The 61373-nt window shown below is 46.9% G+C and overlaps 4 protein-coding genes across 4 annotated transcripts; all 4 read right to left on the reverse strand.

Moving 5' to 3' along the window:
• Positions 1-7367: 7367 nt before the first annotated feature.
• LOC123348758 (olfactory receptor 52K1-like) lies at positions 7368-8506 on the reverse strand. Its single transcript, XM_044986395.1, has one exon. The coding sequence runs from the start codon at positions 8365-8367 to the stop codon at positions 7405-7407; it is 963 nt and encodes a 320-aa protein (XP_044842330.1). The 5' UTR covers positions 8368-8506; the 3' UTR covers positions 7368-7404.
• Positions 8507-20645: 12139 nt separating this feature from the next.
• On the reverse strand, positions 20646-21608 carry LOC123354530 (olfactory receptor 52K1-like). The gene has a single exon (XM_044996671.1). It carries the CDS (start codon positions 21606-21608, stop codon positions 20646-20648), a length of 963 nt encoding a protein of 320 aa, XP_044852606.1.
• A 16275-nt stretch (positions 21609-37883) lies between these two features.
• LOC123361856 (olfactory receptor 51E1-like) lies at positions 37884-38938 on the reverse strand. Its single transcript, XM_045002029.1, has one exon. It carries the CDS (start codon positions 38913-38915, stop codon positions 37974-37976), a length of 942 nt encoding a protein of 313 aa, XP_044857964.1. The 5' UTR covers positions 38916-38938; the 3' UTR covers positions 37884-37973.
• An 11301-nt stretch (positions 38939-50239) lies between these two features.
• Positions 50240-53850, reverse strand: LOC123362051 (olfactory receptor 51E2-like). The gene is made up of 2 exons (XM_045002330.1): positions 53771-53850; positions 50240-51431 (listed from the first exon to the last, which is right to left on the reverse strand). Exons 1-2 carry the CDS (start codon positions 53848-53850, stop codon positions 50444-50446), a joined length of 1068 nt encoding a protein of 355 aa, XP_044858265.1. The 3' UTR covers positions 50240-50443.
• Between the last annotated feature and the right edge of the window lie 7523 nt (positions 53851-61373).

Consider the following 61373-nt stretch of genomic DNA (forward strand, 5'->3'; position numbering starts at 1 on the left):
CATGGGGTGCCGCGGCTCATAGCAGGAACAGCCATGCACCCTCCAGCCACCTGGGAACCACCTCCTCTCGGGGCCGGCCCCTTCTCCTCGCCCACCTGTGGCAGCTCCGCTTCGCCCTCTGCCACCTGCTGGAGATGCTGGGCTCCTCCGGCTCTGGGTGGGGACCATTGCTGGACACCACCCCACCAGCAGGGTGGCTGGGGTCAGCTCCTGGCACAGGACTCCGCATCGCTGTCCACTTCCCAGGTGTACATGGCGGTGCCGGGTGCCTTGCGGCTGGGAGGGGCCTGCCTAGGGTGGGGCTGTGACTCGAGCTGTTCGGGGTGCGGCTGAACCTTTAAATTCTGCCCCCCATTAGTAACCTATGCAGTTTGGGGGGACGTGCCCCCTATAGTCCTACAAACTCCGCCCATGACCCACTGGCACTATGGGGAAAGGGCCTCAGCCGGGGTGGGGAGCCAGGGCGGAGCTCTGTCGTGGAGGCCGAGGGATCATTTCTCTTTATGCTACTCCACAGGGTGCCAGAAATCAGAAGTTTTCCAGGGAAAATGAGCCGTAGGATCTCTGCAGTGATATCTCTGGGTGGTGATTCAAACTGTCTGGAATTGTTGATAAATTGTATCATTTGACCACACTTTGGTTCATTATTTTGTTATGAAATATACTCATGAGCCCAATGTCAGGCAGGTTGATTAATATGGCACAGGAACAGGGTTCAATAGGATACCAGTCTCCAAAGAGCCATCCCGTACAGCGATACTGCACTCACCTTACACTGACAGTGCGCTCCACCGTTACAAATTTCAGCTGCTATTATTTATATGATTTTACAAGTTACACATTTCTTCACGTCACTAAAATCCAACCCATCAGATTATTCCAGTTCCCTACCTTGTTGTTCTGTTCCTTCCTGAGCTTTGTTTTAGATATTAGTATTCCAGGTACTGATTTGGGAAGGTCCTTCCCTGGCTTGTACTAAGTCATTAACGAATGTATCTTGATTTTGACAGGTTTTCTATCTGCTTGTGCCAAATCAGTTGTTAAACAAATGCAAGGTGTTATGGGATACTTAACATAAGTGAATGAACAGGATTATGGTATAGGCCAGTTATAAGACCGGCCATAGTGGGTCAGACCAAAGGCCCATCTGTCCCTGCCAGCAGGTATATGGGATCTTGGGGAGCAATTACCACACGGGTGGGGTGCAAAATAAACTTTATTAAGCAAATGCAAAAAACAGGGAAAATTCAATAGTGAGGGCTATGGGGTTGTTAAGGTAGACAATTGGGAAGGGGTTTCTTTTTGGTGAACAGTAAGGGGGTTTCAATAGTGGGGTACAACACAGTAGGATACAATACAGTGGGTAATCAGTTAACACTGAGGTATAAATGTAACAGGTAGCTAGCGATTTCTATGTAAAAAGGTGTGTCACAGCAGCATATAATCAACTAACAGTTATGGATAAAATGTGTTAAATAACAATTTTAGGTAAAAATGTGTCACAGTGGTGTAAATGTAGAATGTGAGGGGTATCAGAGAGGAAAAAAGTAACCAAAGGGGTTTTGTGCTAGACTTCAGCAATAGAACTGAGGTTTCGCAGTAGGAGCACAGAGACACAGACACACAGAGAACAAGCAGGCTGTAAGTTTAAGCAGCAAGGACTTCAGCAATACAATCGAGGTTTGGCAGTAGGAGCACAGAGACACAGAGAAGCTGGGGGGGTGTTTGCAGTGGGAAGACAGACAATTACAATTATACAGAACACAGCAAAAATCTTATCTATGAGCTAACTTAACCAAGACTACACAAATTAAAACACAATGCAACAATTCTCTAAGCCTAACTTACAAAGTATAATGCTAAACTTAACTTAATGGGTGCACCTTATACTAAGGATAGTTCCAGAGGGCTGAGTGGTGTGTGTCCAGGACACAGCTCCAAAGAGGGGGGGGGTGACTGTAGCAGTGGGGTGTGACTGCAAGCAGGCTTATTTCTAGCAGCAAAGGCACTGCAGAACTAGAAACAGATTACAGATACAGACCAAGGAGTTAGCTTGGGTCTGTCTGTTGGGGAAACAGAACCAGCAGCCAGGACAAGGGGGGTGGTGGTAAGAGAGGTTTTAAGACACAGACCAAGGTTTAGCTTGAGTCTGTGTGCTGGGGAGACAGAGCCAGCAGCTAAAATAATAAAATAAAAGTATAGAAAGTTTCACAGAGGGATTCTTACCATCCCACAAGGCAGCAGCAGAGGCAGAAGCAGCAAGAACATCAGAAGGCTCGGTACAGTCTTGATAATCAGGAGATCTCTCAGGCAGCAATTCGTTCTTCGTGGGGGGTGGGTGGGTTTCAAAAACGGGGGTACGCTCAAAAATAAAACGAGAACAGAGAAAGGACTCCCAGAACCCCTGGCTGATCAGACCAGGCAGCAATGCAAGAACCTTTCTGAAGTCTGTTAAAAAAATGTCTGTTTCTAAAAGCAAACCCTGGCAGCTTCCCGCCAGTAACTCTGATTGGCTCCCCCTCTTACAGGGAGGAGGGAGGCAGAGAAAAAACTGCAGGCAGCCACAGAGGCATGTTTGGACTAGCCCTGAGCCCAGAGGTATGACTCATGCCCAGGATCTTAAAAACACAATAGGTCTTGCAGCTCTGGACAGTGGCCACCCTACACCAAGCCCAGGTTTTAACAAGGTGATAACAGGACTAACCCTTTGAACGGGGCAGTGGTCCCACTTAGCATAAGTGGCCGTCCCTTTGAGAAGGGCAATGGCTCTGGTTAATCAACTTAAAGGGCCCTCCCTTTGAGAAGGGCAGAGGCCCTGGTAAACAACTTAACAACCAGGGAGGGGCGGCCACAGGAGGAAAACAAGAACAAAATGGAGTAAGGGGACAGCTATAAGAACAAAATGGAGCTGTAACAGACACCATCCAGCCCAGTATTCTGTCTGCCGACAGTGGCCAGTGTCAGATACTCCAGAGGGACTGAACAGAACAGGGAAACATCAAGTGATCCAGCTGCTGTCACCTACTCCCAGCTTCTGGCAAACAGAGGCCCGGGACACCATCCCTGCCCATCCTGGCTAATAGCCATTGGTTGATCTATGCTCCATGAATTTACCTAGTTCTTTTTCAAACATATGTCATTCATTCGCAGGGCCGGTGCAAGGATGTTTTGTGCCCAAGGCGAAACTTCCACCTTGAGCCCCCACCGCACCGCCACCCTGACCCCCCTCCCATGGCAGCTCCCCCCCTCCTTCCTGAGGCACCCCCCCACAGCAGCTCCCCACCTCCCCCTCCACCCAGAGGCACTCCGCTGCCTCAGCTCACCTCTGCTCCGCGCATGAGCACGAGCACGAACACCCTGAGCACGCCGTCGCTGCTTCACTCCTCTCGCCTCCCAGGCTTGCGGCGCCAATCAGCTTAGGCGCCGCAAGCCTGGGAGGCGGGAGAAATGAAGCAGCCACGGTGCACTCGAGGAGGAGGCGGGGCAGAGGTGACCTGGGACGGGGAGTTCCCCTGCGTGTCCCCCCACCTTACTTGCTGCAGGCGGCCCTCCCCGTGCTCCCCTGCTCCAGCTCCCTCTGCCTAAATGCCAGCGGAGACAGGGGCGGCTGAAGATCTGGCTGCTGTGGTTGCTGCTGAAGAAAATGGCGCCCCCAAATCTCAGCGCCCTATATATATATATGGTGCAGATAATACATATTATGAATGTGATATGTACCTATATGATATCCAGCATATATTAGGCAACAGGAACAAAGGTGATAGAAAAGTAAAGCAAGACTTTTTCCCCGAGTATTTTATTCACACACACAACCACACACACCCCACACCACTCTGTTTCATTTATTTATTGTTAGTATCAGAAAGTGAATATTGAATACTGTGTGCCTGAGATCACTCTGGTGAGGCTTTGGGGAGTTTTGAGGTGCACTTTGAGGCAGAAACACCCTTTATCATCTGTCTCTCTCGATCTGGTGCGTTGTGCTGCTGTGTGGTTGTGATCTGGAGAAAGGGGTAAACAGTGAGGTGGCAAAGTTTGCAGATGATACTAAACTACTCAAGATAGTTAAGACCAAAGCAGATTGTGAAGAACTTCAAAAAGATCTCACAAAACTAAGTGATTGGGCAACAAAATGGCAAATGAAATTTAATGTGGATAAATGTAAAGTAATGCACATTGGAAAAAATAACCCCAACTATACATACAACATGATGGGGGCTAATTTAGCTACAACGAGTCAGGAAAAAGATCTTGGCGTCATCGTGGATAGTTCTCTAAAGATGTCCACGCAGTGTGCACAGGCGGTCAAAAAAGCAAACAGGATGTTAGGAATCATTAAAAAGGGGATAGAGAATAAGACTGAGAATATATTATTGCCCTTACATAAATCCATGGTACGCCCACATCTCAAATACTGTGTACAGATGTGGTCTCCTCACCTCAAAAAAGATATTCTAGCACTAGAAAAGGTTCAGAAAAGGGCAACTAAAATGATTAGGGGTTTAGAGAGGGTCCCATACGAGGAAAGATTAAAGAGGCTAGGACTCCTCAGCTTGGAAAAGAGAAGACTAAGGGGGGACATGATAGAGGTATATAAAATCATGAGTGATGTTGAGAAAGTGGATAAGGAAAAGTTATTTACTTATTCCCATAATACAAGAACTAGGGGTCACCAAATGAAATTAATAGGCAGCAGGTTTAAAACAAATAAAAGGAAGTTCTTCTTCACGCAGCGCACAGTCAACTTGTGGAACTCCTTACCTGAGGAGGTTGTGAAGGCTAGGACTATAACAATGTTTAAAAGGGGACTGGATAAATTCATGGTGGCTAAGTCCATAAATGGCTACTAGCCAGGATGGGTAAGAATGGTGTCCCTAGCCTCTGTTCATCAGAGGATGGAGATGGATGGCAGGAGAGAGATCACTTGATCATTGCCTGTTAGGTTCACTCCCTCTGGGGCATCTGGCATTGGCCACTGTCGGTAGACAGATACTGGGCTAGATGTACCTTTGGTCTGACCCGGTATGGCCGTTCTTATGTTCTTATGTTCTTATCAGCGCTTCAGTCGCTTGGTGGTGGTGTCTGTAGATGGAGGTGAAAGAGAGGAAGAGCCTGGCAAACGTCTCTCCATTTTATCATGTTCTTTCTTCCCTCTTGGCTTGCCCCCCTTCAGAGTCAGGTGAGCATTACCTCATCGCAGTCCCAAACTGACCAAAGGAAGGAGGGTGACTCACTTGAGAGTCCAACAGATCCTTTATTGATGCCTAAGCCAATGTCCTTTGTTCCTGTGAGGCTGGACTGGGTTTGTCCCATACGTGCCCTGATGAGGTGTGAACTGCCCCTCTGCTCCTGGAGAGTTTTACCTGGGTTTGTTTTAAGCCATGAGGACACATTTTCAGCCTCATAACTATATACATGAAAGTACAACCTATAACATCACCATAACAACTATGCTCAGTGCATCATGAGTCTTCCTAAGACATCCGACATGACAAACTTTGCATTGGATACCACATAATTATTATAAGGATGAACATCGGGGTACAGGATGTTCCCCCGAGGTACAGAGTGTCACACCTCCCTGCTTAGTTCACAACAAGAGGGTTAGTCACTGACTAGTTCGAAGGCAGTGTGCCCAGGGTCCTCTTTCCTGGACAGGGTGTCTGCTACCAGGTTCTCCCTTCCCTTTATGTGTATAATTTCCATACCAAACTCCTGCAGGATCAGGCTCCAGCGCAGAAGTTTGGAGTTTGTGTTATATTTCTTTTGGCATCCAGCCATGAAGGCCATGATGCGTTGTGCCTCAGTTTCCCCATTCACACACAGCAAACTAGATTTTTTTATGGTTTCTCTGCTGTGATAAGCTTTAAATCTGTTTACAGGTATTAACTGAGAACTGGCATTACCTTAATTTTTAACATCAGTATCAAAATTCTTATCCCACGACTTAACATTAATGCCAACAGTTTTATCACAGATGGGTGTTTACAAATATCTTTATGATACCACACCCTCCGTTCAGACCGTCTGGCTTGAGGTTGCTTCGTTCATGGTGTTCTTTGGCTCTCTCCCATGTAATCAGTCACTGGCTTTTCTTTCCCTCCAGGGTTCCCCTCTGCCTGGGTTCTTATTTGAATCATGTGTCTGGGATTTTGGTACCTCAGGGTCTGGCAAGATAGGAGTTTAGGCAGGAGATCCTGCACATTGGCTGGTCCTTTGGGGAGTGGTCTCCCAACCCCACGACTGTACATATGCAAAAAATCCAGCTCCCTTTTTGGGGTTTCAATTGCTTGGGGGGTTTCTGTGTGAGGACAGAAGAACTAACATGAGTTATTGGTTGATTGCTTCCTCCTAGCACAGGGCATTTATTCCTCAGGGGAGTCAGTGGAATTACATTGATAGCACTTTTTGGGCTCTTCTGCTTTTACAGAAGATTTGGGATGAGGGTTAGAAGAATGATTCTGAGGAGGTGAGTACCCAGCCTCCCAGCCACCCTCCCTCTTGCTAGGGATAAAATGTGATCGCCCCTTCCTACCAGCTTCAAACCCCTCTTTCTTTCTGTGGCCTCCCCTCAGCATACTCCTCAGCCTGTTCAAAGACATCAGCTAAAAAAGCCATCTCATCCACAGTCTTTACATCTCTGTCCCATAGACACTGCTTTATTTCAGCCTTACATATGCTCGAGAAATGTTTTTGAGCAACAAGATCAAGCAGTCCTTCAAAACATACCAACTCTTTACCCTGCTCCCATTTTCCCAACAAATCTTTCATTTTGTTTACATGTTCTCCATTACTCATCCCTCTTAAGATTCCTAAATTTAATTCTATATGTTTTGGGGATAATCTGAAAACTTCATAAAACTGTATCTAAAGCATCTTGAATAGGCATTCCATTGAATACATTTCGAGCTTTACCAGTTAATTTCGTAATGAGGGTAGGAACTCTCTTATCATGAGGGATTTCATATATTACACAAAGTCTTGCAAAGGTAGTCAGATATTCAGCAAGATCGCCCTGCTCACTGTATGCAGGATAAAAGTGTTCCAGTTTGTGGATTTTTGGAGTGATGGGAATCGATGGCATGTCCGTGGCTGTGTGCAGGTGTATCAGTAATAAAGCTCAGATGTTCCAGCACAGCAAAAAAGGTGCAAGGATCCTTCACACTCATCTTTGTTACCACCGCTAAGCACATGGGGCCAAGTGAGGACAATGTCATGGCCAAGATCACCTTTCGGACGGCAGTGCTAAGCTCGTGTAGGGGATGGTGTATTGCTCCCTGTGAGTCAGAGATGGAGTTCCCATCCCAGCGTACACAAAGCCACAGGAATGCTGTCTACATTACTCAGAAAACTTATCCTGCATCCTCTGCTTCCTGATCACTCAGCAGCCCCCACCTGCTCAGCCTAGAAGCTTTTCCCTCGGACCAAGAGAAGCACCCGGGCACGAATCTGTTTGGTTTTCACACTGTACACGATGGGGTTCATCATGGGAGGAAAGAGGAGGTAGAAATTGGCCATCAGGATGTGTACATGTGGGGCGACTTGGTGGCCGAACCTGTGAATTATTGAGGAGAGGACCACTGGTGTGTAGACCACTAAGATGGCGCAAAGGTGGGAGCCACAGGTGCTGAAAGCCTTGAGCTGCTCTTTCTTGGATGCCAGGCTTAAGACAGCCCTTAGGATCTTGACATATGATAGGGAGATGAACATCAGATCCAGCCCCACGATGAAGAGAGCTACAATGATCCCATACAAGTTATTGAACCTGGTGTTGGCACAGGCCAGATTGACTACGGCCATGTGCTCACAGTAGCAATGGGAGATGACGTGGGACCCGCAGTAGGGCAGCTTTCTGAGGAGGAAGGGCAGAGGGATCACTAGCAGAACAGCCCGGGCCAAAGCCACCAGCCCGATCTTTGCTATCACTGAATTGGTCAGGATGGTGGTGTACCTGAGGGGATTGCAGATGGCCACGTACCTGTCGAAGGCCATGGCCAGCAACACAGCAGACTGCATGATAGAGAACGAGTGAAGGAAAAACATCTGCACCAGGCAGGCATTAAAGCTGATCTCCCTGGAATTAAACCAGAAGATGCTCAGTATTTTCGGCATGGTGGTTGTGGATAAAACCAGGTCGATCACGGCCAGCATGGTGAGGAAATAGAACATGGGCTTGTGTAGGGAGGGCTCTGTCTTGATAACATACAAGAGGGTGCAGTTTCCTAGAAGGGCCACGCTGAACACTGAGCAGAAGGGGATGGAGATCCAGAGGTGCAGAGCTTCCAGCCCTGGGATGCCTCTCAGGAAGAACACTGAAGGATCAATGCCTGTGCTGTTGGAACCTGGCAGGTTGTTTTGTTGTGGCATCTTTTGTGAGGCTCACATCAATTTCTTTCCTTTCAATAAAACGTAACACATGGAATGAAGAGAACCTGTAAATTAAATACATACAATGGGGCCAATCTCAGCTCTGGAAGAAGTGTATTGACTTTTTGTTGAGTTCATCAGTCATGTTGCAATAACACTAATCATACAAACCCTTAAATTTTTCTGTGCAAAATCATTTAGAGTTTTTAGAATGTCATTACAAGTCCCGAGTAATGAACCCCACTTGGTTACAAGTATCCTACCTGGTGTGCATTCTGCCGTGAAGTACCTAGTATATCTGGCTGCAGAGCACTTGCTTTCAGCTTAGGAATACCTGGCATGTTAAGCTGCATGTAGCAAGATGTACCTGGTACATTCAGCAGCACATTCTGGGCATTCAGCCTGGATGCATGTAGTACATTGGGGAACATGCCCACCAGCTTCAGAACCGGAGCCTCAGCATCTACACAGCTATTCTTAGCGTGGTACCCCGAGAAGCACGAGCCTGCGTCTGTCGACCCGAGCTGTGAGACTACCTGCCGCTCGCTGCGTAGACATCCCCAAAGAGCCTATGAGTCTTATCCTGCTCCCATTGAAGTCAGGGGGAGAACTCCCCACTGACTTCTGGGATAACTGAGCTGTTCTTTTTAGGTGACAAATCTGAGGGACTGTCCCAGGTGTCAGAAGAAGAAATTTTGGAACAAACTAATAAATTAAACAGTAATAAGTCACAGGACCAGATGAGATTCACCCAAGAGTTCTGAAGGAGCTCAAATATCAAATTGCAGAACTACTAACTGTGGTATGTGACCTATCACTTAAATCACCCCCATACCAGATGACTGGCAGATAGCAAATGTGATGTCGATTTTTAGAAAAGGCTCCAGAGGTGATCCTGGGAATTACAGCTCAGTGAGCCTAACTTCGGAATCAGGCAAATAGGTTGAAACGATAGTAAAGAACAGAATTACCAGACATATAGATGAACAAGATTTGATGGGGAAGAGTCAGCCTGGCTTTTGTAAAGGGAAATCATCCCTCACCAATCTAGGAGAATTCTTTGAGGAGGTCAACAAACATGTGGACAAGAGTGATCCAGTAACTATAATGTATTTGGACTTTCAGAAATCCTTTGACATGGTCCTTCACCAAAGGTTCTTAAGAAAAGTCACAAACACACTTTGGAGAGAAGAACGTTTATGATATAAAAAGTCCAAATCAACAGAGATGCAGAGACTATTTTCACAAAGGGAAAAAATATTACAAGCTGCTACAGCCCATATTGATCGAAGGTTGTTGAAAAAATTATTAATTATTTCATTAACTGAGAAAAAATTGTGATCAAATAATTATGGAGTCATAGATTTTCAGGCAAGAAGGGACCATTCTGATCACATGCTCTGACCTCCTGAATTAAAAAGGGCACAGAATTTCATCAGGTGAGTTCTGCATCTAGCCCATAACGTCTCGTGGAGTGAGACCGTATCGCTGAGAAAGGCGTCAAGTCTTGATTTAAAGACTTCAGGTGATGGTGACCAACCACACCCCTAGCTAAGTTGTTCCAAAGGTTAGTTCATCTTCCTCTTTAAATGTGCACCTTGTTTCTAGCCTAAATTTGTCCAATCTCAGGTCCCAGCCATTGGATCTCATTCTGCCTTTGTCTGCTAGATTAAAGAACCTTCTACAGTCAGAAATCTCTTCCCATCTATGGACTTGGAGACTGTGATCAAGTCACTTCTTAACTTTTTCTCGGATAAACTAAATAGACTGAGCTTCTTCAGTCTCTGGCTATAAGCCACGTTCTCCAGCTCTGAAATCATTCTTGTTGCTCTTTTCTGAACCCTTTTCAATCTGTCAACAACCTTTTTGAAGTGAGGACACCAGACCTGGAAACTCTGTCCAGAGATGGTCTCTCCAAGCTGTACACCTCTCTATTTCCACTCCATATTCCCCTGCTTATACATTCAAGAAGGGCATTTGTTCTCTCCATCACAACACTGCACTGGGATCTCATGTACAGCCTGCTTTACATCATGACTCCCAGCTCTTTTTTGAGTCAGTCCTTGCTAAAACATTGCCCCTGTTAAAGTTAGACTTAGGACTCACAGTTTGTTAAACCACTTTGTTTTATTAGCACAGCGCTTTGCTAATAACACCCAGATAATGTGAGCACCATGCAAGACACAAACTATTTTATTCATACAGATAAAAGGGCGAGCACTTAACAAGATAACAAAGGAAGCAGAATCTGATAAGTTTACCTGGGCTAGGCATGCATATTTTATTTTTTTACTAACTATTATTGATCTTCTGTTAATATTTCGCCATTAGCACCCTTGTTTATGCCTAATGTTTTTTTTTCTGGCACCTGTATTTTAACATTTTTTATTTCTGCTTAAAGGTACATACAACATTTCTTTTCATTTTACTTTTACAATCCCTCCTTTTGGTCAAGCTTATGCCACGACCAACGTTTTACTGGGTTTTCCATATTAACCGTTTTTTATTTTTTTGTTTATTAGCAATATTTATAATTATTATATTAGCACTTTGTTTTGGGGCAGTTACCTGGGTGGCATGCCTTACCCGATTTTGGATACAACAGGAGACTAACTGAAAACATACAAAAATTATTAGGATTTTAAACAGGATAGTCAGGGCTTTCTGAAACAACCAGTTTTTTTATGCTAGAGAAATTGAACAGGTTACTTAGCCACTTTTATAAAGAACTTGGCTTTTTATGGGGAAGATATGAGATTTATTTTAAGTGGCTAGAACGATTTATTACCTTCTTGGTATTGTTAGGTATAAACACACAACACTGTTTTTTAATGAGAGCACGGGGTTTTTTTTTTTTGGCCGCCAGCACTATGTTTAATGCCTGACGGTTTTGGAGGGCCACCTGTTGGATTGCCACTGTTTTTTTGGACAAAGCTTTTAAACTTTTTTTAGTTTTATTTGCCATTATTTTAACTACTGCTTGTAACCATAGGAGCCTTTTTGCCTGGTGTATTACTTTCCCAAGTGGGATAAAGCAAATGCCAATAGCCTTTTTTCAGGTGTTATTTCTGTTTCATATTGCGTTAAACGGACAAGGTTTTTTAGTGAGGTCTGGGGAACTGAGTGGGATAGCCAGGGCAGGAACACCAGTTTGAGAGTGGGCTGGGATGTGGCTGCAGACCCAGCATTTAGAAAAAATAAGGTTCTGAGCTATTTACACTTGCTGCTGGATAAAAGAATTGTTATTGTGGACTTTCCAGACCTTAAGACACCAGCAGCCAAGGAACAGGTGCCACCAGAGGCTCATGTTGGAGGCAGGGCCCTCTTGGTTTTGACAGCCTTAACTGAGGAAACTGTAGTTACGGTTTTACGTTCAGCAGGCAGCAGGCGCTAGGCTTGCTACTGCTTTTTTTTGGACCTTGCTTTAGGTTGTTGTTTGCTTCTGGTAACCCTTAGGAGAATGTAGATTGTAAGATATTGTAGGCTGTTTTTTTACTTTTTTTTTTGCAGTTAAAATTGACTCTGCGTGGTCCTGAAGTGATAATTGATTTGCTGGGGGTGGTGCGTTTTTACACTGCGAAGCATGTATTTACTTTGCGATGCCAGACAGTTTAACAGCCGTCTTGCTAGTAAGCAGTGCCTGATGATTTTTTGATGTTTTTTTAATTTTTTTACTACTTTTTTTTTTACTCTGGCTATAACAATGGCCTTCACACCTTATCTTTTTCTGATGCATACATTTTTTGTTTACACAAACAGATTAAGAATACAAACAGTAGTATTTTATATTGAGCAAAAAGGCATTGCAAATTAAACCTTGCTAAGTTTTACAATTAATAACCAAGACAATTTATATTGAGACCCAGGCCTTTAATGTTTTTTTAATTTACTTAACATAGACACAATAGAGAATTCTGATTTTTACTACCTAAATTTTAAAACAAAGAGTTCGAGAGGGCCCAATTTGTAATGCATATGGGAAAACAGAATTTTATAGTCCCAGAGGGTTATTTTTTTTTGCTATTTAAAAAGGATGGCTAGCAGGATGAAATTAAATTATACAGGCATTTTTTTTGGAAAAGGGCCCATTTTTTTTAGAATGGCTGCAAAGAAACCAAGAATTCTTTCTTTTTCACATGGTTCTTTTAAACATTTTTTACAAAGTTTAACTGTTTAATTTTTTCCAGCCTTTGTAGAGTTAACTTTTTACTTTTTTTTTTAAATTACTTGTTTATCTTTTAAAATGACACCTTTATCACCTCAGATTTCACCATTTTCAGTATTATTCCAGGGGTTCCTGCCTGCACTTACTGCTTTTTTTACTCCTGACACTATGCCCTTAGGGCTTCCAACCTGTTTTTCAGTTTCTTTATCTGTTGCTTGGCCGCTTTTCTGGGCTCGATACTGCTTTTTTTCCAATGAACCGTTTGTGAGTGATATTGTGGTCACTTCACAATTTTGAAAGAAATCTTTAAGGAAAGGGACCAGGAAGGGTGGGGGCTAGTTGAGGAGGCCCCTGCCCCTTGCTGAATTGGTAGTGGAACACTAAAGAATCAGTTTCTGAGGCAGACAAGAAAGTGGAACAGAACAAGGGGATTTTTGTCCTTTTTAAAATGAGATGGGAGTATCTATTGGGTTTCCGGGAAACCGGGCGGGCGGAAGCCCACCCAATGCTAAAGGATCCCCCCCACCCCCAGCCTAAGGGGAGGAGCTACAGGACCTCAGAAACCCACTAATTTCGGGGGACAACTAATAAAAGGACAGGGACAGGCATGTGGTCAAAGGGTCAGAAGAAGGGAGCCTGATGGGGTCACCGAGCAGAGAACCCCGGACAGCGCCCACTGCTCCTCGAAGGCGTCAAGGGAGCCAGTGGACGCCGACCAGAGGAACTCCACCCGGATACGTGTGAAGGGGGCTGGATTGATCCGGAGTGGGTTTTTTTCAGAACTGGGTATAGGGGAGCGCTCGGTCTGGTGGTGGGAGAGGAGGCTTTTAATAAAGCTTTTAACTTATTATTTGAATATTAGAGAAAGGCGAGTTTTGATTTTGTCCACCTACGATTTGCCTCTTCCCACCACTGCATGAAACAATTAACCTCTCCTTTAGCCAATTTAGTTTTAGGTTGGCCGAGTTTGTCCTTTAAGACGTCCACTCGGTCTTTGTTTCAAGATTTTAACAGTGGCCATTGAGGTTTGGGATCCCCCTGAATTAGCCTAGACCATTTTTCCAGAAATTTACAGGAGTCCCTTACACTTCCTAAAATACAAAAAATGAGCCAGCGTTTGTTTAGGGAACTGCCCTGACTTAGACGTCTGGTTACCCATACAGGAGGACTTCACACACCAATCGCACAAGAAGGAAATCCGGGTTCATCAGAGCGATGCCCGGTGCAACACACAAAAGGAGCCCACAGGCTACTGCCTCAATTGCCCTTGCTTTCACACCAAGGGTTTTACCCAAAGTGCGGTGCGGCTGCAATTGTGCAGATTCCACTCACTCATACCGCAGGGACAGGAACCCCTTGGTCGGGCAATCCCCAGACGGAGACGGCAACCAGATTCAAACACTCCACAGGAGAACGGATAGACACAGAGACAGGACAGTCCTTAGTCCGGACAAAACACAGAAATAATTACCTGACCAGATTCCTGATGTCAGAACCCAGGATCCCTACTAGAACAGAGTGGGAACCAACAGGTTCAATGGAGCAGATTTTACTGTGGTCATGCGCATTTCCGTTCTGGTGGAGGACCGCTCGGGCCAAATGCCCAGGTGCCGGCTGCCACAGTCGTCCTACAGAAATGGTCAGGAATCACACAGCCCCAGTGAAGACGGTTGCCATCTCGGTGGAACCTCCAAATTGTTAAAGTTAGACTCAGGACTCACAGTTTGTCAGACCACTCTGTTTTATTAGCACAGCGCTTTGCTAATAACACCCAGATAATGTGAGCACCATGCAAGACACAAACTATTTTATTTATACAGATAAAAGGGCGAGCACTTAACAAGATAACAAAGGAAGCAGAATCTGATATGTTTACCTGGTCTAGGCATGCATATTTTATTTTTTTACTATTATTGATCTTCTGTTAATGTTTCGCCATTAGCACCCTTGTTTATGCCTAATGTTTTTTTTCCTGGCACCTGTATTTTAACATTTTTTATTTCTGCTTAAAGGTACATACAACATTTCTTTAATTCATTCTTATTTTTACAATAGAATTCATTTTACTTTTACACCCCCCATCCTGTAAGTGTGATCTATGGTTCTGGTTCCTTGATATGGGACCTCACATTTAGTTGTAATCATCTGCACGTTGTTCAAGTGAGCTCAGGTTAGCAAGTGATCAAGATCGTTTTATAGGACTGCCCTGTCCTAATCATTACTTGTCTCTCTGCAAAAACATACGTCCCCCAGACAGAAATCGCCCATGATAACACAGACACACAATAGTCTCTCACAAGGCAATTGTACAAAGGGAGAGAACTATGGCTCTGTATGTGTAACCCAAACATCGCTGATTTTTTGAATACTCAGTAGTTTCTTCGCATAGTTTTTTTGTTTTTTGATGGAATTAAATAGTTCTCTTCTAAATGACCATAATCACTCTTGTCTCACGTATAGAGGTGTTAACCATGAATCATTCCAGTATTACCCCAGTGTGACTGACAGTAAATTGGGCTCAAAGCTTTCCATTTCCTTTAAAAATCTCCTATTTAGAAAGATCCTGATTAGCTTTAATATAAACTGCCCCAGCTCACCTGAACCCTGGCTGCGTCTTCTTCCCTCACAGCACATGCTGAAGTCACACACAAACAGCAGGACTCTGCGCTCAGCGGGGATCAACTGGGTGACAGAATTTATGTCTTCTAATGACACCCTGCTGACTTAATTCCCCATGTGGGAGTTGATACACTTGGGTCACTATAAAGGTAGATTTGGTGGGGGCTGTGACTCGAGCTGTTAAGAGGGGCCTGGTGTAAGGGCAAAAATAATATGAGCCTGAGCTGTGTCCTATTTCCAGAAATAAAGAGTAAAATGCAGTCGTCAAATAATTTGTATTTTATATTAGAGGGAAAAATCAACAAGAAAAAATCCAAAGAAAAAAGTCTCTAAGAGGAAGCAGGAGAGAAAAGATTCAGAAAATATTTAAACAAGCCACCTTACTGAACCCTTCTAGTATCTCTGTGCATCAGAGTGTTTGAAATCTAAGTTCACTTGCTTCCAGGCTCTCTGCCTAGGATTCATATAAATGCTACTGTCTAGTCTCTCCTCTCCAGGGCTATACCCCACGTGAGCACTTTTACTTGCTTGTTTTATGAAATGAAGATTTAAGCTAGTTCAATAAATTCTTAAGAAAACCTCTGGCTTTAACCAGTGACTGAATGCCAATCTAACGCGTGTGGCTAAGATGACACCTCTCTCACTGTAAAACGTCTACAATTTCCCTGTCTGCTTACACAGATCCCGGAATGTAGTTTTACTGCTTCTACTTTGCTTCTAAACGTGTTTACTAGTTCTTTTATATTATGTGCAAAAGACAGCTATAAATGTGAATTCAGGTGATTTCTGCCTTACATAGAATATTTGAAAGAAATCGCTAAATCAGTGGTCCCCAAACTTTTGAGGGTCACGCCCTCCCCCTTATCCCTGTCCCCGGCCGTGAGGGGCTGTGCACGCCCTGTGCTGCCCTCCCCTGATGGACGCGAGGCAGTCCGGGGAGGCCAGGCTGGTGCTCACAGCCCCTGGCCTGATTTCCCGTTTGGTCAGTCTGAGGGGACGACGGGCTGCCGGCCCCGTGGGCGAGGCGGGAGGGGGCACTATCAACCTGCATCCACTGATAGTGGGGGGCACAATGTAAAGGTTTGGCCACCCCCTAAATAGGTTGAATCACGCCCCCCCGCCGGCAGGTCCCGCCATTACCTTGTAGCTCCTGCCTCTCTCCATGGTGTGCAGCTTGCAGTTCACCTGGACTCTGAGGTCACTTGACTGGCTCGGCTCTGTCCAGCTGCCGCACAGGGAAGGGGCCCGGCGGCACCATGTGACCAAGCCCAAGGCTGGTTCTGAGTCAAGAGGAAACTCACATGAAGGAGTGGGGCAGTCCCGGCCCCACCTCGAGCTCCTGACGGCTGGGTGTTTTCCAATGCCAGGTGCCCCAGAGGGAATGCACAGAGCAGGGAATCATCAAGTGATCCAGCCCCTCTCATCCATTCCCAGCTTCTAGCAAATGGAGGTTAGGTGCACCATCTGCCCGTCCTGGCTAATAGCCATTGATGGACCTGTCCTCCATTAACTCATCTAGTTCTTTTTTGAACTTGTCAGGGTTCCTCCCCAGTCTGAACTCTGGGGTACAGATGTGGGGACCCGCAGGAAAGACCCCCTCAACTTATAGAATCATAGAATCTAAGGGTTGGAAGGGACCTCAGGAGGTCATCTAGTCCAACACCCTGCTCAAAGCAGGACCAAACCCAACTAAATCATCCCAGCCAGGGCTTTGGTCAAGCCTGACCTTAAAAACCTCTAAGGAAGGAGATTCCACCACCTCCCTAGGTAACCCATTCCAGTGCTTCACCACCCTACTAGTGAAAAAGTTTTTCCTAATGTCCAACCTAAACCTCCCCCTCTGCAACTTGAGACCATTACTCCTTGTTCTGTCATCTTCTATCACTGAGAACAGTCTAGATCCATCCTCTTTGGAACAATTTCAGGTAGTTGAAAGCAGCTATCAAATCCCCCCTCATTCTTCTCTTCTGCAGGCTAAACAATCCCAGTTCCCTCAGCCTCTCCTCATAAGTCATGTGCTCCAGCCCCCTAATCATTTTTGTTGCCCTCTGCTGGACTCTCTCCAATTTATCCACATCCTTCTTGTAATGTGGGGCCCAAAATTGGACACAGTACTCCAAATGAGGCCTCACCAGTGCTGAGTAGAGGGGAATGATCACGGCCCTCGATCTGCTGGAAATGCCCCTCCTTATACAACCCAAAATGCCATTAGCCTTCTTGGCAACAAGGGCACACTGTTGACTCATATTCAGCTTTTCATCCACCGTAACCCCTAGGTCCTTTTCTGCAGAACTGCTGCCCAGCCATTCCGTCCCTAGTCTGTAACAGTGCATGGGATTCTTCCGTCCTAAGTGCAGGACTCTGCACTTGTCCTTGTTGAACCTCATCATATTTCTTTTGGCCCAATCCTCTAATTTGTCTAGGTTCCTCTGTATCCTATCCCTACCCTCCAGCGTATCAACCACTCCTCCCAGTTTAGTGTCATCTGCTAACTTGCTAAGGGTGCAGTCCACACCATCCTCCAGATCGTTAATGAAGATATTGAACAAAACCGGCCCCAGCACCGACCCTTGGGGCACTCCAGTTGATACCAGCTGCCAACTAGACATGGAACCATTGATCACTACCCATTGAGCCCGACCATCTAGCCAGTTTTCTATCCACCTTACCGTCCATTCATCCAGCCCATACTTCTTTAACTTGCTGGCAAGAATAGTGTGGGAGACTGTATCATAGGCTTTGCTAAAGTCCAGAAATAGCACACCCGCTGCTTTCTCCTCATCCACAGAGTCGGTTATCTCATCATAGAAGGCAATTAGGTTAGTCAGGCATGACTTGCCCTTGGTGAATCCATGCTGACTGTTCCTGATCACTTTCCCCTCCTTGAAGTGGTTCAGAATTGATTCCTTGAGGACCTGTTCCATGATTTTTCCAGGGACTGAGGTGAGACTGACTGGCCTGTAGTTCCCTGGATCTTCCTTCTTCCCTTTTTTAAAGATGGGCACTACATTAGCTTTTTTCCAGTCATCCGGGACCTCCCCCGATCGCCATGATTTTTCAAAGATAATGGCCAATGGCTCTGCAATCTCATCAGCCAACTCCTTTAGCACCCTCGGATGCAGCGCATCCGGCCCCATGGACTTGTGCTCGTCCAGCTTTTCTAAATAGTCCCGAACTACTTCTTTCTCCACAGAGAGTGGTCACCTCCTCCCCATACTGTGCTGCAGAGTGCAGCTGTCTGGGAGCTGACCTTGTCTGTGAAGACAGAGGCAAAAAAAGCATTGAGTACACTAGCTTTCTCCACATCCTCTGTCACTAGGTTCCCTCCCTCATTCAGCAAGGGGCCCACAATTTCCTTGACTTTCTTCTTGTTGCTAACATACCTGAAGAAACCCTTCTTGTTACTCCTAACATCTCCGGCTAGCTGCAACTCCAAGTGTGATTTGGCCTTCCTAATTTCACTCCTGCATGCCTGAGCAATACTTTTATACTGCTCCCTGGTTATTTGTCCAATCTTCCACTTCTTGTAAGCTGTTTTTTTTGTGTTTAAGATGAGCAAGGATTTCACCGTTAAGCCAAGCTGGTCGCCTGCCATATTTACTTTTCTTCCTACACATCGGGATGGTTTGTTCCTGCAACCTCAATAAGGATTCTTTAATATACAGCCAGCTTTCCTCGACTCCTTTCCCCGTCATGTTATTCTCCCAGGGGACCTTGCCCATCAGTTCCCTGAGGGAGTTGAAGTCTGCTTTTCTGAAGTCCAGGGTCTCTGTTCTACTGCTCTCCTTTCTTCCTTGTATCAGGATCCTGAACTCAACCATCTCATGGTCACTGCCTCCCAGGTTCCACCAGCTTAGGTTAAAGCAGCAAAGAGTCTTGTGGCACCTTATAGATGAACAGACGTCTTGGAGCACGAGCTTTCGTCGGTGAATACCCTCTTCGTCGGATGCATGTCATCACATGTCATCACCCATGAAAGCTCATTCTCCAAAACGTCTGTTCGTCTATAAGGTGCCACAAGACTCTTTGCTGCTTTTACAGATCCAGACTAACATGGCGACCCTTCTGATACTTGACAGCTTAGGTTAAAATCTTCTCCAAGGCACAAAGTCCTTTCCTTATCCTTTGATGGTATTGCTGCCACCACCAAGTGATTTACACAAAAATTCAGAGAAGGGTCACTTGGAATCCTTATTCCCCCAAAATATTGCCCTTCAAGCCCCTTCACTCCCTTTCCTGGGGAGGCTTGAGAATAATATACCAACCAACTGCCTTAGCAATGTGAGTACAGACCAGACCCTTTGTCTTCAGGACACTGAAAATCAATCAGGTTTTTAAAAGAAGAACTTTATTTATAAGGAAAAAAATAAAAGAATCACACCTACAAAATCAGGATGGAAGGTAACTTTACAGGGTAAATAAAAAGATTTAAAACACAGAGGAGTCCTCTCTGGCTCAGCTTCACAGTTACAAAAACAGGAATAAAACTATCTCTGTAGCATAGGAAAATTCACAAGTTTAAACAAAAGATAACCTAATGCACTTCCTTGCCCTACTCACAATTTCTGTGATTATAGATGGCATATTTCAGGTACATTTTCAGGAGATGTCATACCTACTTGGATTCTTTCTCAGTCCAGAGAGGGAACAACAAAGAAAGAGTACAAACAAAACCTCCCCCCCTCAGATTTGAAAATATCTTCTTTCCTTATGGATCCTTTTGGTCAGGTGCCAGCTCGGTTATTTGAACTACTTTACCCCTTACAGGTAAGGCGATGCAGCACAGCTGGCAAGGAGGGATTTTACGCTACTCTTCCCTCTATCTTTATGATAGATATATAGCTATATACTGTCCAGCATATATTAGGTATCAGGAACAAAGGTGATAGCAAAGTAGAGCAAGACTTTTTCCAGAGTATTTTATTGACTCCCCCTCCACACGGAGACAACATTCTGTTTCATTTATTTATTGTCAGTATCAGAAAGTGAACCTTGAATACTTTGTGCCTGAGATCACTCTGGTAAGGATTTGGGGAGTTTTGAATTGCTCTTTGAAGCAGATACACCCTTTCTTGTCTCCCTCTCTTGACCTGGTGTACTGTGCTGCTGTGTGGTAGTGTAAAACAACTTGGGATAGACTCTCAAATATTTGAACACCACAACTGCATTTGTTCCTGCAGCATGCACGTCCGTGGCTGTGGCTGGGTATATAAGTAATAAACCCCAGATGTTCCAGCACAGCAAGAGAAGGTGCAAGGATCCTTCACACTCATCTTTATTAGCAGTGTTACAGGACAAGGTCATGGCCAAGATCACCTTCTGGTCAGCAGCGCTAAGCTCATGTAGGGAATGGTGTATTGCTCTCTGTAAAGAGAAGGTGGAGTACCCATTCCAGTGTACACAAAGCACCGACAGGAACGCTGTCTAAGTTACTCAGAAAACCTCTCCTGCATCCTCTGCTTCCTGGTCACTCAGCAGCCCATTTCTGGTCAGCCTAGAAGCTTTTCCCACGGAACAGGAGAAGCACCCGGTCACGAATCTGTTTGGTTTTCATACTGTACACGATGGGGTTCATCATGGGAGGAAAGAGGAGGTAGAAACTGGCCAGCAGGATGTGTACGTGTGGGGTGACATGGCGCCCGAACCTGTGTATTATTGAGGAGAGAACCACTGGTGTGTAGACCACTAAGATGGCGCAAAGGTGGGAGCCACAGGTGCTTAAAGCCTTGAGCTGCTCTTCCTTGGACACCAGTCTTAAGACAGCCCTTAGGATCTTGACATACGATAGGAAGATGAACATCAGATCCAGCCCCATGATGAAGAGAGTTATGATGATCCCATAGACGTTATTAAACCTGGTGTCGGCACAGGCCAGCTTCACCACAGCCATGTGCTCACAGCAGCAATGGGAGATGACATGGGACCGGCAGAAGGGCAGCATCCTGAGGAGGAAGGGCATGGGGACCATTAGCAGAACAGCCCGGGCCAAAGCCACCAGCCCGATCTTTGCTATCACTGAATTGGTCAGGATGGTGGTGTACCTGAGGGGATTGCAGATGGCCACGTACCTGTCGAAGGCCATGGCCAGCAACACAGCAGACTGCATGATGGCGAACGAGTGAAGGAAAAACATCTGCACCAGGCAGGCATTAAAGCTGATCTCCCTGGAATTAAACCAGAAGATGCTCAGTATTTTCGGCACGGTGGTTGTGGATAAAACCAGATCGATCACGGCCAGCATGGCGAGGAAATAAAACATGGGCTTGTGTAGGGAGGGCTCTGTCTTGATAACATACAGGAGGATGCAGTTTCCTAGAAGGGCCACGGTGAACACTGAGCAGAAGGGGATGGAGATCCAGAGGTGCAGAGCTTCCATCCCTGGGATGCCCATCAGGAAGAACACTGATGGATCAGAGCCTGTGCCGTTGGAACTTGACAGGTTATCTTGTTGTGGCATCTTTTGCAAGTCTCATATCAATGTCTTTCCTTTCAATAAAACATAACACATGGAATGAACAGACCCTGTGAATGAAATACATACTAGGGTCCAGTCTCAGCTCTGGAAGAAGTGGATTGACCTTTTGTTGAGTTCATCAGTCATGTTGCAATAACACTAATCATACAAACCCTTATCTTTTCCTTGTGAAATCATTAAAGTTTTTAGAATGTCATTACAAGTCTTGAGTAATGAACCACATTTGGTTACAAGTATCCTACCTGGTGTACCTTGCTACTAGGAGATGCACATTGTTTAGTGTGCATTCTGCCGTGAAGTACCTAGAATATCTGGCAGCATGGCATATGCTTTCAGACTAGAAATACCTGGCATATTAAGCCTCATGTACCAAGATGTACCTGGTATGTTCAGTAACACATTCTGGATATTCATCCTGGATGTACGTAGTACATTGGGGAATATGCATGAGTAGGGCTATTTTGATCTCAGCAATGACCCAGGGTACATCTACACAGGAAGTGTCAGCCCACGGCAGCAAGTCTCAGAGCTCGGATCGACAGACTCGGGGTACCTCCCTAAAACAAGCTGTGTAGTTGCTGTAGCTCGAGTTGGGATTCCAGCCCGCCTGCTTCAGAGCCCGAACCTCAACATCTACACAGCTATTCTTAGCGCGGTACCCCAAGAAGCACAAGCCTGCGTCTGTCGACCCGAGCTGTGAGACTAACTGCTGCGCACTGCGTAAACATTCCCAAAGAGCCTATGCGTCTGATCCTGCTCCCACTGAAGTCAGGGGGAGAACTCCCCACTGGCTTCTGGGATAACCGAGCTGTTGTTTTTAGGTGACAAATCTGAGGAACTATCCCAGGTATCAACAGATATGGTTTTGGAACAAACTGATAAATTAAACATTAATAAGTCACCAGGACCAGATGGGATTCACCCAGGAATTCTTTAGGAGCTTCTAACTGTGGTATGTTACCAATCACTTAAATCAGGCTCTGTACCAGATGACTAGAGGATAGCTAATGAGATTCTGATTTTTAGAGAAAGCTCCAGAGGTGATCCTGGCAATTACAGCCCAGTGAGCCTAACTTCAGAACCAGGTGAATTGGTTGAAATGATAGTAAAGAACAGAATTACCAGACATATAGATGACCACGATTTCATGTGGGAGAGTCAATCTGGTTTTTGTAAAGGGAAATCATCCCTTACCAATCTAGTAGAATTCTTTGAGGAGGTCAACAAATTTGTGGACAATGGTAATCCAGTGGATATAGTGTTTTTGGACTTTTAGATAGCCTTTAACAAGTTCCCTCACCAAAGGCTCTTAAGAAAAGTCACATGTATTCAAAACAGACTTTGGAGAGAAGAAATTTTATGATATAAAAAGTCCAAATCAACAGAGATGCAGACACTATTTTGAGAAAGGGAAAAAGTATTACAAGATGCTACAGCCCATATTTATCGAAGGTTGTAGAAAAAAATTATTCATTATTTTTTAACTGAGAAGATATTGTGATGAAATAATTATGGATACATAGATTTTAAGGCAAGAAGGTACCATTATGATCATCTACTCTCACCTGAATAACAAAGACCACTGAGTTTCTCCACGTGAGTTCTGCATCTAGCCCATAATGTCTCTTGGAGCTAAAATGTATCAATGAGAAAGGCTTCAAGTCTTGATTTAAAGACTTCAAGTGATGGCGACCAACCACATCCCTAGCTAAGTATCATGGGGTAGCCGTGTTAGTCTGTATCCACAAAAACAACGAGGAGTCCGGTGGCACCTTAAAAACTAACTACTTTATTCAGGCATAAGCTTTTGTCGGTAAAAACCCCATATCACTCCATGCATCTGAAGCAGTGCGTTTTTTACCCACAAAAGATTATGCCTGAATAAATCTGTTAGTCTTTAAAGTGCCACCAGACTCCTTGTTTTTATCCCTAGCTAAGTTGTTCCCAACGTTAGTTCGCTTTGCTCTACGAATGTGCACCTTGTTTCTAGCCTAAATTTGTCTAGTCTCAGTTCCTAGACATTGGATCTCATTCTGCCTTTGTCTGCTAGATTAAAGAACCTTGTACAGTAAGAAATCTCTTCCCATCTATGGTCTTAGAGACTGATCAAGTCACCTCTTAACCTTCTCTTGGATAAACTAAAGAGACTGAGCTTCTTCAGTCTCTGTCTATAAGCCACGTTCTCCAGCTCTGAAATCATTCTTGTAGCTCTTTCTGAACCCTTTTCAATATGTCAACAACCTCTTTGAAGTGTGCACACAGGACACAGAAACAGTGCCCAGTGATGGTCTCTCCAGGCCATACACCTCTCTATTTCCGCTTGATATTTACTTGCTTATACAGTCTACCAGCACTCCCAGCTATCTTTGAGACACCACTGACTTCCTTAGGAAACTACAATCCATCGGTGATCTTCCAGAAAACACCATCCTGGCCACTATGGATGTGGAAGCCCTCTACACCAAGATTCTACACAAAGATGGACTACAAGCCATCAGGAATAGTATCCCCGATAATATCACGGCTAACCTGGTGGCTGAACTTTGTGACTTTGTCCTCACCCACAACTATTTCATATTTGGAGACAATATATACCTTCAAGTCAGCGGCACTGCTATAGGTACCCGCATGGCCCCACAGTATGCCAACATCTTTATGGCTGACTTAGAACGATGCTTCCTTAGCTCTCGTTCCCTAACGCCCCTGCTCTACTTGCGCTACATCGATGACATCTTCATCATCTGGACTCATGGAAAAGAAGCCCTCGAGGAATTCCACCGTGATTTTAACAATTTTCATCCCACCATCAACCTCAGCCTAGACCAATCCACACAAGCGGTCCATTTCCTAGACACTACTGTGCTAATAAGCGATGGTCACATAAACATCACCCTATACTGGAAACCCACTGACCGCTATACTTACCTACATGCCTCCAGCTTCCATCCAGGACACACCACATGATCCATTGTCTACAGCTAAGCTCTAAGATACAACCATATTTGCTCCAATCCCTCAGACAGAGATAAACACCTACAAGATCTCCATCAAGCATTCTTAAAACTACAATACCCACCTGCAAAAGTGAAAAAACAGATTGACAGAGCCAGAAGAGTACCCAGAAGCCACCTACTACAGGACAGGCCCAACAAAGAAAATAACAGAACTATAGCCCCCAACTAAAACCTCTCCAGCGCATCATCAAAGATCTACAACCTATCCTTAAAGATGATCCCTCACTCTCACAGATCTTGGGAGACAGGCCAGTCCTCGCTTATAGACAGCCTCCCAACCTGAAGCAAATACTCACCAGCAACCACACACCATACAACATAAACACTAACCCAGGAACCTATCCTTGCAACAAAGCCCGATGCCAGCTCTGTCCACATATCTATTCAAGTGACACCATCATAGGACCTAATCACATCAGCCACGCCATCAGGGGCTCATTCACCTGCACATCTACCAATGTGATATATGCCATCATGTGCCAGCAATGCCCCTCTGCCATGTACATTGGCCAAACCGGACAGTCTCTACGCAAAAGAATAAATGGACACAAATCTGACATCAGGAATCATAACATTCAAAAACCAGTGAGAGAACACTTCAACCTCTCTAACCACTCAGTGACAGACTTGAAGGTGGCAATTTTGCAACAAAAAAACTTCAAAAACAGACTCCAAAGAGAGACTGCTGAACTCGAATTAATACGCAAATTAGATACAATTAACTCAGGCTTAAACAGAGACTGGGAATGGTTGGGTCATTACACTAATTGAATCTATTTCCCTATGTTAAGTTCTCCTCACACCTTCTATGGGTCATCTTAATTATCACTTCAAAAGTTTTTTTTTCTCCTGCTGATGATAGCTCATCTCAATTGATTAGACTCTTCCAGTTGGTATGCGTACTTCCACCTTTTCATGTTCTCTGTATGTATAAATATCTCCTGTCTGTGTGTTCCATTCTATGCATCCGAAGAAGTGAGCTGTAGCTCACGAAAGCTCATGCTGAAATAAATTTGTTAGTCTCTAAGGTGCCACAAGTACTCCTGTTCTTTTTGCGGATACAGACTAACACGGCTGCTACTCTGAAACCTGATTTTTTGAATACTCACATAGTTTTTTTTTGTTTTTTGATGGAATTAAATAGTTGTCTTCTAAGTGATCAACCTCACTCTGGTCTCACTTACACAGGCAGAAATCCAGAATCATTCCAGTATTACACCAGTGTGACTGAAAGCAGATTTGGCCGAAAGCTTTCCATTTGCTTTAAAAATCTCCTATTTAGAAAGATCTAAGATCCAGCTCACCTGAACCCTGGCTGTCTTCTTCCCTCTCAGCACATGCTGAAGTCACACACAAACTGCAGACTCTCCAGTCCGCCAGGATCAACTGAGTGAGAGTATTTAAACCTCCTAATGACACCCTGCTGACTTTACTCCCCAGGTGGGAGTTGAGACACTTGGGTCACTATAGAGGTTAGTTTGGTGGGGGCTGTGACTTGAGCTTTTTTTTGGAGGGGGTGGATATATAGGGCTATATGAGATCTGATCTGTGTTCTTTTTCCAGAAATAACGAGTAAAATGTGGTGTCGTCAAATAATTTGTATTTTATACTAGAGGGAAAAACCAACAAGAAAAAATCATAAGTCTTCCAGAGGAAGCGGGAGAGAGAAGACTCAGAAAATATTTAAACAAGCCACCTAACTGAACCCTTCTAGTATCTCTGTGCATCAGAGCGTTTGAAATCTAAGTTCAGTTGCTTCCAGGCTCTCTGCCTAGGATTCATATAAATGCTACTGTCTAGTCTCTCCTCTCCAGGGCTATACCCCATGTGAGCACTTTTACTTGCTTTATGAAATGAAGATTTAAGCTAGTTCAATAAACTCTTTAGGAAACCTCTGAATTTAAGCAGTGACTGAATGACAATCTAATGCGTGTGGCTAAGATGACACCCCATCTCGCTATAAAACATCTATGATCTCCCCGTCTGTTTACATAGATCCCGGAACGTAGTTTTACAGCTTCTGCTTTGCTTCTAAACACATGTACTAGTTTTCTTTATATTATGTTTGAAAGACAGTTATAAATGTGAGTTCAGGTGATTTCTGCCTGACATAGAGTATTTGAAAGAAGTTTCTAATTCAACGTTCCCCAAATTTTTGAGGGTTGTGCTCCCCCTTACAGGAGTGGCGCCAGGGTTTCTGGCGCCCTAGGCAGAATTCAGGGGGCGGCATTTTGTGCACTCCCCACGGGGCATGCAGGAGCTTCCAGTTCCACTCCCATCGTGCCACCGAAGAAGGACCCTCTGCCGAAATGCCACAGGCGACAGCGGCAGTCACTGAGCTGCTCAATTGCCTGCTGCTGTTTTCCGCGACATGTCGGCAGCAGGTCCTTCTTCGGCAGCGCGACGGGAGCGGAACCGGAAGCTCCCGTGTGCCCCGTGGGGAGCGCACAAAATGCCGCCCCCCAAATCCTGGCACCCTAGGCGACTGCCTAGGGTCGCCTAATGGAAGTGCCGGCCCTGCCCCCTTATCTCTGTCCAAGCCCCACAACCCCCTGGAGCTGGGCAGGGAGAGGGGCTGTGGCTCGGGAGTGGGGGGACAACATGAGTAGGGGTGTATGGGGGCTTAGGCAGGGGCCACAGCTGGGGGTGGGTTTGGGGCTGGGAGTGGGGCTGTGGCCAGGGGTCGAGGCTGGGCGTGGGAGTGCAGCTGTGCTCCTGGCCTCACCCCCTGACCGGGAATGGAGCCAAGGCTGGGGTCTGGCACAGGGCCAGAAGCAGAACAGCCACCAGGCCTCAGTGGGGGCCGGCAGCTGGGCTTCCATCAGGCGCGGACCCTGCCGAAGCTAGGGATGGGGCCAGGCGCAAGGCCGGGAGCTGGGGACGAGGCTGGGGGGGCGGGACCGGAACAGAGCTGAGAGTGGGAATAGGGTGGGTGGCGCTCCCTCCGCACCTCTCGTGGGGGCTGGTTTGGGCCCTGCCATGGCCCCCTGGACGTTCCTCCCTGCCCCCCAGGGAAGCACTCCCCACAGTTTGGGGATTTCTGCTCTAATTGCAAATGTGGTTATTAGAAACTGTAGGTAATAAATGTACAAACCAGTTGGTCAGATGGCAAATATGAGAAAAGTGTTTGTACAAGAAGAACCACGTGTGACTCAAAATAGTGGGGGAGTCACCTCCTTGAATTGGTACCGAAACAGTTAGGAGGAGTTGTCCGCCCAGTCTTTGCTTCTCTATGCTCTAAACTATATTGACCTGGGATAAAATCACTTGGCACTCAACAGCTTAAAAAAACCTCCCTTGTGGACACTAAACACTGACACCAGCTTAACTCTAGAGGGCAGTGTCTGGTGGTACACGGTTGAATTACGTACAAGATGGCGTCTTCTCTTTTGAAAACAAAAGAAGGGATTTCAGACCCAACGAGGGTTTTTTATGGAACTCGGTAACATCAGAACAGCAAAACACTGCTCTGAATTGTTCTGAGGGCCCTCGAGTGGATTGGAGACACTCTTCTGAGAGGCTCCCGGCTAATTTAGTGCATTCCCCACATCCCCTCTTCTCTGGATTTCTGAATTCCATAGCATGTTCTTCAGACAGAACCCTAAGGAAATCACTGGCCTCAGTCAACGCATGTAACCTGAGCTTTGTATTTCGCCACATCCAGGCAAAATCCTGTATCCCTGAATATGCCTGAGAATTCATATGTGACTGTCAATTCAGTGAGGTCTGGGTTTCCTGCTTCTACTGTTTTTCTGATTTTTACTGGCTGGCAGAGCAAATCACCTGAAACAAAGAGGTCAGTGCCGACCTGGATGATCCCCTGCAGAAATGGCCTCTTTTTCCTCCAGGTCACCTACCCACAGTGTGCTCACCGCAGCCTTCCCATGATATCCCCCTGCATTCGCCCTGCGGTCACCGTATGTATTCAGTTTGTGTGTTTATTTCTGTTTTGTAGCTCTCCTCTTAGGATTGCAGGCCCCCCATGAGATAAAACGGGGAACATTTCCGTAGGCAAAACCACCCTTCATGGGCTGAGCTGCCTGTATTCCACCACTCCCCCAGCTGGCCCATTAAGAGCCATAGGGGCAGTGACCATCAGGTCACATTTGCTTCATCTGCCCATATATCTCCTATCGCTCAGGCTAAAGGACGGGCTTTGCTGCATGCTCGGCAGGTTAACAAATGCAGGCCGAGGTGAATCAAGGAGGGACGTGTGTACCAAAGTGACCACCTCCAGCTTATAGGATAGTCCAATTCAAGCATCTCCAATGATCTGCCTTCTAGGTTCTTGCATCACTAGGGTATCTTAGTGCCAGTGACTGTGGCAGCATCTCCCAGGGAAAGAGGCCACCTCTCAGTGTACGTCTACACACTGAGCAATAGCCCCATGGCAGCAAGTCTCCGAGCCCAGGTCAACAGACTCAGGCTCGCGCGGTTCACAATATAGTGCTAAATATAGCGGTGTGGACATTGTGGCTCAGGCACTGAAGCCTAGGGACAGTGGTGGGCCTTAGAGTCCAAGCTCTAGCCCGAGCATGAGCACCATGAGTCTGAGTCGGTCGCCCCGGGCGCGGAGACGTGCTGCTGTGGGCAGTGTAGACGTAACCGCAGATAACCAAATACCCAACCAGCTGGAGTTTTACAGGTAACAAGCAGCACCGTGAACTCCACTCAGAGATTTGTTGGCCGTCAGGGCCGATTCTGGAGCACTGGTGTGGCGCGTTCTCTGAGTGATGCTCTGCTTACTAGGTGGGTGGGTGTCATAGTGTGGGTAAAGGTCCCAGAACGGTGTAAAAGAGCAGACTCCAGCCATGGGCATTGCATTTATCTAAACCCATCTGACAGAGGTCAGGGGTTCTGGAACGGGGGGAAGGGGCTTTGCCCTCCCACTTTTTACTGGCCGTAAGGGCGAGTGACGGGGAGGAGGGGGCGGGGCCTTAAGGGAAGAAGTGATTGTCACAGTGCCTCCGTGGGTCACAGCTGTGAACACCAAATTCAGGACAAACTGCTGAGAAATAGGGCAGACAGACCCCAAAACTGGTGATTATTTTCCCATAAGATATACCAAACCAACAACAAAACTAAACTTCTGTTTCACCACACTGGCTAACAAGAAGTCAGAAAATGCAGCCTCCTTAGTCATGCCAGTTCTGGAGTCAACACCCAGACACTAGAGATACTGATGAGTGGTTATTTAAAGCCAGTTCCATCAAATGAAAGGGTTCCTCTGATCCCAAACAACCAGCCACATTCCCAGGTCAATATACAAATCAGATCTTATCAAATAATTACACTGATGCCAATCCTTTAGTATCTAAAATCTAAAGGTTTATTTATAAAAAAAAAAAGAAAGAAAGGTGAGAGTTAAAATTGGCTAAAGCAATCAAATACATACAATAATTGCAAAGTTCTTGGTTCAGGCTTGTAGCAGTGATGGAATAAACTGCTGGCTTGTTAAGTCTCTGGTTGCTTTCAAGTCAGTGGAAGAACCTCAGTCCATTTGTTAGATGCTCCCATTAGTACAAGTTCATCATAGTCCAGAGGTCTGAGCAGGAAAGAGGCAAAATGGAGAGATGTTTCCAGGGCCTTTTATAGCTTCTGCCAGTTGAAGGAAAAGCTATTGTTCTCATTCTGGAAAATTACAGGAAACAGGATGGTGTTTGGGGTCAAATGGGCAAGTGACATGTCCATGCATGCTTTGCTTAGTCATAGCAGACCCCATCACAGGAAGTGTCGACAGGCATTTCCCATGGTCCACTGTGAGTTAAATGTTCCTTGCTTGACTAGACCCTGCGATATGTGCGGGCTAAATACCTTGTGGGTGCTACCCAGAAACACACACATTAGAAATACAGGTATAGCGCCAATACTCATAACTTCAGGTAAAAAACGATACAGATAGCATAATCATATTCAGCAAACCAGACCTTTTCCATAAACACCGGACTTGACACACTTTGTATATGATTTGTTGCAATAATATAACAGTGGGGAAAAACAATGCTCAACATGGTCATGTTTTTATCAGATAACGTCTCAGAGGTGCAGGAGCAGGGCCTTGGGGAAGGGAGGTGAGTGGGCGGCGGCTAGGGAAGAAGAGGTGGCAGGAGGGCTGGGCATTGGGGAGAAGGGGCGGGGCAGGGGCGGGGCCTCAGGAGAGTGGGGGAGGTGCAGGAGCAGGGCCTTGGGGGAAGGGTGGTAGGAGGGCAGGGCCTTGGGGGAAGGAGTGATGTGTGGGCGGGGCCTCGGGGAAGGGCAGTATGAGGGTGGGGCCTTGGGAAGAAGGGGCGGGGCAGGGGCGGGGCCTCGGGGGAAGAGGCAGTGTGCCGGGCCGGGGCCACGGTTCAGATGCCGGTGGCCCATCCGCTTTTACAGAGCTTCCGCCACTGCTGACAGAGGTAGCAAGGTCCCACATCCGAAAGGAAAGGTCACATGTTTCTCACCCACTAGGCACAGATGGACATAACCTCCCCTGGCCGCAGCCACTTCCTGGGCGCGCAGCAGCAGGAGCCCAGCATCTAAAAGTCGCACCTACTGCCTCCAGTTGGACTGGCTGCACTCCCTCAGCCACCAGACGCGTCCTGTCTTCCAGTCCGTCAGGCTGCTTCCCCCGGACTGAGCCTCCGCCAGCTCCGAGTTTCGCACAGACGCTGGCTCCTCCTGTCCAGCGCACCAGCTGGGTCGGGGGGGATGGAGCTGGAGAAGTGGGTGTCCTCAGTATATCGAACACTCCAGCTCCTGTCCCCCGCCCCCGCTAACCCGCTCAGCAGCTTCACGTGCACTTTGTACAGGAGAGGGGGAAAACACTCCCCCTGTACTATCGCACATGAGAGTTCCTGCAGGAAACTGTCCCCGTCATAAAAACAACGAGGAGTCTGGTGGCACCTTAAAGACTAACAGATTTATTTGGGCATAAGCTTCTCCCTTCTCTTCATGTGCTAATATATATTTAGGCCTGTAGCTGTAATTTTCACTCCATGCATCTGAAGAAGCGGGGGTTTTATCCACAGAAGCTTAGGCCCAAATAAATCTGTTAGTCTTTAAGGTGTCACCGGACTCCTCGTTTTTTTGTGTGGATACAGACTAACAGGGCTCCCCTCTGATACTTGCTGTTATCATAAACCAGGGGTTCTCAAACTGGAGGTCAGGACCCCTCAGGGGGTTGCGAGGTTATAACATGGGTAGTCGTGAGGTGTCAGCCTCCCCACCAAACCCCGCTTTGCCTCCAGTGTTAAATATATAAAAAAGTGTTTTTAATTTATAAAAAAACAGAGGCTTGCTATGTGAAAGGGTCACAGTACAAAAGTTTGAGAATCACTGTCATAAATGTCTCCTATAAACCTCAGGGTTGCCTGTGCTTAGTGGCCTCTCTGTTTAGTAGCTTTCATCCTATTTTTAAAGAGTCAGAGCAGCAGAAAGGCACCACAGGCATGTACAGGAGGCTGGAATTAGTCCTAAATGGCTTGGAGCCTATCTGTGCCCCAGGTCCCACCCACCCAGCAATCAGCAGCTCGTGGGAAGGTTCTGCTTTTGCCTCCCAAGCTGACCCCCAGAATGGACAGCCTGGCTTCCCCACTCTGGAAGTTGCTCCCACCTACCATCTGCCCAAGCCCCAACCTCTCGGATGAAGCATATTGATCCAGTGAGGCTTCCTTACCCAGCTGGGGTTGGTTGGTTGCAGGTGGGAGATCACAGAAATGCAGGGTTGTAAGTGTCCTCGAGACGTCATCTAGTTCAGTCCCCTTGTAGACTGAGGCAGGACTTAGACCAGCCCTAACAGGTGATTGTCCTGCCTGGTCTTAAAACCCTCCAGTGACGGGGATTCCACAACCTCCCTCGGGAGCCTGTTCCAGAGCTTGACCCTTCTGAGAGTTATAGTATGTCCAGACTACCTGCCGGCTCGGCAAATAGCGATTGATTTATTGGGGATCGATATATCGCGTCTCGTCTAGGTGCAATATATCGATCCCCGAACGCGCTTCCGTCAACTCCAGAACTGTACCAGGGCAAGCGGCGGTAGCGGAGTCGACAGGGGGAGCCGCGTCCGTCGATCCCACGCCGTGAGGATGGGAGGTAAGTCGAAATAAGATACGTCGACTTCAGCTACGCTATTCCCATAGCTGAAGTTGCGTATCTTACATCAACCCCCCCCCACAGTGTAGATCAGGCCTTAACATTTTTCTACTGTCTAACCTAAATCTCTCCCTTGCTGCAGATTAAGCTCATTGCTTCTTGTCCTGCCTTCAGTGGACAAGGAGGACAACTGATCCCCCCCGTTGTGATGAAGTTGGAGTATTTCGTAATATGTCTGAGTCCTGTGTGTGTCTCAGTTTCCCCCGTGTGCTGCATGGTTACCCAGTGGGGGTGGGAAAGGACTGTTTATGCCCAGGGCAGGCTAAGGGCAGGTCTACACTTAAAATGAGGCATCGGCGGAGCTGCACCGATGCAGGTGCCCCACCAGAGCACTTTAATGAAGATGCTCTTAAGCCGAGGGGAGAGAGCTCTCCCATCGGTGTAGTTAATCCATCTCCCCGAGAGGCGGTAGCTATGCCAGTGGGCAAAGCTCTTCCTCCAACATAGCGCTGTCTATATGGCGGGGGGGTTAGGTCGGTGTAACTGAGTCGCTTAAGGCCGTGGATTTTTCATATCCTTGAGTGACATAGTTATACAGAGATAGGTCTGTAGTGTAGACCGGAACTTAGGGACATAGGTATAGGAGTCTCCTAGCTGTCTGGGCCTTAGTCTCCATATCAATGGAGCATTTGAGAAGACAACAGCGAGTCACCAAGCCATTGGCACCAAGCACCGAATGCCTCAGAGGGAGATGGACTTCCCCGCTGAACCCACCTGTGATCAAAGGACTGGAGAGGTCTGAGGTGGGGGGAATAAGAGCTGGCTGCTGGAAGAGGCTGAGGATCTCACCTGGACTCTGACAAGGGCAGTCAGACTGGGAGACCAACAGAGCTTGAACCAAAGGGTTACTACAGGTTGGCTGGGCTCTGAGCTAACCAAAATGAGCTGTGCTTTAACCTTCAGTTCAATCATAGAATCATAGAATCATAGAATTCAAGATCAGAAGGGACCACTATGATCATCCAGTCTGACCTCCTGCAAGACGCAGGCCACATTAGCCGATCTACCCACTCTTTTAGCAAGCGACCCCTGCCCCATGCTTCGGAGGAAGGCGAAAAACCTCCAGGGACACTGCCAATCTGCCCTGGGTTCTCTCTGGTGCCATAAGACTACCTATGTCATGTTCCGGTCAATGAACAAACCCTACTGGTTTGTGAATGCCGCTGCAAACGCTGGGCGAGGAGCATGAATCCCTGAAGAGTGGACGAGCCTCCATCAGGGGTCTGCCTCAGTCGAACTCACTGAACAGAGCTCATGGGTGAAGCAGGAGAGCTGAAACCCCAGAGGTTCAGTTCAAGGGGATGGTGAAGCCGTGTGGCTCACTCTGGAGGAAGAGCAAGGCCCTGCGGGGGTCCGGCACACCGACGCGGTTCCTCCTAGAGACTGCTCCAAAGTTGGGGGGCTGCAGCACTAATCCTGTGGCTCTGGGACACCTGTTATAGCCCATTCTTTCTGACACAGGTGTCGGAGACAAACACGGTACATTCTGAGTAAAGAAATGAGATTTAAAAAATTGACATGAGTGTGAAAATGTCAATGTAATTTCTCCTGTAAACATGGCCCTTTCGGATGCCGGGGAATAAGAGTGTCTGGGCCAGTTCCTCAGTGTCAGTGGAGTTACGCCAGTTTACACAAGCTCGGGCTCTGTGTTTTAGGGGCATCAGACCATTTTCACCTCTATTCTATAGAATGGCTTGAAAAAAGTACAGCGTCAAGTTTCTCCACCAAAATGTGAACCTGGGGCAGATGGAACAACTAGGATGTACAAACATGCCCCCTGGAAAGTAATTCCAGGAGCAAACAGGAGGGCGTAAATATGCTAATGAGTAACGTACATGTGTCCTTAATTTGCATGTATTTGGGAAAAAACTGAACATGGCCATAAGGTGCTTGAGAATATATGTCCTATTCCCACACATAGTATTTAATGGTAACAGACATGATAAGAGTCTTGCAATCAGATTACTCCTGGGTGAATTCTCCGCGTCTGCAGAATTCATCTGTCTCCCATAATTTTGTATTTTCCCACATAAAAATCATTTTGCCCAAGAAGTGCTGCAGTTCCGCCTTTTGCCCAGCAGAGGCCGCCGGTGGCGCCAGAAGAGCCAGCTGCGTTCATGTTCTAGCGCCACAGCGGCCTCTGGTGGGAAAAAGGCGGAACTGCAGCACTTCACAGGCAAAGTGATTTTTTTGTGGGAAAATACAAAATTCCATACCCAGTGCTGCAGAATTCCCCCAGGGCCAGAGTTCACCACAGCACCCTGCCTGCAGAACCAGGCTAGGACAGAGTGGGGCACACAGGGCTTCTGGGGGGTTCAGAATGGCTAGTGGGGTGGGGGACAGATTGGAACATGGACTCAGGAGCTAGTGGGTGACAGAGTTGAACCTGGGGATGGGAGTGGGGGGCTGCAGACACCGATGGGGATGAGGAGTGCAGGGACAGGGGCAGACATGCCTGACTGAATGGGAGAGGCTTGGGGGTTATCCAGGGTCTGCATGGGGGAGGCTCCCTAACTCCCTAACATTCCAGTCCCTCCCCCCCCAAAACCTGTTCCATACTTTTCCCACCCACACCCAACACCCCTCCAGGTTCACTGCAGGCTCCTTCCCGCTCCCTCAGCTCCTCCATTATCCCCGACTCCCCCAAGCCTTTGCACTGCTTCTGACAGGTGCAGGAAATACAGTTCTGTATTAGAGGGGTAGCCGTATTAGTGTGTATCCACAAAAACAACGAGGAGTCTGAGGGCACTTAAAGACTAACAGATTTATTTGGGCAAAAACGTCTGTGGGTAAAAAACCCACTTCGTCAGAGTGAAAATTGGAGTGAAAGATGGAGTGAAAATTATAGATACAGGCATAAATACAGGCACACGAAGAGAAGAGAGTTACCTCACAAGTGGAGAACCAGTGTTGTCAAGGCCAATTCAGTCAGGGTGGATGTGGCCCACTCCCAATAATTGATGAGGGGGTGTCAATACCAAGAGAGGGGAAATTGCTTTTGTAGTGAGCCAGCCACTCCCAGTCCCTACTCAAGCCCAAATTAATGGTGTTAAGTTTTAAAATGAATTGTAGTTCTGCAGTTTCTCTTTGAAGTCTGTTTTTGAAGGTTTTTTTGTTGAAGTATGGCTACTTTTAAATCTGTTATTGAATGTCCAGGGAGATTGAAGTTTTCTCCTACTGGCTTTTTTATGTTACCATTCCTGATGTCAGATTTGTGTCCATTTATTCTTTTGCGTAGAGACTGTCCGGTTTGGCCAATGTACATGGCAGAGGGGCATTGCTGGCACATGATGGCGTATATCACATTAGTAGATACGCAGGTGAATGAGCCCCTGATGGTGTGGCTGATGTGATTGAGTCCTCTGATGGTGTCGCTAGAGTAGATATGGGGATAGAGTAGACAACGAGGTTTGTCACAGGGATTGGTTCCTGGGTTAGTGTTTCTGTGGTGTGGTGTGTAGTTGCTAGTGAGGATTTGCTTCAGGTTGGGGTGGGGGGTGGTCTGTAAGCGAGGACTGGCCTGCCTCCCAAGGTCTGTGAGAGTGAGGGATCATTTTCCGGGATTGGTTGTAGATCGCTGATGATGTGCTGGAGAGGTTTTAGCTGGGGGCTGTAAGTGATGGCCAGTGGAATTCTATTATTTTCCTTGTTGGGCTTGTCCTGTAGTAGGTGACTTCTGGGTACCCGTCTCACTCTGTCAATCTGTTTCATCACTTCCCTAGGTGGGTATTGTAGTTTTAAGAATGCTTGATAAAGATCTTGTAGGTGTTTGTCTCTGTCTGAGGGTTTGGAGCAAATGCAGTTATATCTTAGAGCTTGGCTGTAGACAATGGATCGTGTGATGTGGTCTGGATGAAAGCTGGAGGCATGTAGGTAAGTATAGCGGTCAGTAGGTTTCCAGTACAGGGTGGTGTTTATGTGACCATCACTTATTTGCACTGTAGTGTCCAGGAAGTGGACCTCTTATGTAGACTGGTCCAGGCTGAAGTTGATGGTGGGGTGGAAATTGTTGAAATCCAGGTGGAATTCTTCAAGGGTCATATGATGAAGATGTCATCAATGTAGTGCAAGTAGAGGAGGGATGTGAGGGCACCAAAGGGAAGGATAGCTCAGTGGTTTGAGCACTGGCCTTCTAAACCCAGAGTTGTGAGTTCAGTCCCCGAGAAGGCCATTTAGGGATCTGGGGCAAAATCAGTACTTGGTTCTGTTAGTGAAAGCAGGAGACTGGACTCAAGGTCCCTTCCAGTTCTATGAGATAGGTATATCTCTATATGTATGTTAGCTGAGGAAGTGTTGGTCTAAGTCAGCCATAAAAATGTTGGCATACGGTGGGGCCATGCAGGTCTCTCTTGTACTTTAAATGAATTACACAATGTTCTGTATTAACATGCCTCATAGGGAATCTATTTTAAATTTTTTTTTACCAGAATCTTTTTTTTTTTGGTTTGTATTGTTAAAGACATACTTGCTGACAGGCATTTTGAAATAAATTACCAAAATAATCCTAACTGGTATGATTATATGGTGCTATTTTGACAAATAAAATATGCAGAAATGTGCAGAATTTTCAAATATTGTGTGGAGAATTTTTAATATTTTGGTGTAGAATTTTAAATTTTTGGCACAGAATTCCCCCAGAAGTACCAGATGTAAGATCATTCTTCATTTATTCCCTTTTTGGCAGCTATTATTTATTCTCAGCTATTAAGAGACTTGGTGTCATGTATTCCACTCTGACGTGGCGTATCAGTGTCATCCATGGAACTGAAGTTAAGAGCCCATACGCTGTGTTCAGTGCTAGACAGAAATCTGTTTATTTCAATGCCAGTTCCAGGGACTGGTAGCTCTCTTAAGCCACCCTGAAGTTCCTCAGGTTTCTGGTGGGGAGCGAGGCTGCTTGGATCTACTGCGTTTGGGTGGCTCCCGCAGGATCTGATGAGGAGGACAGGGAAGAGGGCTGGCTTATCCAGACTCCTCTCTTGTTTCCTTGTTGGTCCCGCTCTAGCTGTGGCTGTTGGACGAAAGGGAAACTCCAGGGGCTGGCTATGTGCCACTGTGACCTATGTCAGGTTTGCTTTGGGTACAAGGGTGCGTGGGGAATTGTCCTGCTTGTTGAGTGATGTTCTGGATTGGCCATGTGGGCTATTAATTATTGCTTCTGTTTTGAATGACTATGCGGCTGGCTAGAGGAAAGGTCCCATCACTGTGTAGTTCTATGCAACAGCCTCACAATCCTTTGACGGATTTGCTTGGTTTTCACCCCATACACTATTGGGTTGAGTACTGGGGGCACCAGCAAGTAGACGCTGGCCATTACGACATGGATGTTGGACCCGTGTATCTTCCCAAACCTGTGCACAATGGCCAGGCCAATGTACGGCACGTAGAACAGGAAGACGGCACAGACGTGGGAGATGCAGGTGCCCAGTGCCTTGAGCCGGGCCTCTTGGCTCAGACTCAAAGCGGCCCTGAGAATGAAGACGTACGACAGGCAGATCAGCAGGGCGTCCAGCCCAACGACAGAGATAATAACAATCAAACCGTAGATGATATTGACCTTTATATCGGCACAGGCCAGCTTCATCACGTCCTGGTGCAAGCAGTAGGAATGGGAGAGGACTCTGGACCCGCAGAAGGGCAGCCTTTTAATAAAAATAGGAAAGGGGGCCATCACGGTAGCTCCTCTGATTCCCGCTGCCAGCCCTATCTTGGCTATTCTGGGGCTGGTGAGGATGGCTGTGTGCCGCAGGGGACAGCATATGGCCACGTAGCGATCAAAAGCCATGGCCAGCAAGATGGAGGACTCCATGCCCGACAGAGAGTGGATGCAGAACATCTGGAGCAGGCAGGCATCGAACCCAATGGTGGTGGAGTTGAACCAAAGGAGGTCCATCATTCTGGGCATGGTGGATGTGGAGAGCAGTATGTCGATGGCTGCAAGCATGCAGAGGAAAAGGTACATGGGCTCGTGGAGGCTTTGCTCGGCTTTGATGATATAAATAATGGTGCCATTCCCGAGCACGACAAAGAGGTACAATGAGCACAGCAGGAAAGCCAGCCAGAAATGAGCTGCCTCCAGCCCTGGGATTCCAATCAAGGTGAAGGTGGAAGCGCTGGAGCTGCTGTTGTTGGAAGCTGACATGGGTGGGGCGTGTTGCTATTGTCCAGCTGCCTTTACAGAAGCCTGGAATCAAAACCATTATCGTTATCAGTATCACAGCAAGTCCCATTCTGATCTCACTGCTGCTGGCCTCACTCTAGTAATGTTAGTGGATTTACACTGGTTTGAGTGTGATCAGAATCAGTCCCTCAGTGTCTCCAGGGGCTGCACAGTCTGCAAATATTTCCCAGTACAGAGCACCAGTCCTGACAGCTGTCAGCACTCATATGGGAACATCATGTAACAGGTTTATAGCTTGCAAGAGTTCGTTTGGGGATAGAGGACACATTCCTTTTCAGCTTGTGCACTGCCAAGAAAATCATTGGCATTATTACAGAGGGGAAATCTGAGACCCGGAAGGGTCAAGGCAAATGTTTTCCATTGTCCAGTAATCTGGGGCACATCAGACTTTGCATACCCACGTTCATAGATATTAGGGGCCAGAAAGGTCCATTGCAATCATCTGTACTGAGCTGCAAAACACAGGCCAGGGAATTTCACACATTGAATTCTGGTGTTGAGCCCAGCACCTTGTGGCTGAATGAGAGCGTGTCTTTTGATCTAGGTATGCAGTATCGCCCAGCTGCATTCAACAAGTATGAGTCACAGCCCCAAACATCATGAGACTGGTTTAAAAATAATGAGATTTAAATATACACTAATGTGGGGTTCATTTTCATGTGCCTTTGGTTTCTCAGCCTTTGGGGTGCACCTGATTCAGGGTTTCTAGCTTTTCTGCAACTCACTTCTAAAAAAACTTTCTTAGGAAAACTGAAAGCTGAGATTCCCACGCAAGATTCCCTGTCTTGATCCCAGAAGCTGGGGCTTTAAGAAAGACAGGAAATAGTGCAAGACTCTCAATAAAATCCCAGGAGTTGGTGCTGCTGGCTGTATCTCAAGCAGAGATTTCTGGTCACACAGTCCATCAGTGACAGAGATGCTTGTTAGAGGGCTTTCCCTTCACCCTTTTCCCTGGTCCTTGTCACGCAGACAGAAAGCAGAAGCCCAGAAGTGCGACGTGCAGACAAGGTGATGTTTATTGGGGTTAGTTCCAAGCAAACACGTCCACAGCTCTACACGCCGGCAGAGTCTGTTCCCCAGTGTTCCATCCCAGCTCTGACACCGCAGAGCGTTTACCCCGTGTCCCCCTTCCCAGCTCTGACACCGCAGAGCGTTTACCCCGTGTCTCCCTTCCCAGCTCTGACACCGCAGAGCCTTGTCTGTGTCCCCTTCCCCATTCCTATTCCCATTCCCCATTTCTCTGTTCCCACCTCCTCCTTCTTAACAGGTCCAATGCACACCCGCAGTCCCACCCCTTACTACTTAGGGTCATGTTCCATTTTGGGTCTGGGGTCTTCATCCCACCCCTTTTATACCCCATGGGAGGGGTAAGGAGTGAGGTTGTGCTGCGGTCAGGGACAGGCATTTCTTTGGTCTTCTAGCGTTTTATACCTCCCCACCCCCAAGCCCCTTTGCCCCTCCCGACTGGTTGCTTGACTTCGCCTTGAGATAGGGGTTAAGGCAACCTTAAAGTGTGCTCTGGAGTAACACTTTAACTGCACTTATCTGTTCCCATTGCACTAACTAATCCGGCTAGCTAGGCAGAAGCAACGTCACAGTGTCTTTGTTCTTTGTTTACACATTTTAGTATAAGAGTATCAAAAAGTCAAACCCAAAATTCTATCCCAGGCTAACAAACAGGCCTAGATACTAACAACGCTGTTTCCCTCTGCACTGGGCTACTGAGCCCCCGGTTTTAAGGAGCAGGGTTACGTCACAGACAGCCGGACATAACAGTGGCTGGCTTGAAGAGTCACTGGGTTCCTGAGGCACAGCTCAGAGGGTCTCCTCCCCTAGTTCAGGCATGAGACAGGCACACACTGGGTAAGCAAGGCCATGCACATTCTTAATCGACATGGGCGTGACCCAAGTCCAGCTCCAAATCCCTGCTGCTAGCTCTCTATGGGACCCACACAACCCTCTCCCCCAGATCCAGCTACCCCCAAACTTGATGATGATAGAAATTTGGATGCAGGTGTGAGGTCTATCGCCAGCGCTAGAGCAGCTCTCATTGCTCATGGAGCAGGTCAGGATCAGGATCAGATGGAGGGACAGCCCAGCAGGGCTCTGTTTGGCCAAGCACTGCTCTCTGGATCCTTTGCTTTCTGAAAACACGTCCTGATTCCCCATCTTACTGCCGAGCTGCAGGAGGAGCACAGAACTCCCATGTCAAAGGGGGCCGTGCTAGTGACAGGCCTCATCACCAAGGGGTGTTGGGAAGAGTTCAGGTTCTCCACCCAGTGCCCCAAATCGCCCTTATGGCGCACACAGAGCTGAAATCTCTCTACGACACTTAGCTCTGGCTCCAGTTATTGCAGCGTCTGAGCGCCTCACAATCTGCAACATATTTATCAGTAAAACACCCTGTGCGGCAGGGCCGAGCTACTAACAGCAGTGGGCAGATCCCAAGGCCAGAAGGCACCACTGTGATCCTCCAGTCTGACTCCCTGCACAGCACAGGCCAGAGATCTGCCCCACAATAACTCCTAGAGCAGAGTTAGAACAACCTCCTGCCTTGATTTAATGATTGTCAGTGATGGAGAATCTCCCACGGCCCTTGGTAAAATTCCTCCAATGGTTAATTACCCTCATTGTTGAAAAAATTACACCTTAGTTCCATTCTGAATGTGTCTAGATGCAGCTTCCAGCCATTGGATGCTGTTATAACTTTCTCTGCTTGATTGAAGAGCCCATTGTTAAACGTTTATTCCTCATGCAGGTACTTACAGACCGTGGTCAAGTCACCCTTAACCTTCTCTTCATTAAGCTAAATAGATTGAGCTCCTTCAGTCTATCACTCTAAGGCAGGTTTTTTAATCCTTTACTCATTCTCGTGGCTCTTCTCTGACTTGTCTCCAATTTATCAACATCCTTCTAGAACTGTAGACACCAGAACTGGACACAGGGATTCCAGGTCTGGTCACACCAGGGCCAAATACAGCAGTAAAATAACCTCTCGAGATTCCCCTGGTTGTACATACTGGGCTGCACTAGCTTCTCCGTCTGCCACGCTGCACTGGAAGCTCATGTTTAGCCGATTATGACCCCCAAGTCTTTTTCAGAGTCACTGCTTCCCAGGATTGGGTCCCCCATCCAGTAAGGATGGCCTGCGTCCCTTCTTCCTAGACATAAACCTCTACATTGAGCCGTATTGAAACACACATAGCTGAAAAAAAAACAGGAGTACTTGTGGCACCTTAAAGACTAACAAATTTATTGTAGCATGAGCTTTCGTGAGAATTTGTTAGTCTTTAAGGTGCCACAAGTACTCCTGTTTTTTTTGCGGATACAGACTAACACGGCTGCTACTCTGAAACACATAGCTGAGTCACCGAGGGACTAAGTGAGTTGCCCAAGGTGACAGAAGAAGTCTGTGGCAGCACCTGGAACTGAAGCCAGTTCTTCTGAGTCCCAGGCCAGCACTTTAACCCCTGAACCATCCTTCCTTTCTGTGGCTAATCCTGGGGAGGGAGAAGCTGGTGGCTCAGCATGCTGAGATTACCAAAAACTCAGGGAATTAAACTCCTGTGACATCACTACACAGGAACCCAAGAACAAATCCTTTTCCAGATGCTGACGCTGAGTCATGCTTTCTCCTGGATCTACTGAGGGACAAATCCATTGGCCAGGGCCCAGACCAGGGTCATAGTGGATACGCAACTCCACACGAGCAACCAGTGTGACGCAAAATGGGCGACTGTGACCCATTGGGACAGGCCTGGAAGGGACCTCCTGAGTCAGTGAGCCCAGACCCCTGCCATGGGCAACCCTGGTATATCATCCGGTGCATAAACCTGTCAAGCTCCACCTTAAAACCAGCTGGGTTGTTGGCCCCCCACTGCTCCTGTTGGGAGGCTGTTCCAGAACCTTCCTCCTCGGATGGTCAGAAACCTCCTTCTCCTTTCCAGACTGAGTTTACTCATGGCTAGTTTGTCCCAGTTTGTTCTTTTGCCAACATTGTCTTTTAGCATCAGGAGCTCGTCTCCCTCCCAGGTGTTTACCCCCTACCATCGGCGTATTTATGGAGCAATCAAATCCCCGCTCAGCCTGTGTTGTTTTAGGTAAATGAGCCAAGTTCTTTAGTCTCCTTGTAAGCCATGCTCGCCATTGCTCTGACCATCCTAGGAGCCCTTCTCCGCACCTGTTCCAGTCTGAATTCTTTCTGGAATAGGAGTGAGCAGAATTTTTCACAGTTTGCCAGGGGAGATCTCACCTGTGCCTGGTATAAGGATAGTAACACTTTCCTATCTCGCCTGACACATTCTAGGATCTCATGCACCTTGTTCACAGCCACATCACATCCATGGCTCACAGTCATCCTGGGACTGACTAATACACCCAGGTCTTTCTCCTCTGTCGTTTCCAACTTACCCTTGGCAGTATAAACAGGGGGGTAGTGAGTAGAATTAGGGAGGTGATCTCACTTCTGTATTTGGCATTGGTGAAACCAATGCTGGAATACTGCATCCAGGTCTGGTGCCTAGATTGAAAAATTGGAGAGGGTGCAGAAAAGAGCCACAAACATGATTGAAGGGCTGGAGAAAATGCCGGACAATGAGAAACTTCAAGAGCTGAACCTGCTTAGCTTAGCCAAAGGAGACTGTGAGTTCACTTGATGACAGTGTACAAGCACCTTCATACAGACAAAATACCAGCTACTAACAGGCTCTTTAATCTAGCAGGTAAAAGTATAACAAGAACCAATGGCTGGAAACTGAAGCCAGATAAATGAAATTTGGACATGGGGCACACATTTTTAACAGTGATGGTGCTTCCAAGGGAGGTGGTGGATTCTCCTGCTATCTCCAAGCCATCACTGGATGCCTTCAGGGAAGATATGCTTTAGATGAACACAAGTGATGCGTTAGTCAAACACAAGTCATTGGGCTCAGTACGGGAGGTAACTGGGAGAAATTCTGCAGCCTGTGATTCACAGGAGGTCAGACTAGACCAGTGGTTCTCAAACATTTTTTTCTGGTGACCCAGTTGAAGAAAATTGTTGATGCCTGCGGCCCAAGGTTGCTGGGGATGAGGGGTTTGGGGTGTGGGAGGGGCTCCGGTCTGGGGCAGAAGGTTGAGGTGCAGAGGTGAGGGCTGCAGGGTGGGGCTGGAAATGAGGGGTTCAGGGTGTGTGGGCGGGTTCTGGGCTGGGGAAGGGTGTTGGGGTGCAGATGGAGATCTGGGCTCTGGGCTGGGGCCCAAGATGAGGGATTTGGGGTGCAGGAAGGGGATCCGGGTTGAAGGGGGCTCAAGGCTGGGGCAGGGCATTGGGGTGCAGGGTTGGGGCGCGTGCTTACCTCGGTCAGCTCCCGGTCAGAGGCGCAGCAGGGGTGCAGAGGCAGGTTTCCTGTCTGTCCTGGCACTGTGGACTGTGCTGCGCCCGGGAAGCGGCCAGCAGCAGGTCCATCTCCTAGGTGGAAGTGTGCAAGTGGCTCCACGCGGGTCTCGCCCCCAGGCACCACCTCCCCCAGCTCCCATTGGCTGGGAACCAGCCAGTGGTAGTGCGGAGCTGGTGCTTGGGACAGGGGCAGGGCGCGGAGCCCTGTGACCCCCTCTCCTAGGAGCCGGACCCGTTGCTGGCTGCTTCCAGGGCGCAGCGCGGTGTCAGAACAGGTAGGGACTAGCCTGCCTTAGCCGGGCAGCACCGCTGATGGGACTTTTAACAGCCCAGTTGGCGGTGATGGACCAGAGCCGCTGTGACCAAGTGCTTACATTCCAGTACTGGGTCGCAACCCGAAGTTTGAAAACCACTGGTCTAGATGACCTAATGGTCTCTTCTGGCCTTAAACTCTATGAATCTGTGAATCATTGTCTTGAATGGATCGTTATCTTGGATGCAACTTGAAGAAGTTGCTCCTCTGATTGCTTATGTGCATTCAACAAGAATGTATGTTGGCCAACCACAAATTGCTAAATGGCAAAATAAATAAATGGATGACTAGTCCTTACATACACCTACCAATACTAACAGGCACTCACCACATCTCAGTTTCCTCAAGAAGACAGCCTCTGAGTATCTTCTTCCGGCACTTTGAGAAGTCTCCCATGCTCATCCCTTTAAACCCTGTCTATGCTACAAGATCAATTCTGCCAGCAGCTGACAAACCCCAACTCCTGCTGAAGACAAGCGGAGCTAAGGGTGTTCAGCATGTCCGAGGACACTCATCATCTTGTGGGAGACAGGTAGTTTTCTAAACTCAACATGAGTAGAGCTGGTAGAATATGTGTCTTAAAACAATCAAGCTCAGTTTAAGGACATTTCAGCCAGCATTGTCCAAACTCACCAGGGTCTGCCAGTAACGGATGCCGAGAATTCTCTTTGCTTCATCAGATAGGAAAACTCAGTGGGTGTTGCATAGTGCCTGGGTTTGCCATCTGTCAGGTTTACTGTGTTGGGTTATTTATCAGCTTTCTGAACCTCCCACCAGGGCATGGTTCAGTCAGCTGGGAATTTCATTCTGATCCAGTGCATGTTGCAGATAAACATGCGTTGCCTCTCTGCCACTCCCTCACTTACTGGGACCCAAGACGTGGGAATTATTGTGGTTTCCATTTATATGGCACCTGTCATCCAGAAGGATCCCAAAGTCCATTACAAACTGATTAAAGACGTGTGTAGGACTTATGTCTCTGGTCACCAAAGTATGGCCACCTCTCGGGCTAGGACCCGTTTTTTAATAGCAAATTTCAATGCAATAGTTCTGGACAAGAAGTAAAGAGGATATTGTGTCTTTCTCCTTTTGATTAAACATTTTTATTGAACAAAGAGGTAAAAGAGAAATGAAATACGAAAAACATACAAAGCTGAGGACATTATACAGCTGTATTCATTGGATCATAACATTCTATTCCATTCTAAGCTCTCATGCCATGTCTATCCTGTAGTATCTGAGCACCTCCCAGCAATGCATAAGGCGATGTGACTGGCATCTGTCACTTATTGTGTCTTTTCCATTCCTCGCCCCAGTGGGACATATTGAGATATATTTTTTTAAATGAAACATGTGGGCTGGGATTTCCAGAAGTGCTCAAGTGACTTAGGAACAAAAATCCCAGTGAAAGGCACTTAGTCCTCAGTCACGTAGTTGCTTTTGAAAATCTTGGTGGATGTGTTAGCCTACCTTAGCCTATGCATTAGTGATGGATGGCCCCTGAAGGAACTCTCTCTCCTGCTTAAATAAGCTTCACTCTTGCAGTATCTGTAGATACGTGTGTGTAGATAGACAGTACTGTACATATAAAGAGCACCATCTAATGGTAAATAAAAATAGAGTGTTGCTCCTGAGTGTGTGGGTTAAATAAAGCCGTTGTTGTTACACTGTCGCACAAGCAGCTCTTAAGAGACAGGATCAGGGTCTGAGGTTTCCATTGACTTCAGTGGATGTTGGATTAGGCCCTTTGATTGTCATCTCTTCAGGGCAGGGATTGTACCGTCGTACATGAATGTATATACAGATATTCCATTGCACCAGAGGAGCAAAGTTGTTGACTAGTGTTAGTATATAGGTCTGTTTGTTAGCCTGGGATAGAATTTTGGGTTTGACTTTTTGATACTCTCATATCTTATACTAATATGTATGAACGAAGAACAAAGAAACAGTGTGTGTTGCTTCTGCATGGCCAGATGGGTTTGTTAGTACAATGGGAACAGCTAACAACAGTTAAAGGTTTACTGGGCATGGTGAGAGTATAATATTCGAGCACACGCTTTAAGACTGACTCAACTCCTATCTCAAGTCAAGGTCAAGCAACCGGTCAGGAAGGGCAAGGGGGGTGGGAAGGACGCACCAGGAACACTGAAAGCCAAAGAAAAGCCTTGCCTTGGCCAGAACCCAACCTCACTCCTTACCCCTTCCATGGGATACAAAAGAGGTGGGATGAAGACCCCAGACTCATGACCCTCCAAAACAGAACATGACCATGAGTTATAAGCGGTGTGACTAGGGTTGTGCACTGCAGGTATATTTGGGCCTGCTAAGAAGGAGGAGGTGGGAATAGGAAATGGGGAATGAGGACACAGAGAAAGTTCTGTAGCATCAGAACTGGGAAGGAGGACATGGGGAAAATGCTCTGTGGTGTCAGAGCTGGGAACGGAACACAGGGGAACAGACTCTGCCGGCGTGTAGAGCTATGGCCAAGGGATCTACCTCGTCCCTTGGTAAATTGTTCCAATGGTTAATTACTCTCACTGTCAAAATTATAGGCCTTATTTCCAGTCTGAATTGTTCTAGCTTCAACTTCCAGCCATTGGATCATGTTAGATCTTTCTCTGCTAGACTGAAAGGCCCATTATTAAATATTTGTTCCCCATGTAGATACTTATAGACTATGATTAAGTCACCCCTTAACTTCTTTTTGTTGAGCTAAATAGATTGAGTTCTTTGAATTTATCACTATCAGGCAGGTTTTCTAACCCTTTAATCATTCTCGTGGCTCTTCTCTGAACCCTCTACAATTTATCAACATCCTTCTTGAACTGTGGGCACCAGAACTAAACACAGAATTCCAGCAGTGGTTGCACCAGTGTCAAATTCAGAGGTAAAATGCCATCTCTATTCCTACTCAAGAGTCATTTGTTTATGCGTCCCACGACCAACTCATTAAGAACCTTGAAAATAAAGACCAAGATCTTGAACTTGATGCAGTTTTTTGTGGAAAGGAAGTGCAGTGAGGGGATGGCAAATTTGAGGCTCTTATGCATTTTACATTTGTTCACTACTTCCTATTTTTCCGTAGATGGATTATGATTTTCTTGAATGTGTTCATTATTTGGCACACACGCCTCCAGAATAACTTTCGGGTTTTAGCTTGTTCATGGGCTGTTTGTTAAGAGAGTTGGAGATGAGGAATCTGAGCTGTTTCGCTTGAACACATGGGTCACATGACATGTTCCTGGTCCCTTACTGGAGAAACATGACTCTTGATCAGGTTCCTGATGTGAAATTTGGCTCCTATCAAGTTGCTTCTTGTGAATACTCAGCCATATTTACTTCAAATTCACTGTTTCTGCACATGTTCCTGCCAGAAAACTTGTTTGCTAAAATAGACTTGGAAAGTGAAAGCAAAAGAGTGTCGGAGAAAAACTCAGTTCTCGCTTTTTTGTTTGGGTGCAGCAAAATCAAATACTTTATTATTTCTCCAGTAATTACAATGGAGGGAGAGAGTGCCATAGGACACAGGGTCACCCCAGTCCCGGACAGGTCTCTCAACTGGTAAACAATTACATCAAGCCTTTATACCTTTGTTACAGACAATTTCTAGCAATCATGGAGACAGTAAAAAAAAACATTTGCATTTGTTTATACATAAGCCTCTTTGCTATCTTATTTGTCTCACTACTAGAAAAAAGCAAGACTGCATATTGCAAGGTCGTAATAACTTTCACACAGTTCACTCTGTCTTACATTATCTTGCTTCTACAAATCTCATGTCATTAGGGTCACAGCTAGCCTAACTCATGCTAACTAACTAACATTCATTAAGATCTCTTCAAATCCTTGTTAATTATTAATTGGCTTCCACAAGAGCCATGAACATGGAGAATTCATTTGAAAATTCATATGACTATTAGCTGATAACTTTTTGCAGTGTTCACCCAGCTCAGCCACTAATCGGGGATAGATTGGATCTCAGGACTTAGAAAGGGGAGGGTATACAGCTACTTAACAAGCCTCTGAGCCATCCAGACCTCCCCATAGGGCAACCTCTTGTAACCGTGCCTCTGTGGGCCACAACCGAGAACGCCAAATTCAGGACAAACTGCTGAGAAACAGGGCAGATACACCCCAAGACTGGTGGCTAATCCCCCATAGGATATACTAACCCAGCAACAAAAGTAAACTTCTGTTTCACCACACAAGCTAACAAGAAGTCATAAAAGCAGTTTCCTTAGGCACTCCAGTCCTTGAATTACCACCGAAAACACCAGACTTAGAGATGAGTGGTTCTTTAAAACCAATCTCTTCAAATAAAAGATTCTTCTGATCCCAAAGGACCAACCACATACCCAGGTCAATATATAACTTAGATCTTTCCCCAAAATCACACTGATGCCAATTCTTTAGTATCTAAAATCTAAAGGTTTATTTACAAAAACAAAGAAAGGTGAGAGTTAAAATTGGTTAAATTAATCAAACACATACAGTAACTGAAAAGTTCTTGGTTCAGGCTTGTAGCAGTAGTAGAATAAACTGCTGGCTGGATAAGTCTCTGGTTGCTTCCAAATCATTGGAAGGACCTCAGTCCATTGGTTAGATGCTCCCATTAGTGTAAGTCCATAGTCCAGAGGTTTGAGTGGGAAAGAGGCAAAATGGAGGTGTTTCCAGGGCCTTTTATGGTTTCTGCCATGTGCAGGAAAACCCACTGTTTCAAACACAGCCCTCAGCACAGCTAGGGGAAAATCACACATGACAAGATGGGGTTTGGACTCACATGGGCAAGTTACATGTAGATAGGCATCTCCCATGGTCCATTGTGAGTTAAGCGTCCTTTTGATGGGTCACTCCATTTGAATAGTCCCTCCAAGATGTGCTGGCTAACTACCTCGTGGACGTTACCTCAGGAGCAAACATTTGAAATCGAGGTACAGAGCCAATACTCATAACTTCAAATACAAAAAATATACAGGCATACAGATAGCATAATCATAACCAGCAATTCATAACCGTTTCATAGACATCTTACGTGCCACATTTTGTACAAGATTTGTTGCAAATATATAACAGTGGTTGCAACAATGATCTACATGGTCATATTTTAATCAGATAATGTCAAACCTCTCTATCCAGGTTCCTGGGTTGGTTCCCGTCACCACAGTGTTGGCTCTTGTTTCAGAATGAATGTGCACTCTCAGGTTAGGTTCATTATTTGTGTTATTTGTGTTGTAGCAGTGCCTGGGAGCCACGGTTATAGACCAGCTGTTGTGCTAGGTGCTGTACAAACAGAACAAAACGACAGTCCCTGCTCCAGAGAGCTTCCAATCTCAGTACACCGCTACCCCGCTATAACACGACCTGATACAACACGGGTTCACATACAGCGTGGTAGCAGCGGGGCTCCAGCGGTGCTTTAAAGACTCTGGGGCTCCGGCTGCTGCAGGGAGCCCCGGGCCCTTTAAATCACCGCCAGAGCCCTGCTGCCCCTACCCTGATATAACGAGGTTTCAGCTATAACGCGGTAGGGATTTTTGGCTCCCCATAACCGTGTTATAGCGGGGTAGAGGTGTATAAGACAAGAGAAGACAGGTGGATACAGAAGACAAAGTGGAGGCAAGTGTCTGAGTGGCTCCTTCATTATCAATCTTAAGTTACAGATTCATGGATTCCAAGGCCAGAAGGGACTGTTGTGATCATCTAGTCTGACCTCCTATGTAGCATAGGCCAGGGACCTGCTCCAGAATTATTCCCAGAGCAGGTCTTTTAGGAAAACATCTCATCTTGTTTTAAAAATGGTCAGTGATGGAGAATCCACCTCAGGATCCGTCTGCGTATCTGTTTGGTCCTCGCCCCGTAGACAATGGGATTCAGCACGGGCGGCACCAAAAGGTAGACGTCCCCCATGACAACCTGAACCAGCGGAGCAAGGCCTTTCCCAAACCTGTGCACCACGGACAGTCCAATCAGTGGCACGTAGAAGCCCAGGACCACACAGAGGTGGGCCACACAGGTGCTGAAAGCCTTGACACGCTCCTTCCTCGAGGACAGCTGCAAGACAGCCTTGATGATCATGAAGTAGGACAAGGCAATCAGTAGCGCATCGAGCCCCATCACCAAGAGAATAGCAGTCAAGCCATAGACGACATTGACCGTGGTGCTGGTGCAGGCCAGGTTCATAACGTCCTGGTGCAAACAATAGGAGTGCGACAGGACGTTGGAGCTGCAGAACGATAGGCGAAGAATGAGCAAGGGCAAAGGGAGGAAGAACAACACGCCCCTAGCCACAGCGGCCAGGCCTATCTTTGTCGTCACCAGATTGGTGAGGATGGTCGCGTGCCGCAGAGGGTGGCATATGGCCATGTACCGATCCCAGGCCATGACCAGGAGGACGGTGGACTCGACAGCGGACAGGGTGTGGATGAGGAAAATCTGGAGCAGGCAGGCACCGAAGCTGATTTCCCTCCAGTCAAACCACAGGAGGGAGAGCATTCTGGGCATGGTGCAGGTGGACAGCGCCAGGTCGATGGCAGCCAGCATACAGAGGAAGATGTACATGGGGGCACGGAGGCTCAGCTCCGTCTTTACAATGAACACCACCGCGCCGTTGCCTACAATGGCCACGAGGTACATGGAGCACAGAGGGATCGCCAGCCAGAAACGGGCAGCTTCCAGCCCGGGCGTGCCGGCCAAGACGAAGGAGGAAGGGCTGAAGTGGGTGTTGTTGGGAGAGGGCACGGTGCGCCGGCTGAAATCCAGTGAAGCTATTCCATGTTGTCTCCCACCTCTGCCAGGGACAGGGAAACAGTATTGTAATGAAGCACGTCTGGTGATACTGCGTCTGACGGGATCACGGCAAGTAGGTGCCACTAACCCTGGGCGGTGGGTGAACCCCTCCTTCGGGGAGGCTGGCCCACCAGCCTCGCCCCATCCGCCCCAGGCTTCCGGATAGAGGGGGAGTGAGGGCAGGGCCTCGGGGCGGAACATGGGTGGGGCTATGGCCTGGGTCGGGGGAGGCTTAGCCTGTCCTGGCCTTTGACACCCGCTGCCCAGACTACTAACAATAAATTAGCTTCCCAGTTCTGGTCAGCACAGCAGGCCCAGGGCTTCCACCCTGAGCCCCGAGCCCTTAGCTCCTCCTTCAGGGACCCACCACAGGCGTTAGCTCCACTCCACGGTGCTTCCCTTCCCCAGACACGGCCTGTGCCAGTCACCCTCTCTCCCTCTGCTGGGCTCTTGCAGCCCTCTATAGGCCCAGGTGTCGCCCAGCCCCTTTCAACTGGCTGGATTGGGCTCTGACACGGGGGGCTGGGCCCAGGTCTGATAACAGGGACCAGTTCCCCTGTGACAGGGACAGGTCTGACTCTTGGGTCCTTTGCTCCCTGAGTGAAAAGGAGCAGGGAGGTTGTAGCCCCACCTAATGTAATGGACACCCTAATGGGGTCAGGGGAGGTAGCCCCATGGAGAGGGCTGCAGGGGAAAAAAACACATGCGGTGCCCATTGCAGAATGTTTCAGTTGCTTCTTTGGCTTGGATGCCCTGGGGACATTCCATTTGCCTCTGTCCTGCACCTCCAGGCACTGTAGTCCATGCTGAGATTTTAAGGTGCTAATATGTAATCTGTAGCACCTGCTCCAAGCAACTGACGACCATTAGGAATGCTGCTTGGCTGCAGGATAATATTACTTTTACTTCCTGTACCGGTGTGATGAAATGGGAATTTTCTGCAATATTTTTATGACCCCTATGCGTGCCTCAGTTTACCCTATAGGTTGCATTGTTACCCAGTTGAGGAGGAAAGGGATTAAGCTTAATCTCAAGGCGGCCTAAGAGACATAGGAATGAATATCACCCAGTTGTGTGAGCCAGGATGGGTCACTGCAGAGGATGTGAGGGAGATCCTCATATCTGAGCCATTCTTTTTAGGTGACAAATCTGAGGAACTGTGCCAGGTTGAGGTGTCTATAGAGGAGGTTTTGGAATAAATTGATAAATTAAACAGTAATAAGTCACTGGAACCCGATGGGATTCACCCAAGAGTTCTGAATGAACTCAAATATGAAATTGCAGAACTACTAACTGTGGTATGTAACCTATCGCTGAAATCAGCCTCTGTACCAGATGACTGGAGGATAGCTAATGTGATGCTAATTTTTAAAAAAAGGTTCCAGAGGTGATCCTGGCAATTACAATACCAGTCAGCCTAACTTCAGTACCAGGCACATTGGTTGAAAAAACTATAGTAAAGGACTATAGAAGTATCCAACATATAGATTAACATGATTTGTTGGGGAAGAGTCAACATGGTTTTTGTAAAGGGGAATCATGCCTCACCAATCTACTAGAATTCTTTGAGGGGGGTCAACAAGCATGTGGAGAAGGGAGATCCAGTGGACACAGTGTATTTAGATTTTCAGAAAGCCTTTGACAAAGTCCCACACCGAACACTCTTAAGCAAAGTAAACTGTCATGGGATTAGAAGGAAGGTCCTTTCACGGATCTGCAACTGGTTAAAAGATAGGAAACAAAGGGTAGGAAGAAATGGTCAGTTTTCAGAATGGACAGAGGTAAATAATGGTGTCCCCCCAGGGGTCTGTACTGGGACCAGTCCTATTCATAAATGATCTGGAAAAAGGGTTAACAGTGAAGTGGCAACATTTGCAGATGAGATAAAGTTATTCAAGATAGTTAAGTCCAAAGCAGACTGCAAAGAGCTACAAAGAGGAATTTAATAAAACTTGGTGACTGGGCAACAAACTGGCAGATAAAATTTAATGTTGATAAATGCAAAGTAATGGACATTGGAAATCATAATCCCAACTATGCATATAAAATGACGGGGTCTAAATTAGCTCTTAATACTTAATAAGAAGATTTTATAGAATATCAGGATTGGAAGGGGAGGTCATCTAGTCCAACCCCCTGTTCAAAGCAGGACCAATCCCCAGACAGATTTTTACCCCACATCTGTAAATGCCCCCTTAAGGATTGAATTTACAACCCTGGGTTTAGCAGGCCAATGCTCAAACCACTGACCTAACCCTCCCCTTAGAATTGGGATCGACAATAAGACAGAAAATATCATATTGCCTTCATATAAATCCATGTGTGATGGGGTGCACTCACCTCTCCAGCGCCTCCTTGTGGCCAATATGGGAATTAGCTTGGGTAGCCAGTGCGCCCTGCTGTGGTGGTGCTACGCCCATCGCCTCTTCTGCTCCTGAACCCACATCCCTCCAAGGACCGTGATGTCCTCTTCAGTGACAGCCGTCCAGCGATGTCTCTGTAGTCCCTGTCCAGCCACTTCTCTCAGTGGTGACCACAGTCTACTGTTTAGCCACTTCCCCAGTGGTGAGTGTGGGGGACCCAGGCCCGCCCGCTAGGCCAGGTCCCAGCCCAGGGACCCTGTAGAAGGCTGCTGCTTGCGGCGACCCCTACGACTCCTCAGCAGGTTTTCCTAGGCTACTTCCCCAGGGCCCCAGCACTCTCTTTGCCCTTGCCTCAGGGCCTCAGCCTGGAGATCCCTGCAATCTGCCAGGAGCTGCCTTTAGCTTCCCGGGTCTCTGCCTGCAGCACTGCTCTGTCCAGGGTGTTCGCTACCTTTACCCTGCAAAGCAGCCAGTCCTTCTCCCGCCTCAAGTGTCAGGGCATGACTGAAGCTGCTCTGCTCTGCAGGCCTTCTTTTATGGGCCAGCTCGGCCCTGATTGGCTGCTCCTCGCAGCCCCTCTCTGATTGGTCGCCTCCTGTGCAGCCTTCCTAGAGCTATATTAACCCCTTAGAGCCCAGTGTGGGGCAGGAGCCCCATCACACCATGGTACGCCCACCTAGGGTGACCAGACAGCAAATGTGAAAAATCAGGATGAGGGTGGGGGGTAATAGGAGCCTATATAAGAAAAAGACCCCAAAATCGGGACTGTCCCGATAAAATCGGGACATCTGGTCACCCTACGCCCATACCTTGAATGGGATCTAAATTAGCTATTAATACTCAGGAACGAGATCTTGGAGTCATTGTGGATAGTTCTCTGAAAACATAGGAAAGGGATAGCTAATAAGAGAATATATTATAATGCTACTACAGGGGTTGGCAACCTTTCAGAAGTGGCATGCCGAGTCTTAACTTATTCACTCTAGTTTAAGATTTCATGTGCCAGGAATAAATTTTAACCTTTTTAGAAGGTCTCTTTCTATATGTCTATAATATATAACTAAACTATTGTTGTATGTAAAATAAATAAGGTTTTTAAAATATTTAAGAAGCTTCATTTAAAATTAAATTAAAATGCAGAGCCTCCCGGACCAGTGGCCAGGACCCCTGCAGTGTAAGTGCCACTGAAAATCATCTCCTGTACTGCGTTTGGCATGCCTGCCACAGGTTGCCTACCCCTGTGCTACTATATAAATCTATGGTACGCTCACACTTTGAATACTGAATGCAGTTCTGGTCACCCCATCTCAAAAAAGATATATTGGTACTGAAAAAGGTACAGAAAAGTGCAACAAAAATGATTAGGGGTATCGAACAGCTTCCATATTAGGAGAGATAAAAATGGTTTATAAAATCTTGACTGGTGTGGAGAAAGTTAATAAGGAAGTGTTATTTACTCCTTCACATAACACAAGAAACAGGGGTCACTCAATGAAGTTAATAGACAGCAGGTTTAAAAGAAACATACAGAAGTGCTTCCTCACAAAATGCACAGTCAACCTGTGGAACTCATTGCCAGAGGATGATGTGAAGGCCAAAAGTATAACAGAGGTCAAAAAAGAGTTAGATAAGTTCCTGGAGGATAGGTCCATCAATGGCTATTAGCCAAGAGGATCAGGGATGGAACTCTATGCTTTGCGTGCCCCTCACCTCTGATTGCCAGAAGCTGGGACTGGATGGCAGGAGATGGATCACTTGCTGATTGCCCTGTTATGTTCATTACCTCTGAAGCATCTGTCTCCAGCCACTGTTGGAAGACAGGATATTGGGCTAGATGGATTGTTGATCTGACTGTCTGGTCATTTTTATGTTCTTATTAAGGAGGACTGGTTGAGGCCAACCCCACGTCAATGGAGAATCTGAGGAGACCCTGGCAAAGCCAGTCACCAGGACATCAACACCTAGCAACCAACGACCCAGAGGGAGATGGATTTCCCCACCTCTCAGCAGGGAAGCTGAGCAACACCCCCCAGCTCGGGAACAAAGGGTTGGAGAGGTCTGAAGTGGGGGGATAAGAGGTGGCTGCTGGAACAAGCTGGGGCTCGTCCCTGGGAATTGACGAACGAGCTCAGATTGAAAGAGAGACAGAGCCTGAACATGGAGTTCACTACAGCCCGGTGGGGCTCTGGGGAACCAGAATGGAACTGCACCAGACTTTACCCTCTGTGCTTCCTAGGCTGTGTCCAGTTGACTAATCGACCCGACTGCTTTAACAATGCTGCTCGCATGTCACTGTGAATGAGTGGCCATGTGCATTAGTCCCTGAAGAGTGGACAAGTCTCTACCGGGAGTCTAGCTCAGCTGGACTCACTGAACAGAGCTCACGGTGTGAACCAGGAGGGGAGGTGATGAGGCCACGTGGAACCTACCCTGGAAGAAGAGTGAGACCCCTACGGGGTCTGGCGCACCAAGAGGTTCCTCCAAGAGACCGTCCCAAAGCTGGGGGCGTAGCACTGATCCTGTGCGGCTGTGACAACAGGTAAGAGGGGTTTGCAGAATGTTAATACAATATTGTTAGTAAACTGAGAAATTTAATTAGAGAAAAATTGTGCTGAAATTTGTAGCACAGAGAGAGAGAGAGAGAGAAAGAGAGAGAGAGAGAGAGAAAGATTATTTTTGGCTCAAATGCCCTTCTGTCATATTGCTGGGTTTTATTTCCTGGATCTGTAGTTTCTTGCCTGCGCTTAGAGGGCTGCAGCTGTGTGATTGGCTGGTTTCCTCACTTTATGTGCTGTGTGAATGACTGTACAAGTCCGTCTCCGCAGGGCCAGGCACAAAAGAGGGGACGGAGCACTGGCTGAGCTGCTACGTGACCCCTGATGTCTCAGCACAGCTGAGACAGCCCTGAGCTGCAGCTGGACCTGGTCTCACAGATTCGGTGGCGTTCCCATCTGCCCATCTCTAATGAAAGCGGCTTGAGCACCAGTGGGTCTCCGGAGCTGATCCAAGGCTCGCTGCCGTCAATTGGAGGCATTCCATTGTCCTCAATGGGCTTTGGGTCAGAGCTAAACCATCATCATTATTTCACTCAAGGTCGGGCTTTCTTGTGAATGCCAGAGAGGCCTTGGCTCACTTCCAAGCTCCATTGGACATACGCCTTGAGACAGACACACACTGATTCTGTCTTCTCTCATACATTATTTAAACACTCTGATGTCCTGAGCATGCCACTTTCCTGATCAGCCTTTCACGTGCCACAATCTTTAGCAACAGGGTCCCACTTCGTATTAATGCTCCTTTTCCAAATACATTATACAGGGTTAATGAATGATTAATGGATGCTTTGATAAATGATTAGCCAATGGTTATAGAGTCTGATGGGTCAATCTGTTGCTTGTAACTATGGCTTAAAGCCTTTTATGATTCCTTCTACCGATGTGCTATAATAACCTATCACTCATACTACTTGTGTGTGCAAGATGGCAATAACTATTAATCATTTACTAACCCTTTATAAATGGGAGCGTAATACACAGCTGGCTAAAAATCTTCCTACTGCTGAACATTTCAATAACCCACTTGCAGCAATGATTAGGTAAAAGGAACAAGCTGCCTGAATTATTAATAGCAACTAACAGACTCAGTTTTGCCTTCTAATCATTTTTAAATACAAGCAGAGCATGATCACATTGTGAAACTCCTATTGGACAAGCAGCCCCATGCTTTTAAAACAGTGTAAGACAGGGTGACCAGTAGAGAAACAGACAAAATGAGCAGGGCATCTTTTGCTAGCTGTAGTTCATCTCCAGTTCTTTGGACCTAGGGTGACCATCTAGAAAGTGTGAAAAATTGAGATGGGGGGGGGGAGGAAGGGTTATAGACTCATAGACTTTAAGGTCAGAAGGGACCATTATGATCATCTAGTCTGACCTCCTGCACAACGCAGGCTACAGAATCTCATCCACCCACTCCTGTAACAAACCCCTAACCTATGTCTGAGCTATTGAAGTTCTCAAATTGCGGTTTGAAGACCTCAAGCTGCAGAGAATCCTCCAGCAAGTGACCCGTGCCCCATGCTGCAGAGGAAGGCGAAAAACCTCCAGGGCCTCTGCCAATCAGCCCTGGAGGAAAATTCCTTCCCGACCCCAAATATGGCGATCAGTTAAACCCTGAGCATGTGGACAAGACTCACCAGCCAGCACCCAGGAAAGAATTCTCTGTAGTAACTCAGATCACATCCCATCTAACACCCCATCACAGACCACTGGGCATACTTACCTGCTAATAATCAGAGATCAATTGCCACATTAATTGCCAAAATTAGGCTATCCCCTCATACCATCCCCTCCATAAACTTATCAAGCTTAGTCTTGAAGCCAGATATGTCTTTTGCCCCTACTGCTCCCCTTGGAAGGCTGTTCCAGAACTTCACTCCTCCAATGGTTAGAAACCTTCGTCTAATTTCAAGTCTAAACTTCCTAGTGTCCAGTTTATATCCATTTGTTCTTGTGTCCACATTGGTACTGAGCTTAAATAATTCCTCTCCCTCCCTAATATTTATCCCTCTGATATATTTATAGAGAGCAATCATATCCCCCCTCAACCTTCTTTTGGTTAGGCTAAACAAGTCAAGCTCTTTCAGTCTCCTTTCATAAGACAGGTTTTCCATTCCTCGGATCATCCTAGTAGCCCTTCTCTGTACCTCTTCCAGTTTGAATTCATCCTTCTTAAACATGGGATACCAGAACTGCACACAGCATTCCAGATGAGGTCTCACCAGTGCCTTGTACAACGGTACTAACACCTCCTTATCTTTGCTGGAAATACCTCGCCTGATGCATCCTAAAACTGCATTAGCTTTTTTAATGGCCATAACACATTGGCGGCTCATAGTCATCCGGTGATCAACCAATACTTCGAGGTCCTTCTCCTCCTCTGTTACTTCCAGCTGATGTGTCCCCAATTTATAACTAAAATTCTTGTTATTACTCTCTAAATGCATGACTTTGCACTTTTCACTATTAAATTTCATCCTATTACTAATACTCCAGTTTACAAGGTCATCCAGATCTTCCTGTAGGATATCCCGGTCCTTCTCAGTATTAGCAAAACCTCCCAGCTTTGTGTCATCCGCAAACTTTATTAGCACATTCCCACTTTTTGTGCCAAGGTCAGTAATGAAAAGATTAAATAAGATTGGCCCCCATACCGATCCCTGAGGAACTCAACTAGTAACCTCCCTCCAGCCTGACAGTTCACCTTTCAGTACGACCCGTTGTAGTCTCCCCTTTAACCAGTTCCTTAGCCACTTTTCAATTTTCATATTGATCCCCATCTTTTCCAATTTAACAAATAATTCTCCATGTGGAACCGTATCAAATGCCTTACTGAAATCGAGGTAAATTAGATCCACTGCGTTTCCTTTGTCTAAAAAATCTGTTATCTTCTCAAAGAAGGAGATCAGGTTGGTTTGGCACGATCTACCTTTTGTAAAACCATGTTGTATTTTGTCCCAATTACCATTGACCTCAATGTCCTTAACTACTTTCTCCTTCAAAAATTTTTCCAAGAGGGTTATAGGCACGTATATTAAAAAAAGCCCCAAATATCGAGACTGCTCCTATAAAATCAGGACATCTGGTGACCCTATTTGGACCACATATATGCAGGGCAAGATTTTCAACTGTGACAAGTAATTTTGGGGACCCAAATTGAGACCGGTTAAAAGGGCTTAATTTTTGGAGGGTAGGTGCTGAGCACATTTTAAAAATCATGTCCCACTAAGGAATAGCCATAACAGAGATTCAGAATGTGTCCCTGTCTTTCAAAGCAATCGCTTTTATGTTTCTAACTTGAGTCTTACAACCAAAAGCCTCAGTAATCAACGGCCTCAAGGGGAAAGCACATGCAAGCAGCACAACATCCAGACTTTGGCAAAGTGAGGGTTGATCCATGCAGCCGGATGATCGCTACAAGCAGCAGCCCGAATTCTCTTGCAAACAGTGACCCTGACCTTCTAATTATGGACCCAGGCTCACTCTAAGCCTCTGACTCACCAGAATGAACCGAGCAAGGAGGATTTCTGCACCGTCCACGAAAAGCCATGCACAGCTCTCGCCTGCCTGCCTGCAGCACCTATGACTTGTCAGGGAGGGTGGCGTATATTATGCCTTCTGGAAAGCCCACTGGGGTCACAGCGTTAGCCAATCTGCAGATGACTGCTAAACCGAAACGGGTGCTCGAGGCAACTGCCGGCCAGTCACTTTATATTAACCCTTCTTTGTCCTGACTCCTGGGTCAGCGCTTCGGCTAATATAAATGGGCACAGCTGACCATCTGGTCTGATATCTATATCTCCTGGTCAGTTTGTGACTGGGCTGCAGAAACGTCCGTCCATCCAGCAGGGAAAGGGTTAATTCCCTGCTCTCCCTCCCTCCCATCCAGAAGCAGGTGGTGGAAGACTGGTAGATCCCTTAAGGGCTTTTGACTGAGCATCATGAGGCCAAGGAATGAGGTGCTATTAGCTTTTATAAAGCTGCCTGTTGGTGAGAGAGAGATTGAGAGCCTTGCTAGCAGGACTGGTATCTGGGGAACCTTAGAGCTGGCACCCATAGGTAGTAGGGGACTTCCCAGGCCTGGTTCTGGTGTGCAAGTATCCTTGCTTATCCCTAGTGGCCCCTGCACAAGAGCCAGGTTGCTCCTACACCAAAGGGACTGCTTCATCCTAGCATCCCCTTGCCAGGAGGTGGGCATCCCACGATGTGGGCCTGAGAGATGCTGGGCAAACCTATCTCCCACCAAAGTCTGTCTGGGCGTCTTTGACTTTCTTGTAGTATCTGGTTAGTTCCCAGATAAATAAGATTGGCATTGTGAGACCTAAAACGGGCTTCATTCCAGGGCCAGGTTACACACCGACTCCCATCTTACTCTATGAGTAGCCCCGTTGACGTCAGTGGGACCATTCATGGAGGAAGGTGCTACCAAGTTTTCTCTTTCACCTTTTCAGGTTCATGGAGGATTTCTCCACCCCATTCTTTTCCTGCTTTATTCCAGCCAGGGTGGGGAATGGAGTATGATCTAAGAGCGACCAGACTCTGAACTGGTCTGATCTCCCCAATGGGAGTGGCAAGTGCTCGGTATCAGGCAGGAGAAGGCCCATTACAAGCAAAACTGCTTCTAACCTTTGGCTTCATCCTGTTTCCATAGAAGTCTGTGGCAACTTTCCCACTGACTTCCACAAAACAGGATTAAGCACTTAATTCCATGACATCCTGTTTACTGGAGTGGGGGTGGAGAAGATTGTTCTTCACATTGCAAGGAAAGCAAACCCCGTTATAGTCTCTCAGTGGGGATCACTAAAGGCTGGCTTTGCAGCATCAGAGAATATTTATACTGCACAGTGACACTGCCCAGCTGGAGTCATTTAGTCCACCTGGTTGAGCTTGCTCTTAAAACGAAGCATTCTCTAGGAAAGAAGCCCACGATGGATGGGGAAAACTGACTTTCAGAGACGCTGAGCTGCTAGTGTTAATTTAGAACCCAGACGTTTGCACTAGTTCAAATGATCCCTTCCAGGGTGA

Source organism: Mauremys mutica, chromosome 1 (assembly GCF_020497125.1).
Source record: "Mauremys mutica isolate MM-2020 ecotype Southern chromosome 1, ASM2049712v1, whole genome shotgun sequence".
Classification (NCBI taxonomy): Eukaryota; Metazoa; Chordata; order Testudines; family Geoemydidae; genus Mauremys; species Mauremys mutica.

Bases quoted from the DNA above. Each gene is read 5' to 3' on its own strand.
- LOC123361856 (XM_045002029.1), bottom strand. From the start codon at position 38,915: ATGTCAGCTTCCAACAACAGCAGCTCCAGCGCTTCCACCTTCACCTTG.
- LOC123362051 (XM_045002330.1), bottom strand. From the start codon at position 53,850: ATGGGCGTAGCACCACCACAGCAGGGCGCACTGGCTACCCAAGCTAAT. The intron at 51,432-53,770 runs GTGAGTGCACCC...TGTCCCTGGCAG, and splicing joins CACAAGGAGGCGCTGGAGAG to AGGTGGGAGACAACATGGAA.
- LOC123354530 (XM_044996671.1), bottom strand. From the start codon at position 21,608: ATGCCACAACAAGATAACCTGTCAAGTTCCAACGGCACAGGCTCTGAT.
- LOC123348758 (XM_044986395.1), bottom strand. From the start codon at position 8,367: ATGCCACAACAAAACAACCTGCCAGGTTCCAACAGCACAGGCATTGAT.